Source organism: Rana temporaria, chromosome 8 (assembly GCF_905171775.1).
Source record: "Rana temporaria chromosome 8, aRanTem1.1, whole genome shotgun sequence".
Classification (NCBI taxonomy): domain Eukaryota; kingdom Metazoa; phylum Chordata; class Amphibia; order Anura; family Ranidae; genus Rana; species Rana temporaria.
In genome coordinates this window covers 48,520,541-48,581,488 of record NC_053496.1, presented here as the reverse complement: position 1 = coordinate 48,581,488, position 60,948 = coordinate 48,520,541, and the positions used below count along the sequence as shown (strand labels likewise).

The 60,948-nt window shown below is 45.3% G+C and overlaps 1 protein-coding gene across 1 annotated transcript; it reads left to right on the top strand.

Moving 5' to 3' along the window:
• Positions 1-2,558: 2,558 nt before the first annotated feature.
• LOC120910394 (alpha-2-macroglobulin-like protein 1) lies at positions 2,559-39,251 on the top strand. Its single transcript, XM_040322151.1, has 4 exons — positions 2,559-2,699; positions 23,471-23,620; positions 27,352-27,486; positions 39,159-39,251. Exons 1-4 carry the CDS (start codon positions 2,616-2,618, stop codon positions 39,249-39,251), a joined length of 462 nt encoding a protein of 153 aa, XP_040178085.1. The 5' UTR covers positions 2,559-2,615.
• The last annotated feature ends 21,697 nt before the right edge of the window (positions 39,252-60,948 follow it).

The window sequence follows — 60,948 nt, the reverse complement described above, 5'->3', positions numbered from 1 at the left end:
GCCAATCACCATTTGTTTTAATTGTTTTACTTCCATCACAACCATGCCTACTTTTGGCATGGCTGTGATTGGCCAGTGCAGCATGTGACCCAGCCTCTATATAAGCTAGAGGCACATAGCACAGCTTGTCACTCTGCATTAGCTAGGGTAGGGAAAGGCTGCTGCTGATCTGAGGGAGAGATTTAGATAGGACTATCCTGCTTCACAAATCTACACCAGCAACGTTTCTTTCTGTGAGATACTCTGCATTAGCTAGGGCAGGGAAAGGCTGCTGCTGATCTGAGGGAGAGAATTATATAGGAGTCAGTCCTGGTTCACAAATCAAATTGCACCTGCGCTGCATCTGTTCCCGTGAGATAGTCTGCATATTGCAGCTGCACTGCATTTCTTTTTGTGAGATACTCTGCATTAGATAGTTTAGGGCAAGGTTCCTGCTGATCTGAGGGAGAGAATTATATAGGAGTCAGTCCTGGTTCACAAATCAAATTTCAGCTGCACTGCATATGTTCCTGTAACATACTCTGCATTAGCTACTGTAGGGAAAGGTTCCTGATTGTGCTTATAGGGAGAGAATTAGTTAGGAGTCCGTCCTACTTCACAAATCTAATTGCACCAGAATAGTGTCCCATCATTGGTATCATTGGCAGGAATAGTGTCCCATCATTAGTGTCAGTGGGAGAAATAGTGCCCCATCATTGGCAGGAATAGTGTCCCATCATTAGTGTCAGTGGGAGAAATAGTGTCCCATCATTAGTGTCAGTGGGAGAAATAGTGTCCCATCATTTGTGTCAGTGGGAGAAATAGTGCCGCATCATTGGTATCAGTGGGAGGAATAGTCTCCCATCATTGGTATCATTGGCGGAATAGTGTCCCATCATTTGTGTCAGTGGGAGAAATAGTGCCCCATCATTGGTATCATTGGCAGGAATAGTGTCCCATCATTAGTGTCAGTGGGAGAAATAGTGTCCCATCATTTGTGTCAGTGGGAGAAATAGTGCCGCATCATTGGTATCAGTGGGAGGAATCGTCTCCCATCATTGGTATCATTGGCAGGAATAGTGTCCCATCATTTGTGTCAGTGGGAGAAATAGTGCCCCATCATTGGTATCATTGGGAAGAATAGGGTCCCATCATTTGTGTCAGTGGGAGAAATAGTGCCGCATCATTGGTATCAGTGGGAGGAATAGTCTCCCATCATTGGTATCATTGGCAGGAATAGTGTCCTATCATTTGTGTCAGTGGGAGAAATAGTGCCCCATCATTGGTATCATTGGGAAGAATAGGGTCCCATCATTTGTGTCAGTGGGATAAATAGTGCCGCATCATTGGTATCAGTGGGAGGAATAGTCTCCCATCATTTGTATCATTGCGAGGAATAGTGTCCCATCATTGGGGAAGGTTCCTGCTTGTCAAGATTTTTAATTTTTTTTTATGTTTTTCTTGTTATTTTAAGTTATTACCCTATCCACATTTGATTGCAGAGTACTTGCCATGCTCTTACCAACGTTTTGCTGCCATTTGCAGCCCTCTAGCCCTTTCCCTTCGTATTTTAGTAGTCAAAAAATCAGGTCCCCTTTGACTTCAATGGGGTTCGGGTTCGGGTCCCGAACCCGGACTTTTTTCCGAAGTTTGGCCAAACCCGTCGAACCCGAACATCCAGGTGTCCGCTCAACTCTAGTTATTACATATGCCTTGCAGCACCTGGGCCCCTGGTTTAAGCTCCCACACTATAAAGACATGCTGGTAGGTTAATTGGCTCCTGTTTAAATTGGCCTTGTTATGCATGTGACGTAGGAGCGTTAGATTGTAAGCTCCTAGAGGGGAAAAACTGATGTGAAAAATGGTAAAAGTAAAATAATTAATACGTTTTCTTTTCAAAAAACACAGAGGTGATCAAATACCACCAAAAGAAAGCTCTATTTGTGGGGGGGGGGGGGGGGGGGGAAAGGACGTAAATTTTGTTTGGGTACATTGTCGCACGACCGCGCAATTGTCAGTTAAAGGGACGCAGTGCTGAAGTGGTTAAAAATTCTTTTTTTTTTATTGGTCTTATGTAATATTATGATTTTCTGAGATACTGAATTTTGGGTTGTCACTTGCTGTAAGCCATAATCATCAAAATTAAAAGAAAAAAATGCTTGAAATATATCACTCGGTGTGTAACGCATCTATATATAATACGTGTTTTTACTTTTTAAATTTAATTACGGAAATAAATGCACTTTTTGATGATATTCTAATTTTATGAGATGCACCTGTATGTGCGACTTAAAGTTGCAGCAACTTCAAAGAAGTTCATGCACTACCTTGGTCCAACTTTCATGCAACTTGAGGGCCATAGACTTTAATGTTCCTTCAAAAGTTGCATGAAAGTCATACCTGAATGTTATATAAATGCAACAGTTGTCCATTATCACTGGTCAAAGTGAATGGAGCTTGGTTTAATACTGCTTAATACAAATATTTGACCACTGTAGTTTTAGTAACCACATTTTTTTCTTTCTGATGAGTAGAAATAGAAGTCATTCCTTGGATCTTTTCATTTTCTAATAGTTTTGAACGGCATTAGCAAAATCGGGATTACCTTCACACACAACTTTGGGCCGAAACCCAAAATGATCGGTTTCCTTTTACTGAAGAATCAAATGGTGGTTGCAGATAGAATCTTTTTAAACCTGGAAATGTGTTTTCCCAACATGGTAAGGCATGATTCCTATATTTATTGCATCTAACGGAATAACTGTCTGTGTTTACCCCATCGACCAATGGCATTTCCATTTGCTGTAGAGGTTCTAGGTCAGTGTGCAAGGTGTGGCTTCAATCAGTGCCGTATTATATTCTGTGAAGGCTCATAGGCAGTTCAAACCTTAGGGTCCCCCTCGCAGATTTCTTGGAAGTTTATAGTGCCCGGGTCGGCAACCAGTCGATCGTGAGCTACCTGTCTACCACCCGACAGGTAGATCACGGACATGTCCCTGTGTTGCTGACCAGGTCTTTTCCTGAGTTTTATGGAGTGGTGCAGGCGCACACTCACTCAGTCCTAGGGTGCAGAAGCAGCACCTGTCAGGTATGTATTCACCGAGGCCAAAATGCCGAGAGCGGTTCACCCTTGCAACTTGGAGCACTCCGCCTCCTGGAGGTGAAACAGAGGGAGGATGGCGCAAAGGGGCACTGGCTACCAGCAGGGAAGGTGAAGCTTGCTAGAAGATCAGGTAGTGCTAAACTGTAGGAGCACGGCTGGAGGGAGGTCACTAAGGGCAGGCTGTGGATCAGACACCAGAGACAGGAAGCCAGTTCGATAAGTCCAAACAGCAGATCAAGGGCTGAAACAGGTAGGCAGATCCAAGGTGCAGGCCAGAGGTCCGGGGCTGGGGAGAGTAACAGGTCCAAGGTGCAGGCAGAAGGTCAGGGTCTGGAGATTGGTAGCAAATCCGAGAAACAAGCCAGGGGTCAGATCCAGGAGAGAGAACAGAGTCGTCAAGGCGATACGGGTCACAACAAAGTTCAGGTAAAGGTAACAGGAAGTCAGGTGAAACAGGAGCTGACAACAAACCAGAAACCTGTCATGGAGCCTGAGCTGACTTATATTGGCCTGCCAGGATTCTGATTGGTACGCTTGTGCGCATGCGTGCGCCGTGCTACCGGATCGGCGCATGTGCCGTTCTATTGACCCACGTGCGCCAAAGCGCCGTTCCACTGCGCATGCCTGCAGGACGGTGGCTGGCGCTGGCAAGATTGTTTTTCTGACACTGCCCCCCCGAGGGGTGGACTCCGGACGCTCAAGCTGGACATCAACTCCGGGTGTTCCTGGTGGAAGGCTCGAATTAGGCGTGGAACATGTAGGTTCATTGAGGGTTCCCAAGAATTGTCCTCCGGAGGATACCCCTTCCATTTAATTAGATACTGTAGTTGCCTACCCCTTTTTCTGCAACCCAGAATAGACTCCACTTCAAATTCGTTCTCCCCATCAATCTCAACTGGTGGAGGGGGTAGTTCTTCTCTCCCAGGGAAGGAGTTGGAAACAACAGGTTTCAGCAGGGAAGCATGAAAAACTGGGTGGATCCTATAGGAATTGGGCAGGGCCAATTCAAAGGCTACAGAGTTGATCATCTGTTTGATTTTGAAAGGTCCAATGAACCTTGGACCCAACTTCCGTGAGGGAATTGGCAATTTAAGATTGATGGCTGACAGCCAAACTTCCTCCCCAACTTTGAAAGCCGGACTTTCCTTTCCCCCCCCCCCCCCCCCCCTATCATAATACCTCTTGTAGTCCTCCTGGGCCTGCTGCATCATTTCCTGGAGTTTCTGGAAGTTTAACTGGACAGAGGTTATGCGATCCTGTACAGCTGGGACAGATATCTCAGGAATGGAATTTGGGAGAAAAGGTTTGATTCGTCCTCTCTGTCTGGCTGTTGCTCTGAGGGTAGTATGCAGATGAGAGGCAGATCTTGATCTCCAGAGATTTGCAAAGTTCCTTCCAGAATTTGGACGTAAACTGGACGCCTCTGTCTCAGACAATGCTCTTAGGTACCCCATGGAGCCTGATTATTTCTTTAAAGCGGGGGTTCACCCAAAACATTTTTTTTTAACATTACATTCAACAGAGTTGTCATAATGAAAATCGGCTGTTTTTTTTTATTTTGTCCCGTATTTGTACCGTATTTTCACCACCGCTTCCGGGTATGTCTTCTGCGGGACTGGGCGTTCCTAATTGATTGACAGGCTTCCGACCGTTGCATACTGCGCGTGGTGAAGAAAAGAGCCCTGCCTGGGTCTTAAACGTTTTGCTGACCTTAAATATTCCAGATTTTTGTGGTCGGTTAAGATCATGAAAGGGTGAGATGCCTCCTCCAACAGGTATCTCCATTCCTCCAGAGCAAATTTAATAGCTAATAACTCTCTGTCCCAACATCTTAATTTCTTTCCGGTGGGCTTAGTTTCCGGGAAGCAAAAGCGTAAAGGGCCATCCTTTCTCAAAGCCCTTGTCTTTGAGAAAGGATGGCCCCAGTGGCCGTCTCAGAGGCGTCTACTTCTAATATGAAGAGCAAAACGGGGTGCAGAGGTGAACGCGGTCATAAGTTTCATGAAGGCTTCCTGTGACCATTGGAAGCGGTTACCCTGGCGTGTCAGTTTGGTGATGGGTGCTACAATAGAAGAGAATCCAATGATAAACCTCTTGTAGAAATTGGCAAAACCGATGAACCGTTGTACCCCTCTTTTATCCACTGGAGCTGGCCATGGATATTAAATAATGTCTGGCAGCTTACCTGTCTCCATGTGTTCATTAGAGGCCTGACTCCCTTATCTGGCTGCCTTTTATCATCTCTCCTTTCTATATGGTCCCACCCCAGGCCATCCCAGGAACTCTATATTAACCAGTGCATTGCAGGTCTGCATGGCTGTTCAACGTTGTGTGTTAGCTTTGTGTTCCTGCTTGCCGTGTGCTACGTTAATCTCTCTGTGTACCGACTTTGGCTTGTCTCTGACTTCTCCTGTTTGCCTGTGACCCTGAATCTTGGCCTGTCCCTTGGTTAATCCACGTCTGCCTGTTGCCCCGACCTCGGCTTACCCTCTACTATCGCTTGTGTCCTGTGTGCTGCTTCCCCTCTCTCCCTATGGAGCGTGACCTAGGGGACTCCAGGGGCCACGACCTGGATCCAGCTGCAGCGAAGGCCATCCTCACCACTAGAGGCTCTGGTGAACACCAAGCTGGATCTTAGACTCCGCGCCCAGGGGAATCTTGGGCTCAAGCTGCCTGTAGGATCCCTGTTTGTGCCCCAGCGAACCTCTCCTCCATATCCGCTCTGTGGTCCGTCTGCAGCAGTCGGCTATAAGGTTCACTACCCTGTGGTGCACCCCTGACCCCAACGGGGTGCACTTGTCACCTGGCCACAGGTGACCTGACAGTTGCTTTGACCTTCTGTGGGTCCATTGCGACCCGTTGGTAGAAATGATGAAACCAAGAAATTGCACAGTGTTTTTTTCAAAGTCGCATTTTTCACCCTTAAGATACCGTTTGTGTTCCCTGAGAATGGTGAGGACCTTTTTAACATGGATCCGGTGTAATTCAACAGAAGCAGAGAAAATGAGAATATCATCCAAATATACAACTAGGAAGTCGTCAAGGTGCTCACAGAACATGTCATTAACCAGGTGCTGAAAGGTGGTTGAAGCATTACAGAGCCCGAATGGCATCACAAGATATTCATAGTGACCAAACTTGGATCTAAAGGTGGTTTTCCATTTGTCTCCAGCCTGATTCGGATAAGAATGTAGGCGCCCCAAAGGTCAAGCTTAGAGAAGATTTGAGCTAAACGAAAACGTTGAAACAGTTCTGGGATAAGAGGCATTGGGTATCTGTTTTTGATGGTAATCTTATTTAGTTCCCGGCAATCTATACAGGTCCTGTTCTGGCTGGGGAGAAAGATGGACGGATAAACTGCTTCTCCAAATTTTCATCTATGTAGGCCTTGAGGGCCTTTAACTCGGTTTCAGATAATGGGAAGATGCGGCCAAAGGGTACTTCAGAGCCGGGCAGGAGGTCTATGGGACAGTCATACGGCTGAGGTGGTAGAAGGTCGGCCTCTTGTTTGTCAAAGACATCCCTGAATTCCAGATATACAGGGGGAACGTGTTGGAGATTCTCTGGTATGGTTGTTATGGTAGAACAAGTGGCAGAGACAGGGGTGAGACAGTGCTGAGAGCAGTAGAGGGAAGTGAAGTTGACCTCCTTCTTGACCCAATTTATGTGAGGCAGGTGTGCCTGCAGCCAGGGGAGGCCCAGAATGATGGCAAACATAGGTGAGGGAATGAGGTCTAATCAAAGGAACTCTTGGTGTCCAGAGTCAGTAAAGGCAAGGATGGGTTTGGTCTCTTGAGTAATTAGCCCAGAACGAGGAAGAGAACCATCCGCCAGATGTACTTGTAGATGATGGTCCTTGGTACGAAGAGGAAAACGTAGCTTCTGGGCAAGTGTGGAATCCAGAAAGCAACTGCAAGCTCCGGAGTCAGTGGGCCGGATTCAGAAAATCAGGTTACGCATAGAATCAGGTTAAGCATAGATATGCCTAAGATCCGACACGTGTAAGTGACTTACACCGTCGGATCTTAGGCTGCAATTCCAGGCCGGCCGCTAGGTGGCGCTTCTGTATCTTTTACGCGTTGAATATGTAAATGAGGAGTTACGCCGATTCAGAAACGAACGACCGCCCGGCGCTTTTTTTTTACGTCGTTTGCGTTCGGCTTTTACCGGCGGAAAGTTACCCCTGCTATAGGAGGGGTATGTGCGGCGTATCCTATGTTAAGTATGGCCGTCGTTCCCGCGCCGAGTTTTGAAATTTTTACGTTGTTTGCGTAAGTCGTTCGCGAATACGGCCGGACGTAATTTACGCTAACGTCGAAACCAATGACGCCCTTGCGACGTCATTTGGAGTAATGCAGTCTGGGACATTTTGCGGACGGCGCATGCGCAGTTCGTTCGGCACGGGGATGCGCCTGATTTAAATTTTACACGCCCCCTAGCCGCGGAATTGTAAATCCCCCGGCGGAATTCAGATACGCCGCCGCAACTTTACAGGCAAGTGCTTTCTGAATAAAGCACTTGCCTCTTGCATCTAAAGCACTTGCATCTAAAGATCCGCTGACCTATCTGAATCTGGCCCAATAATAGCTGGTAGGCTGGTTGCCCCTCCCAGTAGCTGTAGGGAGATAAAAAGAACAACGTAAGTCTGTGGAGCACCAGAAACGTGATAGTTCAAAGCATGTTGGGGTGTAGACCTACTGGGTCTCACTGAATAGTTACGGAGGAAATGGCCGGTACCCCCACAATAGAGGCATAGATTGGCTTGACGCCTGTGCTGTTTTTCCTCAGGGGTAAGAGGAGCCCGGACCAATCCCAGTTGCATGGGCTCGGGCTCAGGAGTAGGGGCGGCTGAAGGAACTGGGAGAGGCAGATGTACAGGAACCGGCCTAAGAGGGGTCCAACTGGGACGAGCAGCTTGGAAGCGTTCGAAGTGCTGCTCCCGCAGGCGCCTGTCAAGTTGGGTGGCAGACTGGATTAGGTTTTCCAAGGAAGCAGGGGTCTCAGTTCTTGCCAGCTCATCTTTGAGACCTTCAGATAGTCCTTGGCGGTATTGATATTTTAAAGCCGCCTCGTTCCAGACAGTATCGGCTGACCATTTCCAAAACTCTGCGGTGTAATCCTCTTATCGGTCTTCTTCCCTGGTTTAAGCTGTGAAGAGTTGCCTCAGCCGTAGCTGTGCGATGGAGGTCATCATACAATTTTGCCATGTTATCATTTTTTCATATACCATATATATCTCATTTGGAGACATATAGGTTATACTGGGTGGGTTTTACGGACATCAGTACAACTTTATGTTGTGTTTATAGCCATCAATATACATCCCACCCTCCCATAGCCTTGAATTTAGGGAATTCCATATGAATCATAAATATATAGGGAGAGAGGAACTTTTTCCTTTTCCCCTTTCACTTCATATATCGTCCTTTACTTATTACCTTTTGTATTTATGTACAATTCGCATACGAGATCGCTCCAAAAAGCCTTTTTAGTTTACTATCTGCTCATGTTTATTTCATCAGATACTCACAGAAGAAATTTTCGGCTTGACGATCTCTATCTGGTCTTACATCCATTGCATCAATTTGTTTGACGATTGAATACAACTAGAAAGCAATTAAATGTATATACATATATTCACCTATGCATCCATCTATGGTCGTCCCCACTCTGTCCCCCTTTACACGCCCCATTTGAATTAGGCGGGCTTGCGCCGGACGGCTTTACGTTACACCGCCGTAAGTTTACACGCAAGTGCTTGGTGAATCAGGCACTTGCGCTGAAAACTTGCGGCGGTGTAACTTAAAGACGATACGTTACGCCGCCGCAGTTCTTTATGAATCTGGCCCTTTATGTGTATAAAATTAACACACACAAAGGCTACCAATTATATTAATGGAACCTGGTTCCAAAAATTATATTAAAAGTAGCCGGCATAAAAGGAACCAGAGAGACATTCGTATAGTAAAATATGTTTTGAATACCTGGGCCCGGATTCACGTAGAATCGCGTATCTTTGTGCGGGCGTAACGTATCCTATTTACGTTACGCCTCCGCAACTTTGACAGGCAAGTGCTGTATTCTCAAACCAAAGTTGCAGGGGCGTAGCGTATATAGGCCGGCGTAAGCCCGCCTAATTCAAATGTGGTAGATGTGGGCGTGTGTTATGTTAATTTAATGTGACCCCACGTAAATGACGCTTTTTACGAACGGCACATACGCCGTCCGTGAAAGTATCCAAGTGCGCATGCTCCAAATTAACCCGCAAGAAGCCAATGCTTTTGACGTGAACGTAAATGACGCCCAGCCCTATTCGCGAACGACTTACGCAAACGACGTAAAATTTTCAAAATTCGACGTGGGAACGACGTCCATACTTGACATTGGTACGCCTCATCTACGCCTCATATAGCAGGGGTAACTTTACGCTGGGAAAAGCCTAACGTAAACGGCGTATCTGTACTGCGTCGGCCTGGCGTACGTTCGTGAATTCGCGTATCTAGCTGATTTACATATTTCTAGGCGTAAATCAGTGTACACGCCCCTATCGGCCAGCGTAAATATGCAGTTAAGATACGACGGCGTAAGAGACTTACGCCGGTCGGATCTAATGCAAATCTTTTTTTTTTCCATATCTTATACTTTTATTTTATCAAAAGGAGAAACCAAACAGAATACATATTCCATAAAAAAGAAAAAAAAAAGAAATCCACGTCCGAATATTACAAATGTACAGATATAACACATACCTTATTCTATACATCTATACAATTTGGTCGGACATTTAATCTATACTTTATGGGCCAGATTCACAAAGGACTTACGCCGACGTATCTCGAGATGCGCGGCGTAATTGAAATTTGCGCCGCGCGTATTTTTGCGACTGATCCTCAAAACGAAATACGCCTGAAAACTATTTTTTTCCCTCCTACCTAAAACAATTACACCGGCGCTTCTTCGAGCGCAAAATACGCTAGACACACCATTGTTTTGCTAGGCAAAGATGCAAATGAGGGAGATAAGGCGATCCACAAAATTAAGTGTGTGCGGTGTAGGCTACGCCCTGTGCGCATCTGTTAGTTTCCCGGAGTAATTTTACACGGGCACGGCCCCTCAGGGGAGACTCTTGGGGGGAGGGAGGCAGGGGAAGGAGGATTCTCATGGAGGGGGGAAGCAGGGGAAGGAGGATCCTCATGGGGGGGAGGCAGGGGAAGGAGGAGCCTCCCTGGGTGGCTGCCCACCTGCTGGCCTGCCCTCCAAGGCCACAGCAATCCTGGTCAGGCCCAGAGTGAGGGCTGCCGTATTGGCCTGGACAGCCTGGGTCAGGGCAGTCACCTCAAGGGCCACGCCTGTTGTGGCGGCCTGCAGCTCAGAAAAGCAATTTATAAAAGCGACAGTATTTGTGCCCACGTCACTGACTGACTCCTTGATGGAGGCCAGGCTCTCCTCCATCTGGGCCAAAGTCCGGGTGACCTGACCCAGATGGTGTGTCTGATGGGCCTGGTCCCTCTGCAGATTTGCAGGCAGGAACTCGGCCACCCCCCTGGTCTTCTGGGTGGCCTTCCTGCCTGCAGTTGAGGCTTGTGGCCTGGGAGGAAGGGAGCCCCCTGGGGGGGCAACCCTGTTGGGGGAGGAGTGACAGGGGCTACCCCTGATAGTGGCCTGACTGCCTCCAGCTGAGGCTTGTGGCCTGGGAGCAGGGGATCCCCCTGGGGGGGCAGCCCTGTTGGGGGAGGAGTGGGAGGGACTACCCCTGATGGTGGCCTGACTGCTGTCAGCCACAAGGGAATCCTCATCCCAACACAACATCACTTCTCTGGCAAGCTCCATCGGATCATCCTCAACCTCCTCCCCCTGAACCTCCTCCCCCTGAACCTCCTCCTGAGGTGAGGTGTGGCCACTCCCCTGCCCTGGGGACTCCGGCCTTTCTTGGGGCTCCTCAGCAGCCTGTTGTCCTGGGGGTGGTGCAGCCTGGCCTGATGGCCCAGCAACCTCCTGGCCTGATGGGCCAGCAATCTCCTGGCCATCTGTGGAGGACACAAAACATACACAGGTTGGAGGATCCACACACTTGGCACATATTCCCTTCCCCCACCCACACATGCTACTCACCAGATGGAAATAAAAAAAAACTTCCCTGTCCTCACAGGATCATCAGATTCAAAGCCAGGCAGGCCCACCACTTGTTGGCCATGGAAGCACCGGGCCACCGCACGTTCCTCCTCAGTCCACCTTATGGTGCAAGGTGGACCTCCTCCAGTGCCCCTGGCATGGGCTGCTTGCTTGGCCATCTTCTCACGGACCAAACTCCTCAGATCATTGATCTTCTTCTGAATCCCACTGGGGGTCCTTGTCTCCCCCCCCCCCCCCTCCGCATTGATCCGATCAGTAATATCTCGGATTATTGCTTCTCGGATTAAATGCTTCTCTCGCACCGAGAAGTTTAATTTTCTTCTCTTAGGTGCCATCTCACAACACAGCACTCAGCAACAGACACAAAATTCAAACAGAACAAACAAACAAACAGACACAAAGACACAGAACAGACAGCCAAAAAGACACAGAACAGACAGCCAAAAAGACACAGAACAGACACACACAAAAATCAGACAGCAAAAAAACAAAAACACAAGTAGACAGCTAATACAAATTCAAACAAAAAACACAGAAGAAACAGACACAAAAAACACTCAGAAAATACACACACCTACTACAACCTCCTACTACAATAAAGCTTTAATATAACACTACACTCACCAACAAACAGCCACAGACAACAGAGCAAAAGACACTTGCTTTAGGAAGGGAAACATAGGGATGTACTTTTGCAAGGGAAGTGTGTTTGTCTGGGGCTATTTAAGTACAGGGCGATTCTCAAACTAAGTATGCTTGGCTTTTTTCCTATCTCACTGATTGCGCCAAGCCGAGTTCTGCACATGCCCAGTGAGGTGCAGATTCGTGCGCGCATGCGCAGTACGGCCAGCCCTTCATTTACATGGGGTCACGGCTCATTTCAATGGAGCACGCCCACTTCCTTCCCACTTGCAATAACCCCGCCTTACGCCTCTGTATTTACGTTGCGCTGGCGAAAATTTGGGCACAAATGCGCTGTGGATACGGCACTTACGTCACAAAATTAAGGCGCCGTAACTTAAATGATATACGTTTGGAGTAACTTAATTTGCGCCGCTCTACGTGAATCTGGCCCTATGTATCCCTCTCTCCCTTTTACTTTATCCTCTTCCACCTAAGCCCACCCCAAGACCAAAAAAACCCCCAAAACAACCCCCTCCCCCCGATTCCCACTACCCCTTGAGATGTACGGTACAAAATCTTATATATTCCCTTTATACTCGTATACAACTATCCAATCGCAGAAGAATTTACATTTCTTCTCTTATCTTTCTTCCAGCATTTTCTTCCCTTCCTCTGAGTTAATAAATGTTTTCTAACCTAACCAGGTTTCATTAAATTGTTTCTTCCTGTTTTGGGCCGAAAGAACTAAATCCTCTATTGCTTCTATTTCCTAAATTCTAATTAGCCACCCTGCTATGGAGGGAGGTCAAGAATCCCTCCATCTTCGGGTGACTCCCGCCTTTGCTGCATTAATCAAATGACATACCACTGATTTCCTGTAATTCCGGGCCGGAATCTGTGAACATTGAAGCAGGAAAAAGGCGGGATCATTTGGTATCTGGTGTTCTATAAACTTTTGGGATATTCTCCTCACCTCCTCCCAGTAATGTCTAATTTTTTCACAGGACCAGAATATATGCAAGAGTGTTCCCAGCTCATTCCCACATCTCCAGCATCGATCCGAGTTTTCTTTTGCAATTTTATTAACCCCCCTGACGGTAAACCCGAGCGCGACTCGGGGTTGGTTTTACATGTTAGGATCGGCAAACCCGAGTCGCGCTCGGGCTGGACGGGCTTACCTTTCGCTGGATCCACAGGCTTGGTTTACTCACCTTGTCCCTGGATCCAGCGATGCCACCCGCTGTGTGAGCGAGCGGGACCTCCTCGCTCGATTCACAGTCCCCGTGTGACGCCGATCTCCGTTCCCTGCGACGTTACGACGCACGGGGACGGAGAACGGCGCCAAATTCAAAAAAGTAAACAAACACATTACATACAGTATACTGTAATCTTATAGATTACAGTACTGTATGTAAAAAATACACACACCCCTTGTCCCTAGTGGTCTGCCCAGTGTCCTGCATGTACTTTTATATAATAAAAAATGTCATTTCTGCCTGCAAACTGTAGATTGTCCAAAAGTGTCCCTTTATGTCAAAAATGGTTTTAGATCAGCTAGAAAACAGCGATAATAAATTATAATCACTTGCAGAATTGTGCGATAGCGATTTGCAGGGAAATTCGTCATAAAAAAAATAAAATAATGACAGCGACAATTCTGCAACTGCAAATTTCAGTGATTTTGAGTTGATTACATTATTGAATAATTTTTATTATAATTATATTATTATTTGTTATAATTATTTATAATTATTTATTATATTATAATTTATAATTTTGTTTTAAAAAAAAAAAATCATACCCGGGATGCCTACAAGACTCTTGCTTGGTCAGATTTAAGTGAGTTATTTCTAAAAATTACAGGCCTACAGTATAAAACACCAATTTCCTTGCAAAATAAATGTACCGCTTTTGGTACGTAATTCCAGACAGAATCATACCGCCAGGGAGGTTAAGCCTTACTGGGGTATAGTACCAATGTGTAAGAATTTTATAACTGGCTTCTTGAGTTTTTGTACAGATCGAGGAGTTAAATGTCAACAGAATAATCTGTTTACGTTGAATTGGGGTAAAATTTCTCTCCAAGGCCTCTTCCCATTTGCCAATTCCTGACATCACATAATCTTCTGGGGGTGCATTCAACAGACCATACATCTTGGATATCACTCGCGAGAGTGGTTCCTCATCACTACAATATAGTTCAAATGCTGTCAAATGCCTTTGAAATTCCTCCGCCGACCCCAGTGATTTCAGGAAATGGCTTAACTGAATTGCCTGCCAGAAAGTGAGCTCAAAAGTTCCCCCTGTGTTTGTCAGGTCCCCTATAGACGGCCAAGAGCCTGATTGTATAAAATGTGACACCTGATAAACGCCCTTCTCTCTAAGTTTGTCAAAGTTACCCTTTTCCAAACCTGGTGTGAAATTCGGATTCCCTAATATGGGTAACAATGGTGAATATCTTGGTAAAAATTCCTGATTCCTACATATCTTTGCTGATATTTGTAACGTAGGTCCTATTGTAGGATGTTTCTTAAGATGGATTGGTAATGCTGCATAACACCACGGTGCTCTAGATAATGGTATTGGGCTAACCTGTTGTTCCATATCTACCCAGTGTTTCGTCTCTCTGTGTCTGCACCAGTCCACCAACCTTGTCAGATGCGTTGCTCGGTAGTATTTTACTATGTCTGGTACAGCCATCCCCCCTACTTTCTTCGGCATTCTCAACAGTTCTCTCTTAATTCTAGGTCATTTCCCCGACCATATAAATTTCATAAACATACTACCTACTTGACGGAGAAAAGAAGGTGGAATAGTAATTGGGAGTGCCTGGATAAGGTATAGCATTTTTGGCAGGACGCTCATCTTTACTATACTGCTCCGGCCAAACCAGGAGTGCAACCCCTGTTGCCATTTATCTAAGAGTATTCTTATTGAGTCATACAAAGAAGGAAAATTCAACCCAAAAATATTCTTTATATTTGCTGGTATATATGTACCCAAATATTTCAGTGCCTTCCCCCATTTAAATCCGTCTTATGGTTTCCCCCACAGTGGCTGGTACTGCCACCTCCATTGCCTCGGATTTAGTTCTGTTAATTTTTAAGTTAGACATCCTTCCGTATAACTCAATATCTTTTACCAGATTAGGGAGTGAGATATGTGGATTAGTTGCTGCAACCTTGTGTATCTGCTCCCCCATTTGGATTCCCTTGATATCCAGGTTCTGACGGATTCTATTTAATAAAGGCTCCAATGAGAGAGCAAACAACAAGGGCGAGAGGGGGCACCCCTGTCTTGTACCGTTTGAGATCTTAAACGGGCGTGATAGTACTCCATTTACTTTTACTGAGGCACGTGGTGTCGTGTAAACACTCATGATCCACCTAATCATGTGTTCACCCAGCCCCACCTGGCTCAGCATCTCCTCCAGGAACCGCCAACTCACCCTATCAAACGCCTTTTCCGCGTCAGTATTCAGGAATACGCAGGGGATTTTTTTTTGTCTCAGCATAATGGATCAAGTTAAAAATCGTAATTGTATTATCCCTAGCTTCTCTCCCCGGGATAAACCCTACCTGGTCCAGATTCACTTACTGCGCTATCCAGGGTTGGAGTCGGGTTGCAATTATTTTCGAAAAAAGTTTGAAATCTACATTTAATAATGAGATTGGTCTGTAGCTACCACAATCTGCCGGGTCCTTCCCCTCCTTAGGTATCACTGTTATGTGTGCAAGAAGTGTATCCGGGGGAAGCGCCGCGGTACTCCCAGGTGCATCAAAAAGTTTTGCCATTTAGTAGTGTAGCAAATTCCCCTATAATACCTTATAGTGAATCCATCAGGACATGGGGCCTTCCCTGACTTAATCTTTTTTAAGGTTGCATCCACTTCCTCAATGGAAATAGGTATCTCTAGACTATCTCTGGCAAAAGATGGAAGTCTAGATAGCCCTGAGGCAGACAAATATTCCTTCATCCCTAACTGGGTTTTCCCATCTATCACAAGATTGTATAAGGAAGAATAATATTCCCCAAATGTCTGGGCTATCTCTCTTGGTTTTCGTACTAGCTGTCCTTCTTTCCCTTTTATTTGTGGCATGTATGTTGACCCGCTCTTTTCCTTAAGTGTTCCTGCCAGCAACTTACTACACTTGTCTCCTAGTTCATAATTAAATTTCTCGCCCCTTTGTATCGTTGCTTTTGCTTTAAAACGCATTACTTCTGTAAGCTGTCTCCTTAGATGTCCTAAATCCCTACCACTACAGGGTAGTTGTGTTTTTTTTATGCTGAACTTCCAACTTCTGAATATCTTCCAATAGTTCCCTGATTTGTTTATCGCATTTCTTTTTCAGGATAGAACCATGCTTAATCAGGACCCCCCTGATCACTGTCTTGTGTGCTTCCCACACCATTCCCGGGTCGCTCCCAGGCGTGTCATTAACTTGAAAGTACGCTGCAATTTCTTTAGCAACATCTTCCCTGATTTCAGGATTTTGCAATAAACTCTCATTCAAACGCCAGCATCTGTCCTGGGATAGGACCGCACTGGAGAGGGAAAGACACACACTGACTGGGGCATGGTCTGACCACGTTATATTCCCAACTTCTACTTCTGTTACTAAGGTAATCAAATAATGTGGGATCAAGAAAAAAATCTATACGGGAGTATACCTGATGTGGGTTGGAAAAGAAAGTATAATCTCTTTCTTCTGCGTATAATATCCTCCAGACATCTACTAACTGTGTCTCATGCATTTTCCGCAATATCCCTTTTCTGACATTCCCCGGAGTCGATGATGTCCCTGAGGACACATCCATTCCGGGGTCCAAGGCAACATTAAAGTCTCCTCCCAAAATTTACTTGCCCTTATACAAATCTATGCGTAACTGATTCTAAGAATCAGGTGCATAGATACGACGGCTCGGACTCAGAGTTACGACGGCATATCTGGAGATACGCCGGCGTAACTCGTACGTGAATCCGGGCCCTGGACTCTAAACAGCAGGACCTCCACAAAAACGAAAACAAAAACAAAAGCAAGAACAAAATATTACGTATGCCTGTATGATTTTCTGCAGTTACAGAAGTAACATGGGCTCAATAAACTGGCTGGTATAGATGTCTATAAGAGAACTCTAGAACATATGATGAACAGTGAACGAAAATGCATCATGGAATGTAGGAGTAAGCTAACTAGATATGATGGTATCAGGTCAGAGGGACACAATATAATATGATATTATTACCCTTAGTTAATCTATATAGGAGTACTGATTAAATGTAACTCTAGAAGGTAATATAAAGTAAAAAATACCACTAATTATCTAGGAAATGGCTATTTAGTTTGGGAGATAACCCAATGTAAATAGCTTATGTAGTGGACGGCTGTAATGAAGCAATAGGAGGAATGTGCCTAAGGTGGAAGCGGAGAAGCAAAGTAAGAGAAGGAGGCCATAGAGGGGATGGAGAAGATATAGAAAAGTCATATGTCGGTGAGGGGGAGATTGTGCAAGCGTTGAGGGAGGTAAATGTGGATGTCACTCGTAGTAATGGGACACGTCCCACTCAAAGTTGAGTCCTCTAGGTATTCTGGTATTTAGATGGAATATCCAAAAAACCTCACGCTTGCACAATAACCTAAACTTATCTCCTCCTCTAACCGAACAAGTAATTTTCTCCACCCCCTGTATGGTTAAACTGGAAATGTCTTTGGAGTGTACGACATTCCAGTGTTTAGCTATATTCGTGTTGTGATCCTTATCTATGTCATATAGGTGATCGCTGAGTCTATCTTTCAACCTCCTAATAGTCCTGCCTACGTACTGTACATTACATGTATTGCAGGTGATGACATATACCAAGAACGCGGTGTTGCAGTTAATGAACTGTTTTATGTCATGGTTCTTCCCGCTAAAACATGAATGTACATACTGGCCTGTTTTAATAAGGCTACAATATCTGCACCCCTTAATGCCACATTTGAAATTTCCTTTAAAATGTAACCAATTCTCTTTTATTGGTTTTGTTTGAAACAAGCTAGACGTCAGCACACTGCTCATCATCACCCTCATTGGCTTGATCTCCACACGGACGGGTTTGCCTGTTTAGCGTCCGGCAGGCACAACAGGCTCAAGGCTTGTCTTTGTTCACAGAAATGTGAGTTGTTTACTGTTTTTACCTTTTTAAAAATAAATCACCGTTTGGTTTTACACTATGTGAGGCTTCTCCTTCCTTGCATGATCGAACTGCCAATGAGAGATTTGAGTCTGGAGTCCATTTGATATTATACCATTCTGCGGATACAGCTGATATCACTATCTTGTTGGATTTTACATGCTGATTTTGGTCCATTAGGACCTGAGGATCTGGTAAGCAGACTACTTGGCTAATGGTGGTGGATTCACACTGAGTTCCATACGGGATCACAAAACTCTTCCCAGTCGTTCCTTGATTCCGAGTATGCCTGTTTGTACTTTTGACTTTTGTGTGACGGATTTGTGTACTGACCATCTGAAAATCTGACGTGGAGTTCACATCAGACAAACATTTTATAGCCTGCACATCCAGCTTTTGTCTGATGATGTAAAAGTCAAATGGTCTTTTACTAATGATTCGAAAATCCGCAGACAGCTCGTCTTCAGACTTTTCCCTTCTTATTTTCTACAGAAAATTGTATAGTGTGTATCCAGCTTTATCCAGGCATGCAATCTAATATTCCAACGAGATCCTTATCCAGACATGCACCATAATATTCTAACCAGACCCTTATCCAGGCATGAAACCTAATATTCCAACCAGACCCTTATCCAGACATGCAATCTAATATTCCAACCAGACCCTTATCCAGACATGCAATCTAAGGCCGAGTACTCACGAGCAAACATGTCCGATGAAACCGGTCCGCGGACCGTTTTCATCGGACATGTCTGCCCGGGGACTTCTGTTCGATGGCTGTACACACCATCGAACAGAGGTCCGCGCGTAAACAATACGCGGGGCGTGTCCGCGCGTCGATGACGCGGTGTCGCTGCGACAATGACGCGGCGACGTGGGCGGCCTGCCTTTAAAATGCGACGCATGCGAGGGATGGCGGGCGGCAGGACATGTACGGTAGGTCTGTACAGACGACCGTACATGTCCGGGCGGACAGGTTTCCAGCGGACTGTTTTAAAGCAAGTCCAGGAAACAGTTGTCCGCTGGAAACCTGTCCGATCCGCCCGAAAATGGTCCGCTCGGGCCTACACACGGCCAAACATGTCTGCTGAAACTGGTCCGCGGACCAGTTTCAGCAGACATGTTTGGTCGTGAGTACGGGGCCTAATATTCAAACCAGATCCTTATCCAGACATGCAATCTAATATTCAAACCAGATCCTTATCCAGACATGCAATCTAATATTTCAACCAGATCCTTATCCAGACATGCACCATAATATTATTACCAGACCCTTATCCAAGCATGCTGCCTAATATTCCAACCAGGCCCTTATCCAGGCATGCAACCTAATATTCCAACCAGATCCTTATCCAGGCATGCAATCTAATATTCCAACCAGATCCTTATCCATACATGCAATCTAATATTCCAACCAGATCCTTATGCAGACATGCAATCTAATATTCCAACCAGATCCTTAATATTCTTACCAGACCCTTATCCAAGCATGCAACCTAATATTCCAACCAGATCCTTATCCAGGCATGCTGCCTAATATTCCAACCAGACCCTTATCCAAGCATGCAACCTAGTATTCCAAACAGATCCTTATCCAGACATGCACCATAATATTCTAACCAGATCCTTATCCAGGCATGCAATCTAATATTCCAACCAGATCCTTATCCAGACATGCACCATAATATTCTTACCAGACCCTTATCCAAGCATGCAATCTAATATTCCGACCAGATCCTTATCCAGGCATGCTGCCTAATATTCCGACCAGACCCTTAACCATGCATGTAACCTAATATTCCCACCAGACCATTATCCAGGCATACTACCTGATGTGAATGTACAATGTATATGTAAAGCGTTGCGTAAATTGACAGCGCTATATAAGTACCTTTAAATTATAGTATTCCAACCAGACTCTTATCCAGGCATGCAACCTAATATTTTAACCAGACCCTTATCCAGGCATGCAATCTAGAATTCCAACCAGACCCTTATCCAGGCATGCAACCTAGAATTCCAACCAGAACCTTATCCAGGTATGCAATATAATATTCCAACCAGAAACTTTTCCAGGCATGCAACCTAGAATTCCATCCAGACCCTTATCCAGGCATGCAATCTAGAGTTCCAACCAGACCCTTATCTAGGCATGCAACATAGAATTCCAACCAGACCCTTATCCAGGTATGCAACCTAATATTCCAACCAGATACTTTTCCAGACATGCAACCCAGGGCCATCTTTTCCATTGGGCATGCTGGGAAGTTGCCCGGGGGCCACACTTGCCTGGGGGGCCCCACCTGCCCAGCGAACCCAGTAAAAAATTGTGGAGAGTGGGGTGTCAGATCTGCGCATGCGCAGTTTGCGGAAATCGCCGAGCAGATCAGATCCTCCACTAGTGCTGCCTCTGTCTGTCCGCCGATGATGACGTCAGCCACACTGCCGAGGCTGCCCGCAGCCCACCAGACTTAAAAAAAAGGGTGGATGGACGGAGCAGAGTGGTGACTCGTGGAGTGGACAGAGCAGACAGCACAGCAGGCTTAAAGCAGAGTGCGGCAGAGTCGGACCCCTGTCGGCAGTGCCGGTTTTCACGAGCCTGTAACCTGCCCAGCCACCAGCCAGTACAGACATGGAGTTCCCTGGTCTGTGTCGTACAGTGAGTGGCTGACTGTGCAGCTTGCACAAAGAGATCGGGGGTGGGGGGCAGTGGCCAGCCCCTGATCATTTCCTGTACCATGTCCACTAGCCTCTGACCATATCCTGTACCATGTCCACCAGCTTCTGACCATCTCCTGTACCATGTCTGCAGTCTCTGACCATCTCCTGTACCATGTCTGTAGTCTCTGACCATCTCCTGTATCATGTCTGCAGTCTCTGACCATCTCCTGTATCATGTCTACAGTCTCTGAGGGGAAGTCTGGAGAGGAGTCAAGAATGGGAGCACTGCTGGGATGGGGGTCACGGGAGAGGTCAGACAGCAGACTATAGGATGAAACCAGAGCAGCCAAGCTGGAGCCATATGAGTAAGCCTTGCACAGTGCACCTGAAAGGAGGTCAGTGACAGCCCCACCAGGCCAGTCTAAGGGACAGGAGGTTGCTGATGTAAGGGGGGAGTAATTACAAAAATGTAAGGGGCACTGATATAAAGGTCCCCCCCTCCTATATTAGTGACCCCCCCTTACCGTAGTGTATTTCCTCTACAGAAGGTAGTCTCTGGTCACCAGAGCCCCCCCCTCCACATCATGATCTGCAGCGTTCCCCTTTGCATAAGAGTTCCCTTTCACTGTAAGGGGGGAATCCTGCAGACTCTAATGTAAGTGGGGAACCCAGTGCTGGCTGGATTATAGTAACCTGACCTTCATGTCAATGAAAAAATATGTTTTTTTACTTTTGTTTAACTTAAACACATTGCTAATAGCACTAGCTATATGTTTAAAGTTTAAATACTGACATTTGCACTGTTTGGCACTGAAAACTGCAATTGTAGGTACTTTTTTTGCAGTGCCAGCAAAAAATGTGGTTCTGCCAGTAATTGTCATGATTTTTGTCAGTAAAAAATTCTCGTGTGTGATTGTGTAGACAGGGCCTCAGTGCACTGTATTGCCCGTGGGCCAATAATGCTCTTAAGATGCCACTGATGCAACCTAATATTTCAATGAGACTCCTATCCAAGCTTGCAGCCTGGGTGGCCAGAAAAGGGAATACAGCAAGCAGGCATTTTCCCTACATCCAATACCCCACAAGTACATACACAAAAAAATCCACTGGCGCTAAACAAGGATAATGGAATCCCTAATGTCAGAGTTGTTACTAGTATGTAGGTTGTGAAGTAGATAGTCCAGAGCTGCGAGAATCGTGGGACCCGGAAGTACCAAAGATACAGAAAATACACCAAAAAAATGCGCTCATGATCATCTACAGTTCATAATAGACCCAGTATTAATGGGAGAAGATAAGAGTTTCAGATAAAAAATTTAGGAAGAAAATCCATTTATTACAGATGAACTCCAGAAATATGGTAAAAGGTCCTTGTAAACAGCCTGGTAGTAAGTCTCAATAAATGGCCCTTTAGAGGAGCTAGGGAAGAAAGTAGAATTTGGTTTGAAAGAGGTATTTAGTATAGGTGGTTCTAGTTGGGATGTGGGAACATAACCCTCCATTTGGCCCTCTGACCATAAATCCTCCAAGATTTGTAGTACATCATCCTCCAGCGTAGCCAAAGGTAATGGTATTGGTAAAGCTATTAGGTTTTCATCATTTAACTTATGGTTAAACAAAGGATTTGGGGCATAATGGCGTTTGAGGGTAAGTTGTCTTATAAAAAGGTGTAAATCCTTGAATAGTCCAAATTTATTGGGACCACTAGAACGAGAGAAACTTAGGCCTTTTTGACGTGTGACGTCACCGCGACCGGACGGAACGAGCGGCTGTTCTTCCAGACCTCATCGTGTTGTGTCCCCGACCTGGGAATTCGTCGGATGATCCCGTCTATTCCATCCCACGGTGACACTTCGGGTATGTGGATTGCCTGAAATCAGGCTCCTGCTGAGAGTTGGACGGCCATCTCGTCATTACCGCCACCTTACCATCTGCCCATAAGGTACTGTTAGTGCTATTTAAAGTGCTATTGTGTATCTGATGGCATGTTCATTGAACCCGTGAGGTTTGACCCTGTGAACCTGATGGTAGCTGCCTGTGGAATTTACATCCCATGTATACAGCTTATATAGCACTGTGCATATTTTTATACAGACTTTTTACCATATTTCTGGAGTTCATCTGTAATAAATGGATTTTCTTCCTAAACTTTTTATCTGAAACTTATCTTCTCCCATTAATACTGGGTCTATTATGAACTGTAGATGATCATGAGCGCGTTTTTTTGGTGTATTTTCAATACCCCACAAGAATGTGGGAGTTTGTGGCGAAAGGACTTCCTTTTATAATAAGGGGGCTTCCAGATATCCCCCCTTCCCATGAGTACACAGGTGCATTAGTATCCCTTACCCATTCTCACAAAGAGTAAATCCACTGCAAATCATGTTGTCCAGTGATGTAGAACCATTGTCAATCAATGAAGAAAAAAAATTCCCTGCCATCTACCACCACTAAGAAAGATTCTGAAAGCACAAATGCAATGCAACAAACAGTCCCTGGGATTCCTGATTGATATTATTGACAGATATGGTCTTGACCATATATTTGGTCAAGGATGGTACCTGGGATCCCTGGCTCGCTGCTTTGACAATATAGCCGCTGATGATTCTGGTAGGCAAACTGTCCAAATATGGCGAGTGTGTCATCAATTTGCTGAACCGCAAGCAGTCTAGGTATGGGTCAAGTTCATGTGTGACACGATCCAGAATCTTATCCCTAGTTAGCATCACTTGGTTATGAAACATCTTGTTTTTGTTTTTGTTCATAGCATTGATAATCTATTGCTTCCCTTGCAGGCAACGTTGACGTTTTCAAGCTCGGAGTCCCTCCCAAAAGGTGAAGTCGACCTCCTCATTGCCTCCTCTGCCAAGTCTTTGTGTGCACTACGTGCCGTAGATAAAAGCGTCCAGATCGGTTTTGAAGATAAGGAATTAACCAATGAAATGGTAAGGAAAAATGTCAGTTTGGGGTTAAGAAAAGGACTTGTACAGCGAGCAGTAACTGTATGTATACTGTATAGGAAATACTGTGTTAATAGCCTATAAGAAAACCTGCTAGCGCCACAATTGACATACTGTGTATAAAAACAAAATAATAAACAAGTGCTATTGCTGAAAGTGACACAAAAATAGTGTATGATACACTCAAGTATCAAAGTGCTATTGTGTACCAAATAAAGTGCTAAAAATACAAATCAATTGAAACAAACAAGTCTAAAAATGTATAATGATAAAAAAATATCAATGATCAATGGTAGGAGAAATCAATGTATATTAAACATTAAAATGACAAGGTGCACCATACAATGCAAAACAAGTGCCAATGTGCAAAGCAAAATAAATAATAATAAAGTCCAGAAAATTGATGGATGTGAGTGCTATCCGGGTCACCGTGATAATTATCTGGATTAATATGGATAACCAACAAGAGTGTTCATGTGTTCCCTGGATTATACCAAAATGCAGAGATCTACCACCAGAAAAATTGAACATGCTTACCAAAAAACGTGAATACCATTCGGTACTGAATCACATGAGCTGGTAGATCACCAAGGGTATATTTCATCTGTACAGTAGCAAAGAGCAACTACAGATCTTCAAAAGGGGCTCAATGGGAAGGGACACCGCTTGCTCAATCAAATCTTACCATTCCGTGAGTACATGTGAAGACACAGCAAGCATCCACACATAGTATAAAACCGTAATATAAAAATGTATTGAAAATGCATAGAACACTTACACAAACTACGAGAATACATCGCTGTTCAAATAATCCAACACAGATATGATCATAGGAGATAAGCATGTAGCACGCAATGGCCTTGATGGGAACTTGAACCAACGCGTTTTGTCAAATCTGACATCATCTGGGTTGGGAGTTCCTTCTGGTCATTGCGTTTAAATAGAAAAGATGTCCAATGAAAATTTATGTGGGAATAAGTTTAAAACTAAAATAACCATGGCGGTCACTACCCGATGTAAGATGGCACTGGGCGCGTGCGTTCCTGGCCTTGTTTCCAGTACCATTATGGAAATTGCACATACGTAAATCCCATGAGTAACGCAATTAAACAGTACCATCACGAGATGATGTACGTGCCGCAGTGATGGGCACCCAGTAGGAAATCTCTCCTTAAAAATTTTAACCTATTGTTGTATTTATATAAAATAAAAATGAAGAACAAAATACTGTATATACAAAATTATACAGCGGGCAGCACCTGTATGTGTACTTACAGAGATAAACCTTGGCACTTGTTGCACTGATGTCCATTCATGCATGAATGACAGCCCCCTTTAAAATTAGCACAGGACCAGTTTGCCTGTGAAGGTTCTCATCTATGTAGGTCATGCTAGAACTAGTAGTAATAAGTCAAATTCAACTGGTCTTGTTCTGTAATGTTGATGTTTCATAGCTCAAAGTTTCTAGACCAGGGTGCAGAGAATTTTGAACACAGTTAGCCCAGGATAAGCCACATGTGCTTCCATATTGCGGACACCATAACAGCCAATGAAAATCTAAAGCCAGGGTGCACACTGTCCGGCCTACCAATGCTTGACGCTAATGCAGGGCAGGTGGCATGCAGGGCCACCCCCTGCGTTCAGGAGAAGACAGACTGCACCTCTGTCCAGACCTGCTCCACCTATTGCCCACTGCAATGCTGATGTAGTAAGATAAGTCTCTGAAGGGATGGGGGAGACTCTGATATATTGGGGGCACCCTGACATATTAGGGGGTACTCTGAGGTATAGGGGGGACTCTGATGGAAAGGGCGGGACTTCTGATGTGATGAGAGAATTATATGATGGGGGGGATGCTGCAGATGTGGGGTGAGGGCTCTGATATGAGGGAGGGGCTCTGATGTGATGTTGGGTACTCTGAAGTGATAGAGGGACTTCTGATGTGAAGGAGGACTTCTAATTAAAACTCAATTTCAGGAAGGCAGTTGTCTGCATTGTTTGAGGCTCAGGTCCCCCATCGATGATTAGTAACACGCCAGCGGGTGAACAAAAAAAATTGTCAGCTCCAGTCAGAGCCGCTGTACTAACTATGCAAATGTTGTACAGCTGTGTGTACAGATTTGCTGCCGTTTTCCTTACTGGCTAATGTGAGTAGCCTGCAACATATTTTTAATACATTTTAGCTTGTTATACAGAGAGCACTTAGATATGTGTCTTTTTTATTCATGATCCCAATGCTGCTGAGTTTGTGGAGTCTGTCTTAAACACATCAACCTGGTGTTTTGATCTCTGCTTGTATGACTGCCTGGTAAAACAGGGGTCCATACCTTAAGGTGAGAGTAGCCATTTCTAAAGGTGGAGGGATCACTTTTTCTTTGAAGCTAAAAGTCACCGGTGAAGATTCTTAGAAGTTGTTGTCACACAATTTTTGGATTTTTTTCACTTTATTGGACTTTATGTATCCACTTACGGTATGTATTATTTATTATCCTGCAATTGATTTAGTTGATTTTTGCGCTGCACTTATTTCCTATATATTTTTAAATAGAAACTAGCATAGTTCTGCACCTGATTAACAGAGGGAACATGGTAGTTTTCCCATATAGAGAACTGCCACAAATCCTCACCAGGGGCAACCTTGTTGTATGGGATGTCAGCTGTTAGTTCACATCTCTCTCTCTGCCCGTGTAGTGATTGCATTACACAAGCAGAGACTGCACTGGGTTAACACCCACTCCTCCTTTCTCTAATCTGAGCAGGGGGGGTTGGACAGGCAGAGAGGGAGGCAGCTCCAGCTCTCTTTTCTTTGTGCTGTATGCCATGCCTGCCACAGTCATAGAACAGAGAATGGATTGCTCCTAATTTACAAAGTGGCTTGCACCCCTTTTGTTAGATATCTTCTTCATGTTCCAAATTTAGAAGAGATGTGGACGCAACTCTTTGTTAATTCCCCCCATTGTTTTTTTATCAGGGCCTGCTCACACTGTTGGTTTACATTCCATTGCAGTTCATTGGAAAAAAAGTCCACAAACCCCTTTTACACTGAGCCGCTCATAGCGCCGGCAGTAAAACGCAGCTATTTTTACTGCCGACGCTATGGGCGGATTCGCGGTGCATTACGGCCGCTAGCGGGGCGATTTTACGAGAAAGGGTTAAAACCGCCCTCAATGCTGCAGCAGCGTATTGCCAGCGGTATAGCCGCACTGTCCCATTGATTTCAATAGGTAGGAGCAGTGGAGGAGCGGTAAACACACTCCTTCACCGCTCCAAAGATGCGGCTAGCAGGACTTTTTTTTACCGTCCTGCTAGCGCACTGCTCCAGTGTGAAAGCCCTCGGGCTTTCACACTGGAATGAATGTGACAGCTGTTTAAGGGAAGATTGCAGGCGCTATTTTTAACGCCATAGCGCCTGCAATACGCTCCAGTGTGAAAGGGGTCTAAGAGCCTCATAAAGCTAAGACACCGGGATAATCATACTTTAAAAGAAAAAAAAGTGACAGTTATTTTCAGCTATGTCCAATGAGATTTGATAATTAGAGTCAAACGGTTAAATTAAAGAGCCTTATCCTTGCTTTATAACTTTGTGCATTAGGTCTAAAGTCTTATTTTGTAACAGCTCAAGTTCAGTATAATGGCCACTATCGAGAAGAAGCTCTTTCACACGTACCCTGCAAAAGAGACAGCACATTTTATAACCCAAACAATTTATTTTTCAGGTCTTCAGTTTGTTTCCGTACTCGGTCAGAGGAGGATATCCTGAGGGTGTTAAGGAGAACTCAATCGTTAAATGTTGGTGGTGGTGGTGGTATCAATCCTCTAGTAACCTTGTGGATGTACTCGACTTATTTCAGGTGTGCCGATAAGAATTGGAAAACCCAGAGACCTGCAGAAAATCAGAAGTTATGCCGCGTACACACGACCGTTTTTCATGACGTGAAAAATGTTTTTTTTTTTTTTTAATGTCATTAAAAACGATCGTGTGTGGGCTCCAGAGTATTTTTCATGACGTGAAAAATGGCCATTACAAATTTAGAACAGGCTCTATTCATGAAAAACGGTTGTGTGTAGGCTTTAACGACGTGAAAAAAACATGCATGCTCAGAAGCAAGTTATGAGACGGGAGCGCTCGTTCTGGTAAAACTAGCGTTCGTAATGGAGATAGCACATTCGTCACGCTGTGACAGACTGAAAAGCACGAAGACTGAAAAGCGCGAATCGTCTCTCACCAAACTTTTACTAACACAAAATCAGCAAAAGCAGCCCCAAGGGTGGCGCCATCCGAATGAAACTTCCCCTTTATAGTGCCGTCATACGTGTTGTACGTCACCACGCTTTGCTAGAGCATTTGTTTTTCACGATCGTGTGTAGGCAAGGCAGGCTTAACAAGAATCGGGTTGAAAAAAAAGGTTGTTTTTTCTAGACCATTAAAAATGGCCGTGTGTACGCGGCATTAGAGTTTGATTGTCAATATGTGTATAGTTTGTATAAAACGCAAAGTGCGCTATCTAAATCCTGTATAATAATATAGTTTGCAAATAATTGTTACATACCGTAATGCTGAACTCCGGGCCAAACACTGAGGCCCCGTACTCACGACCAAACATGTCTGCTGAAACTGGTCCGCGGGCCAGTTTCAGCAGACATGTTTGGTCGTGTGTGGGCGCGAGCGGGCCGAATTCCAGCAAACATTTGCCCGCCGGGCCTTTTCCCAGCGGACAAATATTCCTGGACTTGTTTTAAAACAGTCCGCTGGAATCCTGCCCGCTCGGACATGTACGGTCGTCAGTACAGACCTACCGTACATGTCCAGGCGCCCGCCGTCCCTCGCATGCGTCGAATGACTTCGACGCATGCGTGGAAGCATTTTAAAGGCAGGCCGCCCACGTCGCCGCGTCATTGTCGCGGCGACACCGCGTCATCGGCGCGGCGACACCGCGGACACGCCCCGCGTATTGTTTACGCGCGGACTTCTGTACGATGGTGTGTACAACCATCGTACAGAAGCCCTCTGGCAGACATGTACGGTGAAAACGGTCCGACGGACCACTTTCACCGTACATTTTTGTCCGTGAGTACCCGGCCTTAAAGAGGAACATCAGTCATGTAATGCTGACTCCATCCCCCATGTTGTAAAATCTGGCAATGTGTGGACGATCTGAAAGGCTCTGCAAGGACTTCAGAGCCTGGCAGAGACCTGCGATGCTGTTCTGAGGTTCCCCCTGCTTGTGCAGACAACCTGTGATCTGTGACCTTTATAACTGTAGTGTCTTTGCGCATGTGCAGAGGAACCCCCTGCGTGTGCCCAGATGTGCCAAAGATCTCATCCGAGTCTCAAAGGCTGGGCAGAGCCCTTTGGCACATCTGAGCACATGTGGAATCTGTGCTGTGAGGCACCAGGTGTGCAAAGTCATTCTCACCTAGGCAAAAAACATGGAAGCACAAAAATATTAAAAACTCCTAAAAAAAAATCTAATTGTGGGAGAAGGAAGTAAAAATACCTTGTTTTGTCTATTTTAACATCAACCTACCCTAAACCTCAACCTAAACCTCTAAGTGTATCTAAACACAGAGACAAACATTTTATATATTGCAGCTTACCAGGCCTTAGATGTTGTGGACATTAAGGTGAAAAACCTTCTGTGCTGCAGCTCCGCCCAGACCCCCTTTCTAACCTGAGCTCATCCGATCCAGTGATATGCATGAGTGCAGTGGCTCCAGCTGCTGTCAATCAAATCCAGTGACACAGGATCAGAGGGCAGGATTGCGTCCTGCTGTCTGTGTCAATGGATGCAGCAGCAGGACTCAGGCCTCGTACACACGACAGAGTTTCTCGGCAGAATTCGTCGAGAATCTCGGTGAAGAGCCGGATTCTGTCGAGAAACTCGGTCGTGTGTACATTTTCGGCCCGATGGAGCCGCCGAGGAACTCGTCGAGCAAATAGAGAGCAGGTTCTCTATTTTCTCGATGGCAGTGGATTTTGGCTCGACGAGTTCTTCATCGGGCTGTTTTTTAAACGAGAAACTCGGTCGTGTGTATGCTAAGAAACCTGTCAAAAACTTAGACACTGGAGACCAACATAGGTAAAACTAGCGTTTGGAATGGAGATAGCACATTCGTGTCGCTTCCAACATTATTTAATCGTTTATTTGCATCGCTTTACACAATTTTTTCTAAGGGCACAAAACAGCAATATAATAATTTTTTTTTACGATATTCACACAGAGTTCCCTAAAATTAGGTGGAACCTTTTTCTTACTCGACTCAATATTTTTTTTTTTTTTTATTGTCACCTTATTTTGGTCGTGTGTTTTAAATCCTGCTTTTAATCACCTTAATTTTAAATTTTTTAAAAATGCAAATCCTTTTATTTTTTGTAATGTCAAGTTCCCCCCATAGAAACCTTATTGCTTTGTCTTATCTCATGTGTCCCTTTCAAATTACACCTTATATCCAATTTTTTAAAAATAAGAACCTGCCTTCTCACTTGCAAAATTGAAATGTAAAAAAATACAAGGACAAGTATGAACTGTAAAAAAAAAAGGTACCATTTATTTTGGTAATAAAAAAAAAATTTATATGCAAAAGTCAGCACTGGAGAGCTTGCTGCCATTTGTGCACAGCCAGGTGTGGCCTGATGTGACTGGTGATCAGTTGGAGGCCAAAATGGGGACTTGAGAGGTTCATTCAGGAAGTCACGCATCAAGGTCTTGGACTCCCCGAGGTCAGAAACTGGAGCAGGGCAGGCAGATGTCACCAGGTTGTGGTACTACAGCAGCCTGAACTCTGGTACACCACATGGAAGTAAGGGAGTCACTTTCTTGATTTCTTCAAGGCCTTCCTTGGTGGCTTCCCTGCAGCCTGCTCTTTCACCTTCTCTGCAGCCTTCTCAGCAGCCTTCCTCTTCTGCCTGGCTGGAGGTGGTGCCACAGGGGTAGTACTCATGCCAGGAGGAGGAGTAGACGAAGGTGGTGGAGGATGAGTAGCCGACGGTGGTGGAGGAGGAGGTGGAGGAGGAGGAGGAGCAGTAGAAGGAGGAGGAGTAGTAGAAGGAGGAGGAGCAGTAGAAGGAGGAGGAGCAGTAGAAGGAGGAGCAGTAGAAGGAGGAGCAGTAGAAGGAGGAGGAGTAGAAGGAGGAGGAGCAGTAGAAGGAGGAGTAGAAGGAGGAGGAGCAGTAGAAGGAGGAGGAGTAGAAGGAGGAGGAGCAGTAGAAGGAGGAGGAGTAGAAGGAGGAGGAGCAGTAGAAGGAGGAGTAGAAGGAGGAGGAGCAGTAGAAGGAGGAGGAGCAGTAGGAGGAGGAGCAGAAGGAGGAGGAGTAGTAGAAGGAGGAGGAGTAGAAGGAGGAGGAGCAGAAGGAGGAGGAGCAGTAGAAGGAGGAGGAGTAGTAGAAGAAGAAGAGGAAGCAGAATGTTCAGATGGAGCAGGAGAAGAAGAGGAAGAAGAATGTTCAGATGGAGCAGGAGAAGAAGAGGAAGAAGAATGTTCAGATGGAGCAGGAGAAGAAGAGGAAGAAGAATGTTCAGAAGGAGCAGGAGAAGAAGAAGAAGAAGAAGGTGGGGGAGCTTGAGAAGGAGCATGAGAAGAAGAAGAAGGTGGGGGAGCTTGATAAGGAGCATGAGAAGAAGAAGAAGGTGGGGGAGCTTGAGAAGGAGCATGAGAAGAAGAAGAAGAAGAAGAAGGTGGGGGAGCTTGAGAAGGAGCATGAGAAGAAGAAGAAGGTGGGGGAGCTTGGGAGTTATGTGGTGTGTGAGGATGGGGATGGCGGCAAATCACAGTGTCCTCCGTGAGAAGACCCCTCACCCCCTGATTTGCGAGGGTGATGAGGAGGCCCTCAAAGAGGAGGCGTTGGTCTAATGTCATTTCTGACATTTTGGCCAAAACCACTGTGACAAATCCCTCCTGAGCAGTGGGAGGCTGTTGCAGGGTTGCATGGGCGTCCCGAATGAGGGCTAGTGAGGCGTCACGCACCCTTGTATCCCTCACCTGCCTCCTCGGACGCAGACGAAGAGGAGACACCTGGCATCTTGTGCTTGGCCCAGCAACCTCGTGCAACCCACTTGGGCCTGCCACCTCATCCGCTCCACTTGGGCCTGCCACCACGTTACTGATACTTGGGCCTGCCAACACGTCCAAGATACTTGGGCCTGCAGCCTCGTCCAAGCCACTCACCCTGTCCTCCTCCTGCCTGGCATTTTCCTGATCCTCCTGCTGCCTGGTCTCGTCCTGTGTATGGAAAAAAAGTAAAGTTTTACTATTTTAAAAAAATTTTGTTTTATTTATTTAAGCTCCTGACTGTTGCATTTTTTTTTGTCACGACTTAGCTAAGCCAATCATTCTGACCCATGTTTTATGGTCAATCACACCACAAAAATTCATGGCCAATACTGACAAATTTTAGGAATAACACTTTTAGATCTAATTTTTATTTACCTTTAATATCTTAATTTACATCTCTTTAACAACATTTAAACACCACACATTTGCACATTGAAAGTACTATATACCTGGCTCCAGCTGGGCAAATCCGGATCTTCATCCAGGATGGAAGGCTGCTGAGAGGGTTCTTCTGCAGAGGGAGCAGCAGGTTGGCTGGAGGGAAGGCTGGACCTTCTGTGGCTTCTGGGGCGAAGGCTAGAAAGTGACTCCCTTACCTCCAGGTGTTCATCCAGGAAGCTCAGTTTGCTGTAGTACCACAACTTGGGTTTAAATACCCGCCCTGCTCCAGCTCCAGACCTCATCGAAGCCAAGACCTTGTTGCGTGCCTTCCTGTAGGTGCCTCTCAAGGTCCCAATTTTGACCTCCAACTGTTCAGTTGTCACATCAAACCCCACCTGTCTCCGCACAAGTGGGAGCAGGCTCTCCAGTGCAGTTTTGCGCAATTCTCTATTTCTAGAGATGGGGTCTTTGGTGGCCCACAGGAACAGGAAGTTCTTGCCACCTATCAATGAAGATCTCCAAGAAGTCGGGTCGGTTAAAGAGATTCATCTTTTCCTGTCCAAAACCAAGGATAAAAAAATAATGTCACTACACAATCTATAAAGTCAATTACTCTTTCTCACAAGCTAGCCCTTAAAGGGTCACTAATGGATAACTATATTTTTGGAGGAAATGACTGTTTACAGTGTCTAGAGACATACAAGTGCATACATATAATGTGCCTCTAGTTTCACTTTTGTTTTTAAATTTATTTATTGTTTCTGTGAAGTAAAGAGACACACAGAACCCCAAAAAAATAAAAGCAGGGCATATTTTAATTTCTAAAATTATTAGCATTGTTTTGGTTGATTTTTAGACACACAGCTTAGACCACAGTGACAAGCTCCCCTGATAAATTTGAGAGGGAGCAGAACCAGGAAGTGATGATTTATGCAAATGATTACAGCTGCTTAAAAGCAAAAAGGGACAATGAGGACATGAAATCAAGACTGATATAATGTAAAGTTAGTTATTTCTGCCCCAAACAATTTTGGCTTATTGCTCCTTTAAATGTCTGTCTTTCCTGAATATGCCACTGCTGTCCCAAGTTCGAAGCATACCTACACGCTTGTCGTTCAAACGTCTTTCTTACGCAACCCGGTCGTATGGACGCTACATGTGTTCGAGCCTTATATACACTCCGCACACGACATCCGCCCATGCTTAAAAAAAATTGATGTTTCCCCCCCGCCCCTTATCTTCCGTCGCAAAAACGACAAGGTGGAATTGGCAGCAGATCATGTTGGGTCAGTTCCTAGGAAACAGATGACCAGTTGTGTCGAACTAATAAGCCAGATCTCATCCTCATTTGTGTATGAAACGTTAGTTAGAGAAAAGCACTCCCGATATAGTTTGGTCAAGACATAAAAGCGACCATTTGCATCATGTTTAAACCGACTTGTTTTTAGAAGACATCCTGATGAGAACCGAGATTGCCCACACAACAGTAGTTGGATCAAAATGCATAATCAAAGCGTTGTTTACGTACGACGGCACTATAGCGGACCATTACCTTCAAATTTCAAACTGGCTATGTTTTAATTTATGAACCTAAGATGTAGGCCACAAAATCATTCAATCAAGAAAAACATGTAAAATGTAGTTACATACCGGTCTTTGACCCGATCGTTATCTCCGCCGTCTTCCACAAACTGTGAACGCCCCTTTTACTCACGTGGTAGCCCTTTATACACGCGCATGTGGTACTTTACGCACGTCTCCCCGCCCCTGACGTTCATGGTGTCGTATTTTCCCCGCCCCTTTTCCATCTTTTTTTTGTTGGAAGCACATGGAGAATATGGCAGCACGGCGAATCCGTTGTAAGGCCTCCAACATGACCTTTGAGGAAATGGTGGAGATGGTCCTCATCCTCAAAGCAGAGGACTACGATGGGAGGCATGGGCCATATAAGTACCCTAATAAGGTCAAGGCCCAAATAATGGAGAAGGTGAGGAGGAGTCTCCATCAGAAATTTGGAGTGAAAAGGTCCAAGGAACAGATCCGGAAAAGGTGGTGTGACCTTAAGAAACGTGAGCCGGAACAAATGAAGAGGATCAGGAGAGTGATTAGAAGAAGTAAGTTTGTTATATATTTTGTAAGATTTGTTCCGCGCCATGTGTTTTTTATTTCAGGTTGTACTGTAATATTTTTTTATGCACACTAATTTGTCGTCAAACTGGACGTCCATTCGGAACGACTAAATATTGTGTTTAAAATCCTACAAATTATGACATTTTTTTAAAATTGTGGTGAGATCAATCGTGAAAATTATGTAGATGTGCTATTAAAACCACAAAACTTTTTTTAATAATTAAATATACAGTAAAAGGAGAGTCTGCTCAGCAGTCGGTGACACATGTGGACTCATTTGCATAATTGTTGTCCCCTTTAATAACCCATTTTGGGCTTCACACAGAGCTGAGGTGATCCAGTGTATACTTTGTTGGCTTACATGTTTAAAAGTAGACCAAAGCTACAAGATTTGTCAGGATCTTTGTGAATGCCTTCAATCCTGTGTTTTGCCCTGAGGGGTTTTTCTAAACATCAATAGTCCCAGAAATTTTATAAAGTGAATCATATTCCTCTTTCAGGCCTATAAGCTCTAAAAATACTGTTTCCATTTTCTTCATTCTCGTAGGGCGTCATGAAGCAAGAAGGGAGCAAGAAGTCCAGCAAGCCACACCCCCGAGGGATGGTGATGATGCGCAGCCTGCCACCACATCAGGTAAAGTAACATATAACTAACCCAGCTTCAGGTAATGTAGATGTAGGCCTGCCTAATTTAAAAAAATTGTTTTGTCCCACATTTCAGGATCAGGTGGTGGCTTGGACAGGCATACTAAACAGATGCTGATCTCCGAAATATGGGCCTGCAGAGAAGAGGTGGAGGAGATACATCTGGCCAACAGAAAAATAAACGAAAGAGCAAGGAGGGTGGAAACTAAATTAAAACATTTATTGGATGTTTTGGGGAGAGTCTGAATCTGAAAAAAATACCCAAAAAAATTTTAAATACCAGATTTTGATGTTTATTTAATTAAAAAAAAAAAAATAATAATAAAACCAGATTTAGCTGTTTATTTAATTAAAAAAAAAACAAAAAAATAATAAAACAAGATTTTATACTTTATTTAATAAAAAAAAAAAAAAAAAAATAATATAACCAGATTTTATACTTTATTTAATAAAAAAAAAAAAAAAAAAAATAATAAAACCAGATTTTATACTTTATTTAATAAAAAAAAAAAAAAATAATAATATAACCAGATTTTATACTTTATTTAATAAAAAAAAAACCAAAAAAATAATATAACCAGATTTTATACTTTATTTAATAAAAAAAAAACCAAAAAAATAATATAACCAGATTTTAATGTTTATTAAGAAAAAAAACCAAAAAAATTACAAAAATGATTGTATATTGTATGAGAAAAAAAACCAACAAAAAGACAAAAATGATTGTATATTGTATGAGAAAAATCACCCACAAAAATACAAAAATGATTGTATATTGTATGAGAAAAAAAACCAAAAAAATTACAAAAATGATTGTATATTGTCTGAGAAAAATGACCAACAAAAAGACAAAAATGATTGTATATTGTATGAGAAAAATGACCCACAAAAATACAAAAATGATTGTATATTGTATGAGAAAAAAAACCAAAAAAATTACTAAAATGATTGTATATTGTATGAGAAAAATGACCAACAAAAATACAAAAATGATTGTATATTGTATGAGAAAAATCACCCACAAAAATACAAAAATGATTGTATATTGTATGAGAAAAAAAACCAAAAAAAATACAAAAATGATTGTATATTGTATGAGAAAAATGACCAACAAAAAGACAAAAATGATTGTATATTGTATGAGAAAATATACCAAAAATTTTTGTAGGGTATTTATGAAAAAATAAAAATAAAAAAATTAAGAAAATAAAGAGCTTTTGAACATCAAAAAAGTGTGTGGTGTTTTTCCTAAAATACTTAAAATTTTCTATGTGTTTGGTTTGGGGGTCACCTGGGAAATGTTTGCTAGTTGATAATGAAAATACACTTAGTTACACTTAGTAAAGAACTCCAAACAACACAAGCAAGACATAACAAGTTTAGAAAAAAGATTATGATTTATTTTTTTCCAAGCTACAATTAGGGCAAATTTGATTGAGATGGTATTGCCCCCCTACCCATGAAATAGTCCATGTATTTGTCCCGGACTTCACGGGCACTCTGGGGGGGCAGTCCTGTGTGGCCAGCTTCAAGGCCCGCCAAAGTTTCTGCAGGGGTCAAATGTTGTGCCTCGGGCCCAACCAGGGCCATATAATTTGGAGATTGTCTCCGCAAAAAATTGTGGAGAATGCAGCAGGCAAAAATAATTGTATTCCACTTATATTCCGCCATGTGGAGAGAGGTGAGGAAAAGGCGGAACCGGCTGGCCATGATGCCGAAAGCGTTCTCAACCACTCTACGTGCTCGGCCCAGCCGGAAATTAAAGACACTCCTCTCTGGGGTGAGGGTGCGCTGAGGGAATGGCCTCATAAGATGGGGTCCCAGGGCAAACGCTTCATCAGCCAGGAAAACAAATGGCAGGCCTTCTACATTCTGGTCATCCGGTGGCAATGACAGATCATCATCCTGAAGGCGAAGCGCGAACTCCGTCTGCCTGAAGGCTCCCCCATCCGATACCCGTCCATTCATCCCGACATCCACAAAAAGGAATTCATACTGTGCTGACACCACCGCCATCAGCACAATACTGTTGAACCCCTTATAATTAAAGAACTGGGATCCTGAACGGGATGGAGGCACGATGCGGACGTGCTTCCCGTCGATGGCTCCCCCGCAGTTGGGGAAGTTCCATCGGGTCTGGAAGTCCAAAGCCACAGACTGCCACTCCTGTGGTGTGGACGGAAGCTGGGGAAGAAAAAAATAAAAAATTAGCCCCATAACCTTGCAAGCAGATTATACAAAGACATTATAAGCATTATAACATTTCTGGGAACTAGCATATTATATCTAAATATATTTCGCCAATTAACACATTAAACACCCCCTCTGATGGGCCAGTGCCCAAGTTTGGGGGAGGGCTAGATGAGTTTGGGAGTACTAAAAAAATTTAATTTTGATTATTGGTGAACATAGACTTTACAACACATTTTGGAGGGGAGGGCTAGATGAGTTTGGGAGTACTAAAAAAATTTAATTTTGATTATTGGTGAACATAGACTTTACAACACATTTTGGAGGGGAGGGCTAGATGAGTTTTGGAGTCCTAAAATTAAAATAAAAAAAAATTAAATATTGGTGAACATAGACTTTACAACACATTTTGGAGGGGAGGGGGGGACATTACAATGGATATAACACAATACATTGGGAAGTGACTAGACTAGGTAGGTTGGGGCCCAGGATAGCATGCTGGGGAGGTAAGTGATGGGAAATATGCATGTAGGCCAAAAAAGGGGCATCAAAGTTTACATCATGCATGGGGGCAAAGGGGACATTCACAGCATATTCCAGACATGGTAATTAGGGAAGGAGGAGATAACTACAAGACATTAGCATACATTATAGACATAAAATGTGATATTAAAGGAGAAAACTTACCCTCATATATTCCTCCTGCAGAACCTGGATGATGGCAGAGCAGGTGTCAGGAATGATGAGGCCCAGAGCCTGGGGGGAGATGCCCGTCGAGAACTTTAAGTCCTGAAGGCTTCTCCCAGTTGCCAGATAACGGAGGGTGGCAACTAGCCTCTGCTCAGCACTGATGGCTTTCCGCATAACGGTGTCCTGCCTGGTAATATAGGGGGACACCAAAGCCAACAGGTGCTGAAAGACGGGATCAGACATCCTCAGGAAATTCCTGTAATCAACAGGATTATTTTCCTGAAGCTCCCGCAGCAAAGGCATGTGAGAGAATTGGTTCCTACGGAGCAACCAATTCTTGGTCCATGAACGTGTCCTCCTCCTGTTCATGAACTCCTCATCGTCTAGGTCATAAACAAACAGACCTATACTCAGAAGATGCTTAGCACGAAGTCGGCGACGACTAGGTGCCTGCAACATGGCTACAAGGCTAGTTACGAACGACAAATCAGAATTGCACTAAACAGACCGCAGTGAAGAACAGCAAGACCTATGAAGAACGACCCTGACAATGAAAAACGCGGGGACAGGACCGCAATGTAAAACAATACGACCTGACCGCACGTCTCGATTGCCTAGATATGACCCACACAAGTACAAACTGAACGGCAGAGATCAATCTGAAAGCACAAAGACTGAAAAGCACGAATCGTCACTCACCAAACTTTTACTAACACGCGTAAACACGGAATCAGCAAAAGGAGCCCCAAGGGTGGCGCCAACAAAATCAAACCTCCCCTTTATAGTCGCGTCATACGTCGTGAGCGTCATCGCGCCGGAGAACGACCAGATTTTGGTATGTTACGTGTGTACGCAAAGCAAGCCTGCCGAGCTTCTCGACAAGTTCAACAAGGAACTCGTCGAGGAACTCGACGGGCTTGGCACGTCGAGTTTCTCTGTCGTGTGTACGAGGCCTCAGAGGCGAGCCCACATGAGTGCCCCCATAGAAAGTGGCACCCAATTAAGAGGAGTGCCGGTGGGGCACCCCAGAAGAAGAGGATCGGGGCTGCTCTGTACAAAACAATCATAATAAAATACATTTATGTTTTTGGTTATAACATGACAAAATGTGAAAAATTTCAAGGGGTGTGAATACTTTTTCAAGGCACTGTAGATTCTGGAGCGCAAGTGGTTAAGTAGGTAGTAAACCTGCCCTTGAGGCCAACCCAAAATGTAACCCCTAACTCTCTGATGCTGAACCTAATCTTCATCCAATGTACTATCACACTCTCACTAACACTGGTACTGGGTAAAATATGTTTGCATCTAATTACAGCACACTAAAAAGAAATCTTCACCAAATACTTTTGATTCTTTTTTATATTTGTGGACTTTTTAATTAATCGTGATCATTTTGTAGTTCCTTCTCACATGCTTGTCTTTGTATTCCTAACAGGATGTTGGTTTGAAGGTCCTGACAAATTTGCAAATCAAGAGGCCTCCGCCAACTTGTCCACCGTTTTTAGCAGAAAAAAACGTAGGTGTGTAAAGAATGCTATATTGTGTTTGAGATTGTTTTAAAATGCAATGTTTTGTAGCAGTTGCAAGAATAGGTTGGTTGTACCCAACCGAGATGGACAACACAGACTATGAAGATTTTAAAAAAGCTGCTTGTGCCATAAGACACTTTTCACACTGCTTTTGCAGCTTGTAGTGCCCCCTTATGGTGTGTTTTTTATACATCTCCTGCCACACTGCCTACAGCACATTTTCAGTTATGGTAGGTTTGGGACCCGTAATAAAACCACCAGTCCACTTTGCTATTCCTAATCCTAGGCTTTCAAGCCACTTTTGGAAAAACTTGTTTACAAAACACAAGAGGGGCCCTTCAGCCTATTGTAGCTACAGGCCCAGTCTGCAGGGGTTAAATGAACACTCAGGTCCATGTGACATGAGGTTCCAGGTTACCAGGTACACCGTACATGGCACTACAATGTGACCCTTCTTACCACTAACTACAGGCTGACCTTCTTATTAAGCCATCACCAATTTTCCAACCAGAATTGGCCTCAAGTCTCTGTTACTCGGGTATAGGCTTACCCTCTGTTTCCATAAAAATAAGAAAAGACGAAGCCTTTCAACTTGGGCATTTTATTTACTTAAAGTCCAATTCTGGGATAATATTAATCCCCTTCCTACCCCTCCCTCCCATTTATTTCTCACTGATTGCTGGGATGAAAAAAAAAAAAATGTTAAATATTTAAGTCAATGTCGACATGCTATTGACCATCCAGACTTCAGTAATTGTATCAAGTGAGCCTGGCAGGGTGGACCAAGTCTAAACTGATCTTTCTTCTCTTCCCCTTGACGTCTCTCCACACCTTCTCTCTCTCTCTATGAATCCAGACCTCTTATATCACACAGGACCAGGTGTCAGACTCAGCAAAACCCAGGAATAACGGTTAACCCCTAATTTTTCCCGCTGGGGCAACAGTAATCACTATATCTGCCTACAATTCCCATTGGTTGTCCACTGGAGGGGTTCTCTCAGAATCCAGAAGACTACTGCTGTCAGCCCAATGGCAGTCACAAGGACAGGGCGGTGAAAGTTAATCTGAGGTTCTCTGTTTAGGAAATGGCTGGAGCAAAGCACACCGATTGGGGGACTTAGAAGAGATTCATTTGGTAGATAAGAAAATCTAAACACCTGAGGTGGAGGGACGGATGGTAGGAAGAGTTGAGATTTAATGTAAAGTTATATGTAATAGTTCAATGTTCACCTTTAGCTTTACCAAACCTTGCTCAATCTTTTGTGTCTGATTTAGTCTAAATCCATTGTCCACTACAAAGGGTTGTTTATTCCAAGCCTTTCCTTGCTAGGTGGCATCTAGCTATCCTAGAGGGCATGGTATAAGAGAACAAAAAGAGAAAAGAAGGCACCTCCAGGTTAACGACAAATATGATTTAATAAATAATAGGTGACAGCATCCACTTACATATAAAATAGTGGAGATCCGGCATGTAGATCCTTTGTTGATGGTCCCTGATGTGACGTACTACCGCACTAGATGTCGGCTGGTAGGTTGCTCTAGTGCCTCTCTGTATCGGACCGTCCGTGTTGCAGGAAGTCCAGCTGGTACGGTGAGACCATCGAAAGCGAGGCGTGGAGCGCAGCGTGAGTCGTGGTGACGTCACTGGAAACTTGTTGAATGCGACGACGTTTCGGAGCTGGCGCTGCATGTAGCTGAGCGCACTCCTTTTCCACGCATTCCTGGAGTGCAGCCTTCTAAGTATAATGTGAATATAAAACCAATGGAACTAAAGCGGGGGAGGGGGAGCAATGTAAAAAATAAATAAAATGTTGCCAGCAGGTTCGCACCAGCGGCAGTAAATAATAGCCAGTAACTAAAATGGCGGTCAGTCCACTTCCAATAAAATGGAGTTTGGACTTCCGGCCGGAAGTTTCAGTAGTCAGGGAATCACCAGTAGTCAAAATGGCGGATGTGGTGCTTCCTGTTGTACAAAGCAGATGATAGGATAACCAGTAGCACAGGGAGGTATAAAAAGACTGACAAGCACCAATGAGGCAGCTTCCTGATGACGCATTAATTTGCGAAATGCATAGAGGCTGCGGGACCATCGCCAGCTCGTCATGTCCAGTCTGAGTATAATGAGGCTGGGAACGCAGGCGACAAAGTGAGGCATCATACGTGTGGACCAGGACATACTCGTACATTTGTATACTCCTATTTACGGCTGGATTAGCTCAGTGCCGGCTCCCAGGCACTTTTACATGTGAGTGGAATAACTATATGTGTTTTAATCATAAATACATTTTTTGATATACTACACCATTATGGTCTTTTATATGTTACATGAGTGGATATAGAACGAGACTACAGCCAAAGCATTGGGAGTGATTGCTGATAAACCTGAGAGAGGGAGTGGTTATCCATATGAACCAAAGGCAGATTTCTGGGTCCATCTGGTGAGTGGCCATTTTATCCCGTGACGGTGTAGGCACTATTTGCGGTGAAGGTGGAAACATAGCTGGGCATCACTGCAAGAAATGATCTATTAAGGACTTTCTTAGCACAAATACATATATATTTTTTATTTATATATTTTGTAATTAATTATTTTTCGTATATAATACATTTTTCTTGCTTTCTTGGGGCACATTCAATCTGTGGATTGTAATAGTAGCATATTTGAAATCTTTTTGGATTTATTTCAATTTTTTTTTGATGGATTGAGAAATTCATATGTTATAGTTTGGCACAGGGCACTGTATTGGTATTTATTGCACACTATTTGTTGATTGTTTGCGCATCAATTAATAATCATAGACACATGTACATACGCAAGTTCACAGGATCAGTCGTGGTAAAATGTTTACATAAATATAAGTTAGCGCAATACACTTCACAAATACACAAATCTAAATCCAACCTTTGAGGTTGCACTTTTATTGCAGCAAGACTTAATAAGAATATTGATATTATCTTGGCGCCGGTAACACACACAACTTTTTCTAAATACTCGTTTGTTTGCTGAACATGAACTGTTTATTAGAACCAGAATACAAGTCTTATATACAGTTAAAGAGGAGGTTCTGCCCTCCTGCTCGTATTACTTTAACAATACACTTGTGACTAGAAACATAAATTAACATGAGTTAACTAACTAATCCCTTAACTACTTAAGACCCGGACCATTATGCAGGTTAAGGATCTTGCCCCTTTTTGCGATTCGGCACTGCGTCGCTTTAACGGACAATTGCGCAGTCGTGCGACGTGGCTCCCAAACAAAATTGGCGTCCTTTTTTTCCCCACAAATAGAGCTTTCTTTTGATGGTATTTGATCACCTCTGCGGTTTTTATTTTTTGCGCTATAAACTAAAATAGAGAGGCAATTTTGAAAAAAATGCAATTTCTCTTATCGTCCATGGACGGACACAGCTCCTTAAATCTTGACAAATGGGTTATGTTTCCTGTTTACAGGAAAGGACTAGGCAGAAACATGTTAGATAATTAAATACATGTTACATTAACAGAGTTGAACAGCCCCGCCCAGGGGGCGGTCCATCCAGACATAACCATACTCACTGCAGCATGCAGCCTCAGTTTCGTTCTGCCTAGCAAGGAGAAGGACGTATGGCTCCCTTTGGGCCCAGCGCCCTGAGGAGAAATTTTATTTTACTTTTTCTTGAAGAATCTTCTTTCAACTGTCGGCTGAGAGACAGGCTGGATAATATAGATCCTTGTAGTCTACTCAGTCCGACCAGCAAGCGTGGGCACACCATTGCAAAGAGGCTGGGTCTGCCACGCCATACCCCATGACTCCTGGGGTGGCTGGTAAGCTTTGCTCCGAGGTCCACATATGACTGGGCTGTGGTGTTGTCTCAATCACAGTGGACTGGACCGACAGCTACCTCCATTGCGGTTGTAGTTCTGTCAGGAATGCGTCAGCAAGTCCTCGCTTGGACGGGTAAGTACAGGCTCTCCCGCTTCGGTGGGTTAGTACGGCTGGGCATTTCTGGGGTTTGGGGGTCCTCTTCTCCTCCCTTCCCTGCTCCTTTTAACTTGCTGCATTGCTAACATTGCTGCTGTCAGGGGTGAGGGGGCCTTCCTGAGGGGACTGTGTTATCTGGCCTGTGTTTTTTTTTTTGTATGGGGCTTTCCTGTGAGGGGTTTTTCACTGTTAAAAAGCCCTAGGAGGCTTTTCCTGTTTAAATGCGGCATTTTGCCACCATTTGGCACACAGGTCCCTGCAGATGCCGCACAGTTACCTCACAGTTCTTTTCCTCTCACACGCTGTGTGCTGAAAGTGGACGGCAGCGCTGGGCAGTCTCCTCCTGAGGTGAGTCCCCTGGGTACCCCTGATCAGCGCAGCAAGTGGGTGAGAGGCCCTGAATAGGGCTCTAGGAGCTTTTTTTTATTTGTAAGGACAGGTGTGCATATTATACATACACACTATGTAAATTATATTAATATTTGGAGTCAGTATCTGGGTCCTTCCCCAGCATGCTGGTGGTGGTAGCAGATGTTAGCACCTGGGATTCCCACAGAGGTTTTATTGTTTGTGCCATGGTGGGGGTGGACTGCGGACGGGCGGTAAAAGAGTGCCCCCTTCCCCCGTTATCCCCTGGGGAATGCTCTGTTATGGAGCCATGGACCAGGTACCTGGGTAGTAAAAAAAAAAAAAAAGCAGGATAAGGCATTTATGGGTGCGCTTCTCACTGCTGCAAGGGACTCTCTTAAGCTGTATAGTGCAGCTGGGTTTCCGCCGAGGGCTCGGTCTTTTTTGGACCACACAAATCAGACCGCTCCTGTGTAGGTTTTTTCCTACTGTACCCTTCTTTGATAATTTCTAAGAGGCGGAATGAGAACTGCCGCTGAGGGCTTTTGTAGTCCCTCACCGCCGGGCGGTTCAATGCCCCTTTGAGGAGAGCCTTTTTAAAAGGTGGGCTTCTTCCCTGGTGGTGGACCCTCTGGGTGTCATGTATAGGTGACCACTCTCCCTGTTGCGGGAACTCCCGCTTGTATGGATCTGACTGATAGAAGATCCGAAGTACTGACCCGTTCCATGTTTACCATGCTGGGGTCTGACTTGCAGCCTATTGTGGCCACTACTCTGGGGTCTCAGTCGGCGCTGGCGCCATTTTATGGGAGGTTTTTCAATTACATTGAAAACTCCCATTAGCGGCCATTTTGTCGTAGCTGCGCTATAGTGCAGCTTATATTGCGGTCGGCCATTTTCCTGTGGCCGCGTTCTGAACACTCGGCGGCCATCTTGGAGTAGTCCTGACCCCTAGTGCTGTATACAACTCACGGAGTGAGCATTTTGCACCAGACAGTGCAGGAGCACCGACTCTCTCCCAAAGTTATTAGGCTAGCGGACCAGCTGGTCCAGGGCCTCATATAGGTCTGTGATGCTTCATTGAATGCTGCGCCCTTGTTATCCAGGGCTTCTGTTTCAGAATGGTTTTATGCACACGGTGGAGTAGTGGTTAACTCCATTACTTGGCAGCAAGAGAGTCAATGGTTCGAATCTGGACACTGATGCCAATCTGCCTGGAGCTTGCATTGTCGCTCTGTGTCTGCGTGGGTTCCTCCGGGTACTCCGGTTTCCTCCAAAGGCATGTGTGCATATACCAACATAATATACATACACACTATGGCCCGGATTCACAAAGCACTTACGCCAACGTATTTCGAGATACGCTGCGTAATTGTAAATATGCGCCGTCGTATCTATGCGCCGTGCCCACAAAACTAGATACGCCTGAAAATAGGCTTCATCTGACCAACGTAACTTGTCTACGCGGGCGTATCGTGGGCGCATATTTACGCTGGACGCATCTGGCGCTCCCATTGATTTTCTATTCAAATATGAAAATGAGGGAGATACGGCGATTCACGAACGTACGTACGCCCGGCGCAGGCTACGCGCGGTTCGCGTAAGTTCTACGTCCGGCCTAAAGTTATTCCCCATAAAGCAGGTGTAACTCAGGACCAGACGTGCACAGGTCAGTTGGACAGCAGCTGCAGCAGCACCGTTACGGACAAGCTAAGCAACCACACTTGCAGGACAACACATCTGTATGCCAACATGCCAGGCAGGGCCGCCATCAGGAATTTTGGGGCCCCTTACACAGCTTCAGGCATGGGCCTGGGGGGTGCTGCCGCGAATTGAGAAAGACGAAATAAAGAAAAATATATATATAAAAAATAACTAAAAAGAATAAAAAAAGAAATTAAAAAATATCAAAAACATATTTTTTTTCTAAAAAAAAAAAAAAAAGGTGACTTGTCATCTGGGGTCCTGTGCTCACACACACCACATCCACTTCACATTGGTTTAGCCCAAGTCCATAATGCAGGACTTGGGAGCAGCAACGCCACGCCAAGGCCCCAATGGTGTTGCTGTCCATTCATACCACATTCACACGGTCGTGGGGATAACCTCTCCCTGAAGACCCAAGGTGACACGCCTAGCTGGCAGAAATGTCACCCACATTCACACACCAGTCACACTGTAGCCTGCACTCCTGACCGTGTGAAGTGACAACAAAAAAAATAAAAGGGATCATGCCATTGGCCGACATGGCGCATGCCCTTACTGGAGGGCGGCACATACATCTATGCACGTCTCTCCAAAAAAAAAAAGCTCATAATCTGAGCAAACCAAAAAAAAGAGCACTCATTTGCCCTGTCGTGGGCCAGGCCTGGTGCCATGGCTCCAGCTCCTCAGTTGTCTGGGGGGAGCCTCGGGTGGGGGGGTGGGGCGGGGCATCAGGAGGAGGATCATCCCCTGGTCTGTCACTCCTGGCAGATGCTGGCTGTCTGCCCTCCAACGCAAGGGCAATGCGGGTGAGGACAGAGTTTGTCTGCGCCTGCAACCGCAGCTGGCGGGTGGTGGTGTGCCGCTGGTGGCGCCTGGTCTGCCGCCCCTCCGCCTCGATGGCAGCAGTGTTGGCCTGTATAGCCACTCCCAGGCTCTTCACCTCTGCCACAAGGCCTGCTGCTGTGGCCTGCAGCTCCCCAATGCAGGTCACCATAGCAGCGCAGTTAGCACTCACATCCTGCAGGCTGTCAGGGATTGAGGTGCTCTGCTCAGCCTGCTGTGTGAGGCACTGCTGCACAGTGGCTGCGGTGCCCTGCACAGCCACTGTGCATTCAGCCTGGGTCTTGGCTGAAGAGGCCAGGCTGTCTGCCACACGGTGCAGGTCACAGGCAATAGCACCCATGTGGCGCGTCTGGCGGGCCTGTTCCCTCGCAAGCCCTTGTTGTAGGGATTCGGGTACACCCCTTGTCTTCCGCAAAACCTTCCTTGGGGCTGGAGAGGCTTGGGCCCATCTGTACGGGGAGGCCCTTGAGGGGCTTTCCCTGATAGGGTGGACCCTGATGGAGGTGGCCCTTGAGGGGCTTCCCCTGATGGGGGGGAGGTTGAGGGGCTTCCCCTGATGGGGGGAGGTTAAGGGGGTTCCCGTGATGGGGGGAGGTTTGGGAGGGTCCAGGGAAGATGTTATCCTCCTCGAGGTAGACACATCCCTCAAGATCCACATGCTCCTCCTCAACTACCTCTAGAGAGGTGTGGGCACTCTCCTCCGGGGATGGCGTGGGTCGTCCAGCAGTTGACGATGGCCCCGCTCCCTCCAGCACATCTGTGGATGACACAAAGCATTCACATGTTGGTGGACCCACACACTTGTCACATGTTCCCTTGCACCCCTTCACATGCTACACACCGGATGGGGGATAGAACACACTTACCTGTCCTCAAGGCCTGATCACCAGAGTCAAAGCCCTCCAGGCCCTCCACTTGCTCCCGCTCCAGACATCTGGCGATCACCTCCTCATCGGCAGTGAGCCTGATAGTACTGGCTGGTCCGCCCCCCATGCCCCTGGCGTGGCTCTTCACCCTGGCCAGCTTATCTCTGACCTGACGACGCAGGTCATTGATTTTTTTTACCATTGTCCTTGGAGGTCCTTCTCTCATGTCCAAGGGCATTGACCTCCAGGGTGACCTCCTGGAGGATCTCTTCTTTCCTGACCTTGCTGGTCATGCGCCATGGAGGTACACATCGTACCTAGAAATGGCAGAGATCAGGATGGCCCTCTCCGCAGCTGAAATTTTTTTCCTCCTCTCCTTCTCAGTCTCAGGAGCAGACATTGCTCAGATTGCAAAAGTACCTGCACCACGGAAGACAAGCTGCTGGTGTACTTTTGCGCTCGACGGGCGCTTGTCTGGGCGTATTTATGCTCTCGGCGTAGGCGGTGGGCCGGCGTATCTTAGGGGTTACACCGGGCGTAGTTGTGAGCATGTGCAGAGGGGTGCAGGACATACGTCCGCGTCATGGCGCATGCGCCGTTTAAGATACGCCGGACGTAAACCACTGCGACACGCTCGGACCATCATTTGCATGGGGTCACGCTCCCATTTACACTTACGCTGGCCTGCGCCTTCGAAAATACGCTACGCTGGCTCATCTTGGTGAGCAATGGCTTGCTGAATGCAGTGCATGCTTCTCCGCGCTGCGCCAGCGTAGCGTAAAAACGATACGCTACGGCGGCATAAATATGCGTCGATGTATGTGAACGCCGGCACCCAAATCCTGCCAATGTATGTAGCCTTCCCTCCCTGTCTCTAGGTGGGAGGGGCGGCTTGCAGGTTCACAATTCAGTGAAACCTTCCTGCTGTCCAACCAGTGGGTCTGTGAGGTGGTCTCTTCGGAGTACTAGATAGGGTTTCCTCCTATCCAAAGAACCAAGTTCTTTCCTTGTGTCCTCCTCTCCCGGCCCGTCGGTTTGCCTTGGGCAGTGTGTGACTTGCTAAGCTGCGGGGTAATTTTACCTTTCGTGCAGGACGAGAGGTTTGGGGTTTTCTATGGGCCTCAGGCCCTAAATACCTTTTGTGAACGTCGGGTAGTTCCGCATGGAATCGATTCGTTCGGTGGTAGCTGCGCTCCATCCGGGGGACGTCCTGGCGTCCTTGGACATCAGGGACACATACATGCATGTCCCGTTTTGCGCATGTCAGTGTTTTTTTCTGTGCTTCGTGATGAGAGAGGGTCTCTGTCAGCCTGTGGCCCTCCCTTTTGATCTGGCATCAGCACCATGGGTTTTCAGCTGGGAGCTCGCACTTATCCTAACTTTGTTGGGACAGCGAGGCTTTGCCTCATTGGCTACTTGGACGACTTTCTTCTGAGAGCAACTTCTGTCTCAGACCTAGTGGATGTGTTATTCCCATTCAGACCCTCCGAAGATTCGGGTGGGTGTTAAACGTTTAGGCCAGAAGGTGTAGCTCAGTGGCAGCAAGCCTGCCCTCCATGTGTGCGACACAGGGTTCAAATCCTGGGCATACTAGGTTCCGACTCGGTGTTGGAGTATCTAGGGTCTGATCTGGTCTCGGTGGCAAAGGTCCTTCTTCCCCTGGAGAAATTGCAGACTCTTCAGTCTGCGGTGAAGGTATTGGCATCACGCAATCGGTCTTCTCTCCGGGCGCCTGCTGGTCCGGGGCCTGTGGGTAGCCTCCTTTGAGGCGGTACTGTATGCCCAGTTCCACACTCGGGTTTTCCAGGGGAAATACTGTCCAGGTGGTAAAAATCTCTTGTCTCTCAAATCATCAGATTCCGGTGCGCCACCTAGTCAGAGTCTCTCTGATTTGTTTACGGAGATCCCCGACTCTTCGGTCCGGGAAGTTGTTTCACGGGTTGTGAACCTGGGGGGTCCAGTTGGCCCTGAGTCGCTGGACTTGCGTGGACCTATGGCCACACCTCTCTGAATGTGTCCGCTCTCGTCTGGTCTCGGTAGCTACCCAGGGTCGGGCCTGGCTAGTGCCTGGGTGGGAGACCGCCTGGGAATACCAGGTGCTGTCTACCGTTCATTGTCCTACTATTTTAGGTTATCAGGCATTGCTTCTCCTCGTGGTCGAGGAGGTTGCAAGGTTGTCCGATCTGGTTTCAGCCGGACAACGCCACGGCCGTGGCTTCGGTCTACCATCTGGAGTCGCCAGATGCTGGACCAGGGCGACTGGTCTTTGTGCTTGGGGTGTTTCGGCTCCCTTGCAGGAGGCGAGCCTCACAGGGCATGGATCTCCTGGACGCTCGTCTCCACCACAAGGGTGTCGAAGTTAGTGGCTAGGTCTAGTGATCTGGTACAGACGCGTAAGTCGCCCTGTGGGGTCTGTATCAGCGACTTTTTGACGTTCCTCCATTGTAGTTGCTTCCTCGGCTGGAGGCTGAGGAGATCCCAATGATTCTAATTGCTCCAGATTGACCTCAGAGTCCTTGGTACGCTGATATCGGGCGCCTGGTAACAGAGGCACCCTGGCGGTTGCAAGGGCAGGAGGTCCCTCTGTCTCGAGGTCCCATACTTCCTCCTGTTGTACAGTCACTGACTTGCTCAACATGGCTATTGGAAGCCAGACTTTAAGTGACCGGGGTCTGTCCGACTCGGTCATCTCAACAATGCTTTGGGCACGGTAGTCTTCTTCCAGATGATCTACCGTCACACCTGGCAGGCCTACATCTCTTGGTGCGAAGGGATAGATTGACGTCCATGGACGTACTAGGTGTCCAGGGTCCTGCTGTTTTTACAGGGGGCCCAGGAATTCAAGCTTGTGGGTTGGGTAATTCTTCTCGGCGGGGAGCAGGCTCCTACTTACATAGGCGACAGGCCGCAGGTGGCCATCATGCTCCTGATACAGCACCCCACCTAGTCCATCTCGGCTGGCATCAACATGCAGTTCATAGGGTTTCTTGGGGTCCGCGTAAGCCAAGACAGGGGCAGTGGTTAGGCTCCTCTTCAATTGAATAAATGCCTCTTTACACTTGGTGTTCCACTGATCCCGGATAGACTCCTTAGGCTTCCTGGGCCCCATAGTGAGCTTCACAGGCTTGACCGGTTCTGGGACATCATCTTCTCCCTCAGTCCTCAACAATTCATTAAGGGGTTTGGCTATCTTGGCAAATCCATCCAAGAATCTTCTATAATAGGAGCAGAAACCCAGGAATGATCGGAGCTCGTTCACGTTGGTAGGCCTCGGCCAGGAAGTAACAATATCCAACTTCTCCGGATCTGTAGCCACCCCTATGTGGCCCAGGTAGTGGACCAAGGACTGGTAAAATTTACACTTCTCTGGAGAAAGCTTCAGGCCTTCTTCGTGGAGCCTCTTTAGGACCTTCTCCAACCTTTCCTCATGTTCTTCCAGGGTTCTGCCAAACACGATAACATTGTCTAAATACACTAGTACTTCTATCAGGTTCATGTCCCCCACTGTTCTCTTCATCAGTCTTTGGAAAGTGGCCGGGGCTCCTGACAGACCTTGAGGCATGTGGTTGAACTCGAAGAACCCTACTGGGGTAATAAAAGCCATCTTTTCTCTGTCTTCAGGATGCATGGGAATCTGATAGTACCCACTCTTTAGATCCATCACACTGAACCATTTGGCCCCTGACAGGCTCTGTAATGCGTCTTCTATCCAAGGTTACGTTAGGTAGTCGACACATAGCCTCAAGGACCCATTCTTCTTTCGAACTACCACTATTGGGGAGACATAAGAACTCCTTGACTCTTGGATGATTCCCGTCCTCTTAAGTTCTGCCAGCTGCTCACGTAAATCTTCTAGGTCGCCCAGAGGGACCTGTCTGACTCTCTCTCTAAATGGTTTGTCCTCCTCTAAGCGGATCTTGTGGGTGGCACTCTTCGCACAACCCACGTCATATTCATCCTTGGAGAATATCTTTTGCCATCCAATTGGGCTTTGGCCCTCTTCTTCCATTCAGGTGGGAGGACTGCGTCTTCTGAAAAAAACTTCTCCACGGTGGCTTCACCCCTCTCTTCCTTCTTCCAATCAGATGGGCCGACTGGGGTTAGGGCCGGTCTTGGGTGTTCAGGCGCCCTGTGCGAGCTAATCCTGTGGCGCCCACAGGCTAGGGTTGCCACCTTTTCTTCAAACTCGAACACTTTAGCTGTACATGGCAATTTTTTTGTGCTATACTCTATAAGATTTTAAAGACCTGGAGGAGAGAAATAATGTATATGTATATGACTGTCTCGGTTACTTGGGAGCCACAGTCCGGTCTGAAAAATGTGTCTTGGTTTTAGGCAGACTGAAATCCAGACACATGATTCAAAACCTGAGCTATTCAGGTGGACCCCGGACAGGTGGCAAGCCTAAGCATCATAATACATGGGTCAGGGAAAAGGACAGAGGGATGCCGTGGGAAGAGGACAGAGGGATGCCGTGGGAAGAGGACAGAGGGATGCCGTGGGAAGAGGACAGAGGGATGCCGTGGGAAGAGGACAGAGGGATGCCGTGGGAAGAGGACAGAGGGATGCCGTGGGAAGAGGACAGAGGGATGCCGTGGGAAGAGGACAGAGGGATGCCGTGGGAAGAGGACAGAGGGATGCCGTGGGAAGAGGACAGAGGGATGCCGTGGGAAGAGGACAGAGGGATGCCGTGGGAAGAGGACAGAGGGATGCCGTGGGAAGAGGACAGAGGGATGCCGTGGGAAGAGGACAGAGGGATGCCGTGGGAAGAGGACAGAGGGATGCCGTGGGTAAAGGACAGAGGGATGCCGTGGGTAAAGGACAGAGGGATGCCGTGGGAAGAGGACAGAGGGACATCGTGGGAAGAGGACAGAGGGACGCCGTGGGAAGAGGAAAGAGGGACGCCGCGGGTAAAGGACAGAGGGACGCCGCGGGAAGAGGACAAAGGGACGCTGTGGGAAGAGGACAGAGGGACGCCGTGGGAAGAGGACAGAGTGACGCCATGGGAAGAGAACAGAGGGATGCCGTGGGAAGAGGACAGAGGGACGCCATGGGAAAAGGACAGAGAGTGGCTCTCTGGTGGTGTGGGGTACAGTGTGACTCTCTGGTGGTGCGGGTAACAGGGGTACAGTGTGGCTCTCTCTCTGGGAGTTTGGGCACCCTATAAAACTTGTTGTGCACGGACCTCGTCAACCTTCCGACGATCCATTCCTTTCTTCAGCAGGATCTGTTGTATGATCCTGTCCAAACGTCTTATGAACTCCAACATTTTCTCTCCTTTCTGGTAGCAGTGCTCCAATTGATAAAGGAGTTCAGTGGCTTCCTCAGCACGACCAAACACGTCTTTGAGGGTGCTCAGGTAGTTTTGTGCAGTACAGTCCTTTTTACTGAGCTTTAAATTGCGTATGGTCTCTAAGGCAGGCCCCTTTAGGCTCTCTGTGACCCTTTGTTTCTTCTGCGGTTCAGGAATCTCCCATTCTTCCAGAGCCTGGGTGGTGTGATCTAGCCACTCTTCAAACCCATCTTCCACTGAAGGCACTGGCTGTCTTCCAGAGAAGATTCTGAGCTTCTGGTATTCAGCCATCACATAGTCTGAAGGATCCTTCTTGCATTTAGCAACAATTTCACAGAGGACAGCGCATTGTTCAGGACCAATGGTGGTTAAAGGTGAGGATTTTGTCTCCATGCTTTGACTGACCCCACTTGAACTAGGGGCAGCTTGACTAGTGGATGTAGGACCACCTCCTGGTAAGTCTGGACATATTAGGAAAAACTCTGTCCGATCGGCTGTTCTCACACTGGGGCCCTTGAAATGGTCTGAGATTCCCTTCTATGAATTCGCACAAGGCATAAGTGTGTGGATTCAGGGTGTCTGTCTTCACATCAATCACCCATGGCTTCTTATCTGGGGACAGTACTCTCAGAACTGGAGTTAATTTCTCTTCTGTCCTCACCTCCCCTTTTATCTCGATCACTAAACAGGCGTCAGGAGTGGTGTTCTCTTCCTTACACCACTTGGTGGCAGCAGCAGGATCCATTGTGGTGTTGGCAAGGGTTCCGTCTAGGGGGAGGTTGATTGCAAAGCCGTAGAGCTCCCGGACGATCCCCCACGTGTAGCACTACCCCTGAAGTAGCAGCTGGTTTGTTTTGGGTCTACGCTCTGGCTATCAACCCCTAAACTGGCTAGCTGTTAACCACTGACCGAACACCACGTTTGGTAAATGGCTTGTCTGCAGAGCTGACTTGAAAGCCAAAGGTATATTTTAATAAGTCCCACCGTAGGCCCAGACTTCTCTGTACAAGTGGTATGTCCTTTCCTAGATTTAAGTCTTTAAACACTGTGTCATGATCGCCAGGTTAAAAGGCTTTCATAACAGCAACACTATTTGAGGCAATCTTGTGTAGTCTGAGGTTAGCCTCAAAAAGCATACCTTGTGTTCTTCAGAGCAGGTCTATGGCTTCTTCATCTGTTGGCAAAGATTGAAGTCCATCGTCCACATAGAAGTCTCTCTCAACAAAGTTTCGAGCATCCACGTCGTACTCCTTTTCTCCAACAAGGGCAGTCCTTCCGTATGTTGCAACAGTGGGTGAGGGACTATTTCCGAAAACATGTACCTTCATGCGGTTTTTAATCATCTCATTGTCCATGTTGTCACAGAGCCACAGAAACCTTAGGAAGTTCCTATGGTCTTCACGTACAATGAACCAATGAAACATTTGTTCAATGTCAGCAGTGGGGATGAGCCGAACACCCCCCCCCCCCGTTCGGTTCGCACCAGAACCTTCGAACGGACCTAAAGTTTGCGCGAACATTTAGAACCCCATTGGCGTCAATGGGACTCGAACGTTCGAATTCAAAAGTGCTCATTTTAAAGCCTAATATTCAAGTTATTGTCGGAAAACGGGTTTGAGAACCCGGGTCTTGCCCCAGGGAACATGTATCAATAGAAAAAAAAGTTTTAAAAGCGGTCGTTTTTTCTGGAGCAGTGATTTTAATGATGCTTAACCTCCTTGGCAGTAATCCCGAGCGTGACTTGGGGTGGATTTTTTCTGCTGTTATCGGTAACCCCGAGTCACGCTCGGGGTAGCTGTGCAGAGCCTGCAGCAGCGTTCCTTACCTTCTCCTGGCGATCCAGCGATGATCTCCCATTGGAAAGAGAAATTACCGCTCCAGGTGTGTCTGCTGGACAATCAGTAGCTGCTCAGGAGGCCAGGAGTGCCGGCAATGCACGAGGCAAAATGTAGAAACTGAAAGGATGGACAGCCGCACCTCCAAAAAAAAACTTAGGTTGTCTTTATTTAAAAAAATTGGATGAAAAATGCACTACAAATAACAGCAAAGGGTGGAATACATCCTACGCGTTTCGCACTGCGATCAGTGCTTAGTCATGGCTAACAAATGAATGAACAAACTTCATATATATGTGATACAGATCAAAAACATGTGACCAATGCTACCACTCACAGCTGAGAACCAATGAATAAGGGGAACTCCCAGAAATAAGTGGAAAAGCACTAACACATGTGCACAAAATGACATAAGAACATAGCCCTTGTAATAATAATAAAATCATCTAAGGCACACTTTGATAATAACACGCACAGGTATGAAAGTAAAAATCAATATAAATATAAATAAATTCACATAAACATAAGTGTAAGTTGAGTGAAATAAATGAATAGATAAATATACACACGCGAAAGTGTCTTAACTAGAATTATTAGATGTGCACATGAACATGTATGAATATATAGTGCATGTGTAATTGACACAATGACCCGTACAGCACAGTGCATGCGTATGCACACAACTGTGCTGGACTATAACAATGTATAAAATGTTATGGCAGCAAGTGAATCAAATAAACTAAAATAGACATCCCGTGTATATAAAGACATAATATATGTGAATATCCTGTGTATCTGTGTAGATGAAGAGTAAATAATTAAATAATGAATTAGAATAAAGTGAGAAAAGTAAAAACACGAGGCTCTATGGACCTGTTATGGTGCTGGTGAATAGAATATAACTATTTGTGTGTATTTAATGTTATCACACATAGTGGTGCAGACACAGTGTAGCGTGTATCCAGACAGATGGCGGTTATATATTAACCACTTAAGACCCGTACCAATATGCAGCTAAAGGACCCAAGGTGTTTTTACAATTTGGCACTGCGCTGCTTTAACTGGTAATTGCGCGGTCATGCAATGTTGTACCGAAACGAAATTTGCGTCCTTTTCTTCCCACAAATAGAGCTTTCTTTTGATGGTATTTGATTGCCTCTGCGATTTTTATTTTTTGCGATATAAACGGAAAAAGACAGAAAATTTTGAAAAAAAAATGATTTTTCTTATAACAAAAAGTAAAAAATATCGAATAAACTAAATTTTAGTCAAACATTTAGGCCATGTCTTTAGTAAAAAAAATCGCAATAAGCGTATATTTCTTGGTTTTCGCAAAAGTTATAGCGTCTACAAACTAGGGTACATTTTCTGGAATTTACACAGCTTTAAGTTTATGACTGCCTATCTCATTTCTTGAGGTGCTAAAATGGCAGGGGAGTACAAAACCCCCCAAATGACCCCATTTTGGAAAGTAGACACCTCAAGGAAACTGCTGAGAGGCATGTTGAGTCCATTGAATATTTTTTTTTTTGTCCCAAGTGATTGAATAATGACAAAAAAATACATATATATTTTTTTTACAAAAAGTTGTCACTAAATTATATATTGCTCACACATGCCATGGTTATATGTGGAATTGCACCCCAAAATACATTCTGCTGCTTCTCCTGAGTACGGGGATACCAAAAAACCAAGCACCGCCTTCAGCATTTCAGCAAATTTTTGATTTCACTCCTCACTACTTATCACAGTTTCGAAGGCCATAAAATGCCAAAATAGCATAAAACCCCCCCATATGACCCCATTTTTGAAAGTAGACACCCCAAGCTATTTGCTGAGAGGCATAGTGAGTATTTTACAGCTCTCATTTGTTTTTGAAAATGAAGAAAGAAAATAAAAATGTATTTTTTTTTTCTTTTTTAAATTTTCAAAACTTTGTGACAAAAAGTGAGATCTGCAAAATACTCACCATACCTCTCAGCAAATAGCTTGGGGTGTCTACTTTCCAAAATGGGGCCATTTGGAGGGGTTTTGTGCCATCTGGGCATTCCATGGCCTTCCGAAACTGTGATAGGTAGTGAGGAGTAAAATCAAAAATTTACACCCTTAGAAAGCCTGAAGGCGGTGATTGGCTTTTGGGGTCCCGTACGTGGCTAGGCTCCCAAAAAGTCTCACACGTGTGGTATCCCCGTACTCAGGAGAAGCAGCAAAATGTATTTTGGGGTGTAATTCCACATATGCCCATGGCATGTTTGAGCAATATATAATTTAGTGACAACTTTGCGCAAAAAAAAAATTATTTTTCCCGCAACTTGTGTCAAAATATAAAATATTGCATGGACTCGAGATGCCTCTCAGCAAATAGCTTGGGGTGTCTACTTTCCAAAATGGGGTCATTTGGGGGGGTTTTGAATTATCCTGGCATTTTATGCACAACATTTAGAAGCTTATGTCATACATCACCCACTCTTCTAACCACTTGAAGACAAAGCCCTTTCTGACACTGTTTGTTTACATAAAAACATTTTTTTTTTTTGCAAGAAAGTTAAGTTGAACCCCCAAACATTAAAAAAAATGCAACACCCACCATTTTAATCTGTAGGGCCTTTGCTTTAAAAAATATATACAGTGAGGAAAATAAGTATTTGAACACCCTGCTATTTTGCAAGTTCTCCCACTTGGAAATCATGGAGGGGTCTGAAATTGTCATCGTAGGTGCATGTCCACTGTGAGAGACATAATCAAAAAAAAATTTCCAGAAATCACAATTTATGATTTTTTAACTATTTGTTTGTATGATACAGCTGCAAATAAGTATTTGAACACCTGTCTATCAGCTAGAATTCTGACCCTCAAAGACCTGTTAGTCTGCCTTTAAAATGTCCACCTCCACTCCATTTATTATCCTAAATTAGATGCACCTGTTTGAGGTCATTAGCTGCATAAAGACACCTGTCCACCCCATACAATCAGTAAGAATCCAACTACTAACATGGCCAAGACCAAAGAGCTGTCCAAAGACACTAGAGACAAAATTGTACACAAGGCTGGAAAGGGCTACGGGGAAATTGCCAAGCAGCTTGGTGAAAAAAGGTCCACTGTTGGAGCAATCATTAGAAAATGGAAGAAGCTAAACATGACTGTCAATCTCCCTCGGACTGGGGCTCCATGCAAAATCTCACCTTGTGGGGTCTCAATGATCCTAAGAAAGGTGAGAAATCAGCCCAGGACTACACGGGAGGAAGCTGGTCAATGACCTGAAAAGAGCTGGGACCACCGTTTCCAAGGTTACTGTTGGTAATACACTAAGACGTCATGGTTTGAAATCATGCATGGCACGGAAGGTTCCCCTGCTTAAACCAGCACATGTCAAGGCCCGTCTTCAGTTTGCCAATGACCATTTGGATGATCCAGAGGAGTCATGGGAGAAAGTCATGTGGTCAGATGAGACCAAAATAGAACTTTTTGGTCATAATTCCACTAACCGTGTTTGGAGGAAGAAGAATGATGAGTACCATCCCAAGAACACCATCCCTACTGTGAAGCATGGGGGTGGTAGCATCATGCTTTGGGGGTGTTTTTCTGCACATGGGACAGGGCGACTGCACTGTATTAAGGAGAGGATGACCGGGGCCATGTATTGCGAGATTTTGGGCAACAACCTCCTTCCCTCAGTTAGAGCTTTGAAGATGGGTGGAGGCTGGGTCTTCCAACATGACAATGACCCGAAGCACACAGCCAGGATAACCAAGGAGTGGCTCCTGTAAGGAGCATATCAAGGTTCTGGCGTGGCCTAGCCAGTCTCCAGACCTAAACCCAATAGAGAATCTTTGGAGGGAGCTCAAACTCCCTGTTTCTCAGCGACAGCCCAGAAACCTGACTGATCTAGAGAAGATCTGTGTGGAGGAGTGGGCCAAAATCCCTCCTCCAGTGTGTGCAAACCTGGTGAAAAACTACAAGAAACGTTTGACCTCTGTAATTGCAAACGATGGCTACTGTACCAATTATTAACATTGATTTTCTCAGGTGTTCAAATACTTATTTGCAGCTGTATCATACAAATAAATAGTTAAAAAAAATCATACATTGTGATTTCTGGATTTTTTTTTTTATTATGTCTCTCACAGTGGACATGCACCTACAATAACAATTTCAGACCCCTCCATGATTTCCAAGTGGGAGAACTTGAAAAATAGCAGGGTGTTCAAATACTTATTTTCCTCACTGTATATATTTTTTAAAGCAAAGGCCCTACAGATTAAAATGGTGGGTGTTGCATTTTTTTTCCACACAGTATTTGCGCAGCGATTTATCAAACGCATTTTTTGGGGAAAAAATACACTTTTTTTATTTTATAGCACTAAAGCACACTATATTGCCCAAATTATTGATGAAATAAAAAAGGTGATCTTAGGCCGAGTACATGGATACTAAACAGGACATACTTTAAAATTGCGCACAAACGTGCAGTGGCGACAAACTACATACATTTTTAAAAGCCTTTAAAAGCCTTTACAGGTTACCACATTAGATTTACAGAGTAGGTCTACTGCTAAAATTACTGCCCTCAATCTGCCCTTCGCGGTGATACCTCACATGCATGGTATAATTGCTGTTTACATATGACTCCAGACCAACGCTTGCGTTCGCCTTTGCGCAAGAGCAGGGGGGGACAGAGATGCTTTTTTTTGTTTATATATATTTAGCTTTTTTCATTTTATTTGTAAACTGTTCCTTCCTTTATTTTTTTTTCTACCATTTTTATTGTTATAAAGGGAATGTAAATATCCCTTATGATAGCAATAGTTAGTGACAGGTACTCTTTTAAAAAATGGGGTCTATTAGACCCTAGATCTTTCCTCTGCCCTCAAAGCATCTGACCACACCAAAATCGGTGTGATAAAATGCTTTCCCAATTTCCCAATGGCGCTGTTTATATTCGGGGGGGGGGGAGACATTCCCTCCCACTGAATGTAAAAGCAGTCTAGATGCTAATTAGCCGCTAGGACTGCTTTTACATGAAAACCGACTGCTGGCTGAAAAGAATGATACCTAGATGATACCAAAACCTGCAGGCATCATTCTGGTATAACCATTCAAAGTCCAGCAACATTCCAGTACGTTGATGGTTCTTGTTGGACATGTATTGTAATCTTTTTTTTTTTTCATGCAGCCTGTTGGCTGAACGAAAAAAAGATTGATCGGTGGGTATGCCCACCATTAGAATACCTCCCTTCATCCACCCACTTCTAATGATGGGCATACATGCACCATTTATATATCCCAAAGCATGGGGGCATCCTCCCGCAAAAAAGTTATGCCGCGTACACACGGTCGGACTTTTTCTATGCCGTGTACACATGGTCAGACTTTTCCCGGGAAAGCCTCCGTAGGAATGTCAACCGTATGTACGCGGCATTAGGAGCAAAATCGCTCCTCCGCCCCTAATGCCCCCATGCTTTGGCATATATGCTCTTTTTTTAACTGTGGTGGTGAAATCACCTCCTACAGCGTCGCGGCTTTATATATCGTGGGAGCAAACGCTGTTGCTGTCACGCTAAATAAATCCGCGCTGCAACTGAATGGCGTACCTGCTAAGCAAATGATGGTTAACATTAAAACAAAGTAACATTACAGTATAACAGTAAGATCATACCATACCTGCAAAGCAAATACCAAAAAAAACAGTAAAAAATAAAAACATTTTTAACGCAACCTGTGCCTAAAATATATATATGCCGAAGCATGGGCCTCCTCCTGGAAAAAAGTTATGCCGCGTACACACGGTCTGACTTTTCCACGGGCAAGCCTCCATCGGAATTTCGACCGTATGTAGGCGGCATAAAAAGTTATGCCGCGTACACACGGTCGAGCTTTTCCACGGGAAAGCCTCCGTAGGAATGTCGACCGTATGTACGCGGCATTAGGAGCAAAATCGCTCCTCTTTTTTTTAACTGTGGTGATGAAATCACCTCCTACAGCACTGGAGTCACGACTTTATATATCGTGGGAGAAAATGCTGTTGCGTACCTGAAAACAGTAAAGTAAATTACATACCTGAAAAGCAAGCATGAAAAAACATAACAACAATAAAACTTTGCAGAATAGAATACAGTAAAAAAGAGCAGAACAATAGAGAGAGAATAGAGAGGGAGAGAACAATAAAACGACAACTATTTTTTTTTTTACTTTTGTTCAACTTTTCGGTTCCAGGTTTGGGTCTCTCTAAATGCGATGGCATCTTGGGAGACCCTGTGTAAGTGTACCTAGCCTGTAAAAATGTTTTACCCTACGCTAATACTTCACTAGTGTGTGGAAGCGTTCAAAACATTCACCAATACAAAGACCAGGATCGTCAGGACAGCGGGGACAAAAATAACGGGTGTCACGCCTAGATCCGCACTTGCTACAGACACAACATCTTCTTTGGGGGGCTCGTTGGGTAGGGGTACTCCTGAGGACATAAGAAAAATGCCTCTCATGCAGTCGGCTTACTGCATTTGGTAGGGGATGGTGAGGTGCAGAACCGCCTGGATACAGGAGTTCTAAGATGATCTCATCCTGGAAGTCAAGGAAGGATCCATTCCGTCCTGAAGCTTTGTATAAGACATAAGCATTCAGTAAAGTCAATTGAAATAAATATAGAGACACTTTTTTGTACCAGCGTCTCGCCTTACGGCAATATGATACGGCGCCATCAACTGGTCGTTGAGGTCCACCCCTCCCATATTTTGGTTATATTCGTGGACACAGAGGGGTTTCTCCACAAGACCAGCCGCCGTACGAATTTGTACTGTCGTGTCTGCGTGAAGGGTGGTAAGAACGAAAACATTCTTATTG

Bases quoted from the DNA above. Each gene is read 5' to 3' on its own strand.
- LOC120910394 (XM_040322151.1), top strand. From the start codon at position 2,616: ATGATCGGTTTCCTTTTACTGAAGAATCAAATGGTGGTTGCAGATAGA. The intron at 23,621-27,351 runs GTAAGGAAAAAT...TTTATTTTTCAG, and splicing joins AGGAATTAACCAATGAAATG to GTCTTCAGTTTGTTTCCGTA. The intron at 27,487-39,158 runs GTGTGCCGATAA...TATTCCTAACAG, and splicing joins ATGTACTCGACTTATTTCAG to GATGTTGGTTTGAAGGTCCT.